This window comes from Dermochelys coriacea, chromosome 9 (genome assembly GCF_009764565.3).
Source record: "Dermochelys coriacea isolate rDerCor1 chromosome 9, rDerCor1.pri.v4, whole genome shotgun sequence".
Taxonomy (NCBI): Eukaryota; Metazoa; Chordata; order Testudines; family Dermochelyidae; genus Dermochelys; species Dermochelys coriacea.
The window spans coordinates 64,313,046-64,373,993 of record NC_050076.1 but is presented as its reverse complement, the minus strand read 5'-3'; the positions used below and the strand labels follow the sequence as shown (position 1 = coordinate 64,373,993).

At 42.2% G+C, this 60,948-nt stretch overlaps 2 long non-coding RNA genes across 2 annotated transcripts; both read left to right on the top strand.

The window, feature by feature from the left end:
* Positions 1-8,651: 8,651 nt before the first annotated feature.
* LOC119861959 lies at positions 8,652-32,383 on the top strand. The gene is made up of 5 exons (XR_005295081.2): positions 8,652-8,714; positions 12,822-13,002; positions 21,232-21,348; positions 22,329-22,375; positions 28,304-32,383. It is a non-coding gene; the product is annotated as an uncharacterized LOC119861959 (long non-coding RNA).
* Positions 32,384-50,107: 17,724 nt separating this feature from the next.
* Positions 50,108-56,689, top strand: LOC122455749. The gene is made up of 3 exons (XR_006274200.1): positions 50,108-50,212; positions 52,126-52,169; positions 55,682-56,689. It is a non-coding gene; the product is annotated as an uncharacterized LOC122455749 (long non-coding RNA).
* The last annotated feature ends 4,259 nt before the right edge of the window (positions 56,690-60,948 follow it).

Here is a 60,948-nt window from a genome sequence, read left to right as displayed (position 1 = left end):
TACCAATGTGATATATGCCATCATGTGCCAGCAATGCCCCTCTGCCATGTACATTGGCCAAACTGGACAGTCTCTACGTAAAAGAATGAATGGACACAAATCAGACGTCAAGAATTATAACATTCAAAAACCAGTTGGAGAACACTTCAATCTCTCTGGTCACTCGATCACAGACCTAAGAGTGGCTATACTTCAACAAAAAAGCTTCAAAAACAGACTCCAACGAGAGACTGCTGAATTGGAATTAATTTGCAAACTGGATACAATTAACTTAGGCTTGAATAGAGACTGGGAATGGATGAGTCATTACACAAAGTAAAACTATTTCCCCATGGTATTTCTCCCTCCCACCCCACCCCCCACTGTTCCTCTGATATTCTTGTTAACTGCTGGAATTAGCCTACCTGCTTGTCACCATGAAAGGTTTTCCTCCTTCCCCCCCCTGCTGTTGGTGATGGCTTATCTTAAGTGATCACTCTCCTTACAGTGTGTATGATAAACCCATTGTTTCATGTTCTCTGTGTGTGTGTATATAAATCTCTCCTCTGTTTTTTCCACCAAATGCATCCGATGAAGTGAGCTGTAGCTCACGAAAGCTTATGCTCTAATAAATTTGTTAGTCTCTAAGGTGCCACAAGTACTCCTTTTCTTTTTGCGAATACAGACTAACACGGCTGCTACTCTGAAACCAATGCTAGAGGAGTTTCCTTAATCCTGTCATCCTTATCCCAGGGGTTTAGGTGTGTCTCCCACTGCCTTTTCATTGCTTTTTATAAGTCTTTCTTCTGATCTGTTTTGGTTCAAGCAGAGGCTGCGGGGGGTGGAAGTCTTTTGTGAGTCAGACAGGCTGGGTACTGCACCCTGGTTCCCCAAGAACACAGAGCAGATAGGTAACACTGGATTTTGTAAAGCTTCAATAGTTGAATAAACCAGCAAAAGATTCATATTAGATCTTCTATGGCAAAAGCCATTCCACTAGACCTGGGGTGTCAAACATATGACCCCCAGGCCAGATCAGGGCATTGTGATGTATTTAGGTGAATTATATGACATATTTAGATTGTGAAGAACCTAAGTTTTCATTTAAAAATAAAAGTGTCTAATCCTCCTGGCTGCACACAGAACCTTCCAAATGTGACCTGAGCATAAACTGCCTGGGGCTGCAGATAGTCTGAAACAATGACTCAAGAGTTTACCCCTTGATCGCATTGCAAGCCTCCCTCTTACGTCAGGGGGTAATTCCATGGGGACAAAGGGGAATATAAAGTCCTGAATTTATATCCTGATCCATGAACCAAAATTAAACATGGAATCCAGCCTTCTTCCTAGTGAATTTTACATTGCTGCATTAAAACTTGAATGGGCTACCGTAACAGTATTCTCGGACCATAGGAGAGTGGCTGGTCTGCATTCATTTTATGTGACTCTAAAAAATTCTAAGAACAAATAATGTTTGGTATTTAGCCAAGTTTGAAGTTGAGATGGGTCAGGGGGTGAGGGGCAAGAGACAGAGACAACCTCAAACCTCTGAACCTTTTGGGTTTCAAAATCCAGATCCCTATTTTGTGGCTTGACCCCATTTCTGCTGTACACAAAAGCAAATTTTCTTTGCAAAAATATATGTGCTATGGGTCTTGTCAACTTTTATCCTACCTCCCTGAATAAAACAACATGACTATAGGAAAAGAAACTGATGAAAAAGATTCTCTCATGCCTTGCAGCAACATTCATTGTCCCACAGAGGGAACTCTTAAACAAGTTACAAATTAAATCTTGCCCCAAGTATTTTATTTCACTGCTATAGATAACTTTAGTGTGGTGACTAGATTAATGGCTTTTCATTACACTATTAACATAAGGATGTTAATATAATATCTATTAAGCACAACCTCGAATAGGGAATGATGGAGGGTCATGCTGGCCTAGCAGAAGCAATAAATCTGTGAAATGGGAATAATGATTGTAACATCCTTTGTAAAGTTCTTTGAGATCTGATGACATAAAGGGATAGATAAGAGCTCAGCTAGCTATTATTATTGTTATGTATTGTTTGTTGATGTTTCTATCTAGGAACTTATCTGACCCTAGAATCTGAGTGGTTCCCAAAAATTTAAAATACAAAATAATACTCTCCTTTTCTTTTTCTCCCTTCCTAATGTGTTGGGGAAGTAGCTTGATCACTTTATGGTTTGTGTATATGTCTGCGTGTGAGCAAGTGAATGGTGGGTGTGAAAAACTTAATCAGGAAAAGCTAAGTGGAAGAGATGAGTTTCTGTTCTGAACATGATGAGGCCTATGGTTATTCCTTTCTCTTGTGGCAGAGAGTTCCATAGTCTAGATCCAGCTCCTGTGAAGCTTCTGTCTCCCTTATTCAAGAGCTTCCCCTATTATTTGACAATATCATGTGTTCCAGTGGAACCTATCTGTCATGGGAGTACAGAGGGAGATCCCTTGGGTACCTAAGGCCAATCCTAGGGCTTGGAATAGCCTCCTTTTGAAAAGAGCTCTGTGTTCAGTGAGGAGCCAGTACAGAAACTGGAGTGCTAAGTAGTTCGTGCTTGAGCTCACCTGTGTCCTATGCAGATAGGTTGCTACATTTTGTACCAGTTGGAACTTTTCTGGAGAGTTTGGTTTCTTTCCTAGATATAATGATTTGCAATAATTAAGCCTGGAGATCATGAATGCATGGATCTCTGTGGCCAGGTCTGTGTCTTGTAAGCCCTGTGGCCTGAAGCTCTGAAAAGACGGGAACTCACTACTACTATCTGTTGCTGAGCAGGGGAAAGAGCGGCCCAGAGCTGCTTGAGAATTTCAGGTGGACAGAGGATCCAGAGGGGAGAGAGCTCTCTGCTGACATCTATTGGTGAGCTGTGGAAAATGACTGAATAGGCCAGGCCTCATTTGCATTTCTGCTATGTGAAGGTTTAGGCAATTTTGTTCAAAATTCAGTTAAGTTTTTTTGCGGGGTGAGGGTGATAAAAAGTTGTTGTTCCTGTTGCATAATAAAAGGGCAAAAGAATGACACCAAATGTGCCTGGGCTGACTGGTCACCCTGACCAATACTGTAGTCTGGCACAGTTGGGTAGCAGAGCCTTTTTTTTTTTTTTTTTTTTTTTGTATGAGTGTACTCTAGCTGGTGTGAACTCTGTTTAGGGTCCTATATGCTACTGATAATTCTCTGAAGAGTTTGTGAAGAGGTAACTTTGCTGTGTAGTAGCAGCACTGTGATCTGAAGTAGTACGGAGGTGGATTTTGGTGAAGCTGTAAAGGACAGCAACAGCGTAACTGAGGAACCCCCTGATGTCTACCTAGCATTATTAGAGCTGAAATTGCCATAGCTGTATTAGATGGTGGGGGCCAGAGAGCAGACCAGCCAGTGTTTCACTTAGGGGCTGGAGATGGATGTGTCTGAACTCTGGCCTTCACTAGTTCTAGACAACAAACAGTGAGTGGGGGTGCAGTAGAAGAGAAGGGGTGGACTGCCTATTGAAGGAACATTGCCTGTTTGGGTGTTTAGACCATAAGTGGAACACTGAGTCTAAAGACTATTACCAAAGACACTGCTGGGCTGGGGGATAGGAGTTCTACCTAATAGTCATATATAGAGATATTTGTGGTTTATTTTTTGCTGGTTTCCTCCAAGGTGTTTCTGTGTCTCTTTTTCTCCTTCTAATACAATATTCCTTGCTTCATTCACAGACTCGGTGCTTGCAAGTGGGGAAGTATTGCTATGGAGGGTGCTAAGGGGATATATTTAGTTTTACAATGTTTCGGGGGGGGGGGGGGGTTGAGCTGGTGGTATCTGATAATTGTTAAAGGTGAACTGAACCTGACCCTTGTTGCTGTCAACAAAACCTGTCAGAAGGGTGACAGTCTGCTAGAACAGCACACAACCTTCTAGCTAGTTGCAGATAGAAATGGTGTCTTCATTTCTGTAGATATTTGGGTGTTCAACAGCACTGAGTCCAAGAGCACCCCAAGGCTATGGACTGCAGTAACATTCTGGGGGCACATGCTCTCAGTAACGAGGATAGTTATAAAGGAAGAAAGTTCTTCAAAGCACTTCCTTCTTTCTACCACCACGACCTCAGTCATGTCCATGTTCAGCTTTAGCCTGCTAGTTTTCCTCCAGGTGCTTTTTTGGCTAACTAACCATTGAGATTACTGGCAGAGGATGCTGTTTGCAGTTGACATGAAGGAGTTGTAAACCTGAGTGTTTGCAAATTACTGGCTCTGCAACCTGTGTTGCCTTATTTGGTCCCTTGTGGCTTCAGTTAGATGTTGAATAATAAGCTGGGGGTGGACTGCACTGTGTGTAAGCAAAAGACAAGTAGGTACTATAACAACGCCGGGGAGGTCTGATGCAACCCTGAGTTCTCATGGTGCAGAGGGACCATAGTTATTGCTACCCCCTTTAGGAGGGTGCAACCAGCCCCCACAATGACAGGGAATGATTGAGTGAGATATATACAGATAATCCTGGCAAGTGACCTGCAGCCACATGCTGCAGAGAAAAGCTAAAAACCCTCAAGCTCGCTGCCAGTCTGACCCAAGGAAAAATTCCTTCTCCACCCTACACATATGGTGATCAGTTAGAGCACATGGTCATCAACCAGCCAGCCAAGTATCTAAGAGGGAGAATGCTCGGTGCCACCTCAGAGTCCTGAACTTCCCCGTCCAATGTCCTATCTCCAACTGTGACTATCTTTGATGCTTCAGACAAAGGAGATTTAAAAAAATCCTCCCAGAATACATTAGGGGGTCCCTTCCTGACCCTTGTCAAGGCTGGCTCAAATCCTGAAGAATGAACTTTAGGAACAATGATATATAACCAAAGAGAGCCTCAGGATGGCTGAGCCCCCTACCATCACATACAACCCTGTTATACAACTGCACTCAAAAATTTGTCCAGCTCTCTCTCCAAACTAATTAAATTGTTTGGTCCCACAACTCCTAGTGGAAGACTGTTCCAGAACTTCACCCTTCTGATGTTTAGAAACCTTCTTCTAATTTCCAGCCTGAACTTGTTCACGGCCATTTTATATCCAATTGTTCTTGTGTCAGCATTGTCCTTTAGCTTAAATAGCTCTTCACTCTCCCTAGTATTTACCCTCCTAATGAATTTATATAAAGGAATATTATCCCCCTCTGCCTTCTTGTTGCTAGACTAAACAATCCAAGCTCTTAGAATCTCCTCTCATAAGATATGCCCTCCATTCTCCTGATCATCCTAGTAATTCATCTCTGCACCTGTTCCAGTTTAAATTCATCTTCCTTGGACATGAGTGACCAGAACTGTATGCAGTATTCCAAGTGAGGTCTTACCAGTGCCTTCTACAGTGGCATTGAAACTGCTGTCTCTACTGGAATGCCTCACCTCATACATCCTAGGATCACATTTGTCTTTTTCACAGCTGCATCACATTGGAGACTCAGTCATCCTGTGATCAACCCACACACCCAGGTATCTCCTTCTATGTAATTTCCAACGTGTGTTCTATAGCCTTGCATACTTCTGAGGCTAATTTAACAGGTCTGTAATTGTCTGGATCACTTTCCCCTCCACCTCCCTTCTTAAATAGAGGTACAACACTAGCTATTCGCTAGTCATATGATACAACCCCCAAATAGATTAAAAATTCTTGCTACTGAACTAGCAATCTGCCAGTTCTTTCAATATTCTGGGACAGAAGTTAGCTAGTCCCCCTGATTTTTGAGCACATTAAGTTCTTTAAGTTTTTCTTCTACCTCAGATGTGGTAATTTCCATTTCTAAACAAGTATTTCCATCAGCCATACTGCCTTCATTCACATGTTCCATATTATTATCCTAATTGAATACCAAAGCAAAATATTCATTTAGTTTTTGCATTATATTTAGATTTTTCATCTCCTTCCCAACCACACTGCATAGTGGCCCAACCTCATCCTTCCTTATCTCTTTTCATTTATAGAACTAAAACACCTCTTCAGATTTATTTTAATTTCCATGACAAGAGCAAATTCAGCTTGATTTTTAGCAATTCTCATTTATGCCTATATTTTCTAACCTTCACAATGTAGTTTTCTTTGCTGATCACCTCCTTTTTCCATTCCCTACAGGCTTTCTAACTTGGGATGCATATTTGATAGGTTTTGTGTAGCTGACCTGAAGAAATTTCAAACCTCCTCTATTTTTAAGTCCTTCCACTCTTCAGTCCAGCTGAACTTTTTAGCTAATTCCCTTAACTTCCCAAAGTCTGCCCCTTTGAAATCATAGATAAACAGATAATGCATGTTCCAAAAGTGGATCAAACAATTTTGGTCCCAAATTCCACCCCCAGTTTTAGTGCAGTTGTTAACATGGGGTATAAATTGCACAGCTAGAACAACTAATACTCAATTGTTTTTATACTTAGATTGTAAGTTTTTCAGGGCATGGACCCTTGCTTTGCACAAGGCCTAGCATAATGGAACCCTTATCAATGGTTGGGGATCTACATGTTACTGTAATCCAAAATAATAATAATAAAGAGTTACCTGTTTTGATTTATTTAAGCATGATCTAAACCAGATGCTCAGTACTTTAGAGGAAGTATAATTTTATTTTCATTTCTAAATTGTGGACATAATATTGGACATAGTTGTGGACATAATATTGAAGGAAGGAAAAGGACAAATTGCCTAGGGGGCTGCTGCTTTCTAGACATTTCATTCTTAGCAAATACAAGTATAAAGTGACCATTGGTCAAATTACATTGCAGTTGCACACTAACTGAATACGTCACTGCGTAGAACAGAGCTTTAAACACATACATACAATTCTCTTCTCATGTGCTACAACAACATGAATTACTACCATTTAGGTTTGCTAACTTTCTACTTGCATAGAACCAAACACCCTTGCCCTGCCCTGCTCTGCTCCTCCTCCAAGGCCCTGCCCCTGCCACTTTTCTGGGGCTCCACCCCTGATCACTCCATCCCCATCTTCCTCTGTCAATCATTCTCCACACTCTCACTCACTGGCTCATTTTTGCTGGGCTGGCTCAGGAGGTTGGGGTGTGGGAAGGGGTGAGGAGTGCGGGCTCTGGGGTGGGCCAGATATGAGGAGTTCACGGTGCAGGAGGGGGCTACGGCCTGAGGCAGTGGGTTGGAATGTGAGGGGGGATGAGGGCTCCGGCCGGAGGAAGCAGACTCTGGGGTGGGACCAGAGATGAGGGGTTTGGGCTGCAGGAAGGGCTCTGGACTGGGAGGTGGAGCTGAGGGGTTCCGCTTATGGGAGGGGACTCTGGGCTAAGGCAGGGGGTTGAGGTATGGGAGGGGGTATGGGCTCTGGGCTGGGGATATGGGTTCCAGGGTGGGGCCATAAATGAGGAGTTCAGGGTGCGGGAGGGGGCTCCAGGCTGGGGCAGGGGATTGGGGTATATGGGTGGGGATGAGATCTCCGGATGTAGGTGCAGGCTCTGGTGTGGGGCCGAGAATGAGGGATTTGGGGTGTAGGAGGGTGCTCCAGGCTGGGACTGAGGGGTTTGGAGGGCAGGAGGGGGACTGGGGCAGGGGGTTGGGGTGTGGGAGGGGGTGAGGGGTGCAGGCTCCGGGTGGCACTTACCTCAAGCAGCTCCCGGAAACAGCAGCATGGCCCCACTCCAGCTCTGCTCGTGGCTGTGTCTGCGGGTGCTGCCCCCACTTGGGGTGGGGGCAGCGCACGGAGCCTCTTGGCTGCCCCTACATGTAGGCGGCAGAGGGAGGACATGCAGCTGCTTCTGGGAGCCGTGCAGAGCCACGACAGGCAGAGAGCCTACCTTAGCCCTGCAATGCCTCCGACTGGACTCTTAATGGCCTGGTCAGTGGTGCTGACCAGAGCCGCCAGGGTCCCTTTTTGACTGGGCATTCTGATCGAAATCCAGACACCTAGCAACCCTACCACCGTTGCACTACACAAATTTTCAGTGATCCAGTTGAACACACTCCTGTCACAATCACTGAACGTTTACATTAAATTCTCAACAGTAGCTAAGCTTCTAATAGTGTGTTAACGGAGAGAACTATACTTACTTCCTAAAATGTTTACCCCCCAAAAAACATCAAAAGTGCTATATTTTTTCCTATTTGGCCCAGTTAACATGGCTATCCACCCTCAGCTGTCCAACAATTAAAGCTGAATATGCTGCAAGGGTACTGGTCATTTAAAGAGACCTTAAACTATTAAATCCCAGTGTGCTGAGCAGAGCTGGTTGATCTATTTACTACAAAGAACATTAGTTAAGAATATGACCTCCATTTTAGTTAGCAAATCTATTGAGAACTGTTCCTGATTTCTGCATGCATTTTCGTTATTTGTAAGTATTCACCAAATAGTTTGCAAATTGTTCAATTAGTATATTTAACATTCAGCATGGGTGTGGTATGAGTGGTTGCCTAAGTTGCATGGTATTGTTGCTGTGCTCTGACTTGATGATTTAAAGGTTTTAAATATAACTTTTGTAACAGGTTTTTGGATGAATAATCCTGGCACTTGCAAGCGTTATCAGAAATTCCCAGCAGTCGACTAAATATTTGCAAGTGGTGGATAACAGGACCTCACAAATCACATTGAACTGAACTAGGCAAAGCAATTTGCTAATCAGTGTGTTTGGTTTTTATGTCTCTCTGTTTAAGGATTTGACCAGCTTTGCACCCAGTGCACTCAGCAGACATTTGAGACTGGAGAGAATGTGTGCTTCAGAAAATATTAAGGTTAGTCAACAAATATGTTTCTTTATTTTAAAAGGCAAAAATAAAAAAAAATAAGAGCAAAAAAGTCAGTGTAAACACTCTGCTTGAACTCATTTCATGCATATATACCCGTATTCTATTCTGAAGAGCTGACCCATTACCACATTTGCTCTGTCTACTAGCTGCGACTTGTGTGTGGGCTTAATTTGTGGCATCTTTTATTACCACAACATATTTGCTGCTGCTGTTTTGAATGGCTCTCTGCATGTTTGTCACCTTCAGGCTGCTGCCCCAGAAGTTGTATATGTGTAGCTGAATTTACTGCTTTGTACAACTGTAATTACTTACAGAAATGTGAGGGGGTTTTAAAGACACAAGGTACATATTTCAGGGACGGACGGTGGATGTTAACTCTATTCAAAATGATTAGATCAGAATTGAGGAAGAAATGGAATTCCCGTTTCCATTTTCCCCTTTGCTCACTGAAAGCAGCCTTATTTCACTGGCCTAGTCCCTTGTTGGGAAAGAAGGCTCAATCAAGTGTCAATTTATAGTATGAGGCAGAATGCCCCAGAATGAAATTGTGATTATTTTCATTAAGTTTCACAGATTGTTGGGTGTATTTTCCACACAGCCCTACCTGACATCCAACTAGCTGGCCTCGGCATGGGATGAGACAGGAAAATGTGACAGCACATGAGTTCTGAAACTCTTAACTATAATAGCTCAGAGTTAATCCCTTTGTTATCCTCAGTGCTATTGATTGCATAGCAATATTACAAATGAAATATGTTCTGAGAGAGAGAATATCCATTATCCTCCCTTCACACGCCTCTTCAGCAGAGGCTTGTCTACAGTACATTACTTGTAATGCCCAGTGAGTGCAGCCCCACCACTGGTACCAGCAGTGGATGCTACACCATTAAAGATATGCAGGCATTTTTGCCACCTTCCCTGAGCAGATCTAGATAACACAGTTGGAAAAAATGCATGTACCATCTCCAAACCACCCACCTCTGCCATTTCCACCACCAGTCAGTCTGCATCTGTTGGAAATAATTATGGGTAAGACAAAAACTCAAATGCAGACACAACCTAGATGTGAACTAGTGGGGGGATAAAACCCATTCTTCAACCAATACTAAATGATGGCTAATATTTGGCTTCACTATGCCTGGTGCGATGTATGGAGGTTTAAGGTTATGTTCTGCTCTCAGTATTCTGGAGGAATGCCATGGAAGTCAATGGAATTACTCCAGCGTATGTAAGAGCAGAACTGGACCTGAATCTGTTACTGCAATAATAATGTAGGTTTGTGTGGGGGATAATAGAATACGTCTTTGTGGGCCCCAGTGCAATGTAATACAAATGCATTATGTAAAAGAACAGGGTTTGTCACATAGCTATGTCCAGTGGCCATGGTAGTGACAAAGATTGGGTTAGGTGATCAGAGGGCTTTCTCTTTAAAACACCTGGTCGTCACAGCTCAGTGAAAACACAAGAAGAGAAAGCCCGATCTTTTCTCGGTCTCAACACCAGTGAAGCAGGAAACTGGAGTCGCTTTAGCTAAAGCAGAGTTATCATTGTGGTTAGCATGAGCTCTTGAAGGGTTGTGTATTTGAGTGACGGGGCAAACATGTGATCTACAGAGGGTTGTCTCGTATATACAGAATGCCACAGGAAATATTTACTGTCTTTAATATTCAGTACACTGAATTATATTTAAATTGTTGTGTTGCCTATGTCCCTTTCTGGTGATATGGAGATTCCTCTTGGAACAACAAGAAGTCTCTGTGCATGGGTTGATGTTGCACCATTTCATTCACCCCATGCAACTCAACTATGAGTTTTTGTTGATTCTCGAAGTAACTGGGCCAAATTTCACTGTCAGTTAGAACTTGCAAGCTTGTTGAAGTCTATAGGGCAGCACTCATTAACTGATAGCAGAATTTGATCCTCTAATTGAACCTTGTCAGTTCTATTTAGAAATGATGTCTCCTTTCTAAAAAAGAGTGGGAAGTTGACTGGACTTCATGATAGGGTTATTTGAAAATTTTCTATTAAAAGTTTTTTGGATAGTTTTTGAACAATTCAATTTTTCGCCAGACATGTCTGCCTTTCTCAGAAAAAAAAGGTTGTTAGAAAAGTGAAAATGGGAAATATTTTGGGAGCTGGTTGGGAATTGAACAATAGTCAGTATCTTTCTGTGTGGAATTAAAAGTAAAATTGAAGGGATTTTTTCATCATGGATATGGAGAAGGATACTTGAGTAACAGACGCTGAAAATTCCACGCCTTGTTATGACCAATGTTTTGGCTTTTGATTGTGTTTCACATGTCAAGTAACTCGGAGGGGAGATACCCGAGAACAACTTGAGAGAGAGTAATTTCTCTTGAACTGGGGTTAGAGAAACAAAACAAAATGATAGCATCGATATTTTTTTTTCAAAATGGTTGGATAGATTATTGGCCTTAGGCAAAGAACATTCATTCAACTTTTATGATTTGACTCTTTGTCAGTAAGTCATCAACTATGACACATGACTGAAATTAACTACTAATGTTTCTCCTAGGAACAGAATTCTTGAAGTAGCTATACTGGCTAATATACCAGAATACAGAAGGACTCACATAGGTACTGTAAAGGATGTGTTCTGAAAAGTGGGTCTAAGTACTGTTGTGCTCTATTCTTCCACACACATGGAGATCAGGGTATTTAATTTTTGGTGGCTGCTAATTCTATTTGTGTAAAACTGAGTAACTGCTAGATATATGGACTCCAACATGTTAGATAGGTTTAGTATAACATCAACTAATTTTAGGTTAGGTAATCCTTGTGCTGAAAGTAGCATGGGGGTGTCTGCTAAACCATGAGAGATTTGTAAATGTGTACTAGGCCCAGAAAATTAAGAGCTAAATGAAAGTATTTTCCCATCTGTATAAGCATACGTCTGTTAAACACTACTTGGGTACATTCTCCCCGCTTCCTTCCTTTCCCCCGCCTCACTTTCTCCCAAGTTTTCTGATTAATTAGTGGTCTTATGTAGTCTTTCTCCTAAATTAAGTTTGAGATTCCAGGTATGTTTTTCTTTAAGTACTTTCTCTAATTATTTTGAAATCTATGAAGTGATACATTCTAGAATGGGACCCGAACTAAAACCTATTTTAGGCCATGATTCCAGAATACTTAGGTCCCAGTCCAGCAAAAACTTGTTCACATGCTGCTTAACTTTGAGCACTGTAAGTAAATCTGTTGAAGTGTTGGGATTATTTATAGTGGTTAAAGTTAATCACATAAGCAAACTTTTGCAGAATTGGAGCTTTAATCATGTACTTAGGTCCCATTAATTTCTTTTGAAGGTAAGTGCATGCTTACAGTTAATCATGTGCTTAAATACTTTCCTGATACTAAGGATGCTTTCCTAAATCAGAGCCTTCAAATGTAATTTACTGGTATTTTTTAATAATTTGCATTTTGAGGCAAGGTAGGAATTTTAAATCATAGTTGCTGTTGTGTTAGGAGTTTTTAAATATCTGAGCTAAAAGAAAATGGTGTTTATGGTATTTTGTGTTTCTTTTTATAGAAGGTCTGATTTTTTTTTTCCTGCTTGTTTTTTTATCTGCTTTGTTTTTCCTTCAAGAATCTATGAAAACTGGAAATAGAATTATGACATCACAGGTACCAAAGAGGTGTAACCAGGTTGAGAGGGAAAGTGATTTTTATTCAAAACTGTTTAAAACTTTGTTTTACTGTTGCATCTATTAAATACAAATGCCCTGCCACAGCTTAAGACAGCGTCTCTTTTTTAGAGAACACTGCCTCTTCAGATAAGGTTTATAAAGTGTTATGGTTGATCTCTCAGAGAGCAAAGGGCCAGATTATGCTCTTCTACCCCAATGTAAATCCATTGACTTCAGTGGAATTACTGTGGATTTACACCAGCGTATCTGAGAATAGAATTTGGCCCACAAAGAGGTTCAGCCCTTACTTTAGTAAATATTAACTTTAGGAAGCGAACAGCTAGATTGTATTTCAAAACTTCTACAATTTTGCATATCTGTTTCAAGTGATGCAGGCAAAAAAGTGAATCTTTTACATTTTATAAATAAAGCCCTCTATCTCTTGTAGAGACCCTGAGAGCGTCAGTAACTTCCTTCCTGGCTGAAATGATATTTCAGAGACGCTCATTTGGACTATGAGGTCAGTAATGAGGGGCTCCTCCTGCAGTATCTCTGCTGCAGCCACATATACTGATTCTGAAGAGACATGAAGTCACGCAGGAGCTGCTGGTCTATCCTGCCGTTCCTCAGTAAGTACAGGAAGGGATGAGAGCTGAAAATGCCTCATTGGAAATGTCTTAACTTGAACTTGTTGAATAGGCTCTGCATCGTTTCTAAATTGTAATCAGCACTTACATAGTTTCACATCATGTGAGTAAAAGGGAACTGGTTGGTACTGTCCAAAAAGGTTTTCTGTTTGTATTTGATTTAATTTCATAGCCTGTAATGGTTTGATTGTATTAATCAGTTAAGCCTTGTGAGCACAGTGAATATGCAAGGTGCAGCATATGATAAGGTTTCATTGTACAGACCTCCTTTCTGAATGGGTTCATTTGCTGTTAACTATTACAACATACCTTATCTTTATTTCCCTGTAGATTAGTATGAACGCTATTTGAACCCCACTGATTTCTGTTGGTACAGAGCTCACACACGGTGGGCTGGGTTCACGACAGTAGGCAGAGATCTGTCACATGCACTTTCACTGTGAGGATGAAGTTTGATTAACTTGAACTTCCAAGGAGAAAGCCCCTCTCCCCGGCACCTCCTAGCCCAGTCTCTCCTTTCCTCCTTTCGATGTCTTTGGAAGGGAGTGACCCATCCCGCACTAACCTAGTCCTAAGCAATCTCCTCCGTCTCCCCTCTGGGGTCTCCAGGGTGTACCAAGGGGTCCCTGCACCAAGCAAGGTCTTTGGGGCTGGCTTGGTACAGGCTATTATATCTCCAAGTCCTTAAAGGGTCTTCTGAGAGGCAGGAGTCAGCTGGACTTCACCCTTCCTCTTTCTCCCAGTGCAGATACCAAGAGAGTAACCCATCAGCCCTTACTCTTTTTACTAAATGAGTAAAAACTAAACATTCTTGACAGCTGTTTGGGTTATTTTAGGAAAGCCTATTTCCCAAAATGATGGAACCACATTTCTCACTATTACTGTCATGACCCTGCCCATTGTTGGTTCATTTGTTGAAACCCTGGAAACAGCTTTATTCTGAGAGATTTCATGGGGCCTAGCCGCCTCCTCACATGCACATACACATATTCCACCGGCTTCAGTTGGAGCAGCCCCAGATGTCTCTGGGGAAGAGCATACCCCTGGAAATTTGTTGTTCAGCAAGAACCAAGGTTACTGCCTTCTCCTCACGTGCAGATTTCATTGTGTTCAAATTTGCAGCCCAGGGTACCCCTGGAAAGAAATGTTCTTAGAGCTACAGTATTGATGGTGTAACCATGATGGATTGGAATATAATAAAACATGACACATGCAGCTAGAGTTTACCTTAGTGTGCCCAGTTTTGGTGCAGTTTGTAACACTGCATATTTTGTGGGAAGTTGTCTTTACCAATGGCATTAGGTTATTATTTTCCTTCAGACACTGTGAATTATTATAAGGGGGATGTTTTCTCTGGTGCCAGGTGCAGATGATTTGCTGATCTCTGTCTGTTTATTTTCTGCAGGTTTCTCCCAGGCTCTTCTCATTGACATTCCTCAGGATTCAGTCAATGGAACTGTCAATCATTCTGTCCTTCTACCCGTCTCCTATAGGCTTCAGGGGCCATTTCCCTTTCCTCTGACCATTCAGTGGCATTTCAGTAACTCCCCTAATCCATTCACCATCTACACAGTGATTAACTGCTCTGTCGGTGCTGAGGGGATTCCCACCCGCTGCTCTGGACATAATTTTATACATCCCAAATACCAAGGCCGGGCTGTATTTTTCCCGGAAAATGCTTCTCTGCTCCTTCAGAAGCTACAGCTCAATGACAGCGGAGTCTATAACGTCACCTTCAGAGTACCACAGCAAACCAGACACATCACATTAACTAAAAAGAAAAGGAGTACTTGTGGCACCTTAGAGACTAACAAATTTATTAGAGCATAAGCTTTCGTGAGCTACAGCTCACTTCATCGGATGCATTTGGTGGAAAAAACAGAGGAGAGATTTATATACACACACAGAGAAAATGAAACAATGGGTTTATCATACACACCAATAATTATAAATTTGTTAGTCTCTAAGGTGCCACAAGTACTCCTTTTCTTTTTGCGAACACAGACTAACACGGCTGCTACTCTGAAACCTATCACATTAACTATATCTGAACCTCATTTCAACCATGGAAACACAGGCGGTGGTATGTATTGTAACGGGGCAAGGCCAGATGGCTATGGAAGAGTAGTGGGAGATAGATATATTAGCTCCAGGCTAAACAAATCCCTGGTACCGGGATAAGTGAAATGGCAGCTGCTCCAGGTCAATTAAGACACCTGGGGCCAATTAAGAACTTCCCAAAAGGCCGGGAGAAGGCTAGGTTGATTGGGACACCTGAAGCCAATCAGGGGCTTGCTGAAACTAGTTAAAAGCCTCCCAGTTAGTCAGATGGGAGTGCATGTCAGGAGCTGTGGGAAGAAGTTGTGCAGTTGGAGAGGCTGAGTAGTACACACCATATCAGGCACAAGGAAGGAGGCCCTGAGGTAAGGGTGAAGTGGAGCTTGAGGAAGTGAGGGCTGCTGTGGGGGAAGTAGCCCAGGGAATTGTACATGTAATGCTTCTAAAAGGTCAGCTACCATAGCTGATACTATTAGGGTCCCTGGGCTGGAGCCCGAAGTAGAGGGTGGGCCCGGGCTCCACCCCTACCCCACCTTTGCTCCCTGATTAATCACTGAGACTGGGAGACAACAGAGACTGTGCAAGGAAGGATAACTTCTCCTCACCTCCCTCGCTGGCTTATGATGAAAATGGCTCAGTAGACTGTGACCCTTGTCTCTAGAGAAGGAAGGGTATTGTGGAGGGTCACAGTGATCCTCTGAGGCTAGTGAAATCCGCCAGGAAACGTGGGACCCACGGAGGCAAGGACAGAGCTTTGTCACAGTATGTAACTTGCAATACCCACAGTACTGAGGAATTCTGTCCCTCCGTTGGTAACAGTGACAAGCAGATCCTTCCAATGGGCATCATTTTGTGCTTACGTACATTAAACCTCATCTACTATATCGTTACACAGTCATCTAATTTAGCTAAATCTTTCAGCAGTTCAGTCTTCTCTAATTGTGACTAAACTAAATATCTTGTATCGTCTGCTAATTTGGCCACTCACTTCACAGTTGACTCCCTTCTCCAGATCATTAATACATAAACATTGGTCCTGGTGTGGATCCTTCAGGCAGAACCAAAGCAGATGCCATCTGTCTTGAATGTTTGGAGCATATCTAGTACATATTGGACACTTGCATTAATAATAATAACCATCTATGCCACATACTGAAGAGTTGTGCTTGCACTTTGTTGATTTTATTTTTTAACCAGTTTCCAGGATATGGCAGAACTTTACCTCTCACCCCTTCACTACTTGTCATAATAGCCACTTGTGAAGGACTTGACAAAGGATTTTGGAAAGTACAAGTAACTAATTACAAATATTATTTTATTGATGCCCTGGGAGAATTCTAGCAGAGTCGAGAGGCAAATGTCACTTCCCTAATGCCAAACTGGTTGGTCTCTCTCAGATCATGTTAATTATATCAAAGGTAATTTCATCATAGAGCAGCTGTTGCCTCAGTTTCCTCTTTCTCATTAGGATAGTGTAGTCCTTTGGTCAAACCCCAAAGATCCTTTCCGACTGGGATAAAAGAAAGAGTCCAAACAAACAAAACTGAGATACTGCCAGAACGCTGTGATGGAGACTCATAAACAGCTATTGATCTCTCCAGGTTTCCCCCAGTCTCTAGTTTTCTAGCCCAAAACAAAACTCTTTATCAAGTTGCTTTATGAAGTCCCTCTAGCCCCCTCCCCCCTCCCCACCAAGTTTTTTTCTAAACCCTTATTGGGCCTTTTGCTTGGAGAAACCAATAACAGGTCTTATTTCTTTCAGGTAAAGACAATCACAATAGAGCCTGACAGTGGTCTCTCTCTTACTAGAGCAAAAGAAGTTATTTTATATTCCTGCCCCTTTATCCAGCATTCATTGCTCCCCAGTCTCCTATTCTCCTGGTCCCTTTTGATTACAAGTCCCAGAATGCCACAGTCTTGGGATCAGGACCAGGGACCAGGAATTGACAGGCAGGACTGGAGTAGGGCTAGAGTTGGACCTTGAACCCCTTTTATAGGACCAGCTCACCCAACGACATTCATCTAGGTGTCTTATAACATTCTTTAGTTATCAATTCCATCAGTTTACCTGATACTGAAGTAAGGCAAATTTAACTCTAATTTACAGGATCATCTATATTGCATCTTTTAAAATAGGTACAAAATTGGCTATCTTCTGTTACTCTGTAATAGTAATAACATTTAGCATTTATTAATAAATACATTAATAAATACTTAGCTTTCCATAGCTCAATAGCTCATTTAATGATGCAATTAGCTGGCTTTAATCATATGATTTTTAGCAGCTCAGCCACTTCATTCTTAAGATCTTTTAGCAAGGGTAACAACAATGTACATGTGGTGGTACAGGATAGCAACTTGAGTGTGTACGTAGGCTCCTAGGTGGGCTTGTGCCACCATGTCCTCACCATTATTGTAACCCACAATAGCTAGTTTAAAGCTAGCATGGGTACGCCTACCTGTGCTACAGTCATACCTTCTCTTGCAGTGTAGACATACCTCATGAGCCCAGTCTGTCAATGGTCTGGTCAAAGACTAAACCATATTCTATCCACATCCATTAACATATTGGTCCTAAATATCCCTTTCCTCTCCATTACCCACACAGATTGTCATGGTTTACTGATAAACAATGACTAATGAAATGTGAGAACAGGAGGCTTGATCACCAGTGGTGGGAGATCCACATGGAATTTGATCAACTGTGGTGTAAGGAATATGTGATCCTAGACCACGATTGGAACGGAAACATGGACCTATCTTCTCTAAAGCAATAGCACCTGGCAAATTTCGGCTAAAAGAACAGTTCTAGACAATGACCGTGGTCAATTCAGACTGTCTTGTGCCTACCACAGACCTGAGCACCTTCTGCTGTGAGGAGCTCTCCTCATACTTTGCAGAGAAAACTTCACATGTCCAAGACAGCCTCTCATCCCTTGAGTTTTTACCTTGAATTTTGTGTTCAATGAAACATCAATTCAAAATCATCGCATTTCATTTGATTTTGCATCAGAGCCATGTGGAACTTTGCATGATCTCAGAGCAAAGCCATAAGTTCACCTAGGTTTTCTGGAAAGGTATGTGAACCTTCTGAGGACCCAAGTCTGAGTTTCCAGGTTGTAACAAATCCCAAAAAATAGCTGAGTTTGTGCAGTTTCAAATTTCATTTCAAACATTTTGTACAGTGACAATATTGAATCAAACTAATTAGTACTGAATGTAAATCTTTTTCTGCTCAGTATGATTCCAAGAGGCTGTTAAACTTTAAAAGATGAATTCATCTTCTTTTGATAAAACTGGATGTAGGTCCAGCCTCCAGAATTTTAATCTGGATTCCAACTTCCCCAATATTTGAGGTTGTTTAGATTTGGGGTTTTGGTTTGGCCCACTATTTGGAGAGCACCCATCATTTGGGCATATTCATATGTGTGGTTTAGTTTCAGGCTCATCTCTAGATAAAAGTGAATTAAGACTAAGGCTAGCTGGATGGTTCTCTTTCTCAGGCCATGTGTACGCTACAAAGTTAAGTCAAGGTAACTTACTTCATCATACAGCCACTGCAAAAATTACATCACTTGTGCATGTCTAGACTTTGCTTCTTGCGTTGGCAGGGCGCATCCTCACCAGGAGCGCTTGTATCGATAGTGTCAGTAATTACATCACTTGTGTGTGTCTAGACTTTGCTCCTTGTGTTGGCGGTGTATGTCTTCACCAGAAGCGCTTGTATCTATAGTACTGTCAGTGAGTGGCATTGTGGGATGGCTCCTTAAAGCCAGTAACAGTCGATGTAAGTAACACAATGTCTACACTGACACTGCATCGACCTAACTACATTGCCTTTGATGCTATGCGTCTTGTGGAGGTGGAGTTATTAAGTTGGTGTAGTGGGGCAGTTATGTCAGCAAGAGTGAAATTTGAGTGTAGACACTTCCATAGTTAGGTCGACATAAGCTGCCTTGTATCGACCTAACCTAACTCTAGTGTAGAGTTCAACCAGGCATGAGTTTTGTTGTTGTATCAAGTAAAAACCAAAATAAAACCTAGAAGCAAAAATCAAAATTAGCCTGTGGCTGTTACACAACAATGGGAAGTAAATATATGGAATCCAAACAATGTGTAAAATAATCTTCTCTGAGGCACAGTACTGCTCACAAACGCCTCCCCACTTCCTGTATTGTATTGCTGTGTGCCATTCATTAATACAGGCATGCTTATGCCAGCTAAGGTTAAATTTCTATTCTTAATTCTGATAACTTTCCAAAACTTTCACTGACCAAGTTGAAATTTTCATGGTCTGGTGTCTGATCAAAGGTTACTTGTTTAGGAAAGACTGAGCAAAAACAGTTCAGCAATTTTGGAATATGGAAAAATATACTTTCTTCATGATCAAAAGTTTCTTACAGTCTACTTTTAATAGCTCTGGTGCCAAAAGAGTTAGGGATAGAAAGCTGAAATTGGCAGGGAGCTAGTCCTCATTGAGGAGTTATAATCCTTTGGACGTTGCATTTTGTGCAAGCATAGAATGATCAGCATGATTTTTAGCACTTTTTTGGCAATGATCTGAGTAAACTTAGGATACAATACACATGTGAACTTGGCTGCCTAGTGAAACACTTTTGAGCATAAATATCTTTTCTGGGCTCAGGGAATGCCACAGAGATCTCAGGTCTGATCCTCCAAGCATCTGCTATGAAGTGCTTACTGCTCTGAATTCCACTAAGCTGGGTGAATGTCTTCGAACAAATAGTTTATTCATCAAAAAATGACATTTTGGTTGACCAAAAACTATTTGCAAATTTGACATGCGTAGTTTAAGACAGAACAAAATAAACAAAATTGGGGTGTGTGGGGGGGGTCTAGATTCAGAAAACAGCTGGAGAAAGAGGCGGAGTTGCTACTGCTTACCTTTATAACGTTTAGCGCAGTGGTTAGGGTACTCTCTTGAGGCATAGGAGACCCAAACTTCAATCCTTGCTTTAGACCACAGATGTGAATGAAGATCTTCCCTCTCCCTGGAGAGGGCCCTGACTTCCAGGCTACACACTATTCTGGGGTGACACTCTCTTCTGTTGAAGCTGTTCCACTTTGTGTTAAATACTTGCTCTCTGGGCCAGAGAGCAAGAGAGAATGACTCTCGTACTCACCCAGAAGGGGGGTGACACGAGTTCAAGTCTCTGCTCCAATGAGCAGTCAATACAAAGTCCAACAGCTTCAGCTGGGGAGTTTGAGAGCCTCACCCCAGAATAGCCAATAGTTTGGTGGTTAGGGCACTTGTCTAGGAGGGGGAACTGCTGGGTTCAGATCCCTGCCCCAAAGAGGGGATATGAACCTGGGTCTCTGCCATCCCAAGTGAGTGCCTTTACCACTGGGCTAGAAGTCTTAATGTGGGCAGCTTTTTCTTACCCATAAACTGAGAAATCCATTATTTGCGCAGCTGAATCCCTCTTCCTGTGTCTCCTAAGCGTGCAGTGAATGAGGCAGGGCTCAGCGGAAGCCCTTGTGTCACTGAGTGCACATCTTTCAAGGTGTAGTGGGAGCAAGGGTTCCACAGCTGCATAGTCATCCAGGTAGCAAGAGACATTATCTGAAATCATCACTTATGCCAGCGGTTCTCAACCAGGGGTACGTGTACCCCTGGGGGTATGCAGAGGTCTTCCAGGGGGTACATCAACTCATCTAGCTATTTGCCTAGTTTTACAACATGCTACATAAAAAGCACTAGCAAAGTCAGTACACACTAAAATTTTATACGGACAATGAGTTGTTTATACTGCTCTATACACTGAAATGTAAGTACAATATTTATACTGTATTCCAATTGATTTATTTTATAATTATATGGTAAAAATCAGAAGGAAACAATTTCTCAGTAACACTGTGCTAGGATACCTTTGTATTTCTATGTCTGATTTTGTAAGCAAGTCATTTTTAAATAAGATGAAACTTGGGGGTACACAAGAAAAATCAGACTCCTGAAAGGGGTACAGTCATCTGGAAAGGTTGAGAACCACTGACTTATGCTGTCCTAGCACTGCTGCCTGAGTTCAGCACAGTCCTGTAACCTACCAAGACCATCCCTGAAAAATATACATTAGCCATTAGAGTTATTTCTTTATAAAATACTCAGACAACTTATTTCCTTTTATATGTCAGGAACACGAAATGAAATGAATCCACCTCTTGTCATTCTCCTTGGACTCTGGATCACCGGAGGCTTAAGTTTTCTCCTGCTCCTCCTGTTGCTGTTCTTCTGCTGCAGATGGCATAAGGGTGAGTGGTCTTGCTCATACACCTCACTCGCTGCTGTTGGTGCTTCAGATTCTTCAAAAATACCTTTTAACAAACAAATCCAAGTGACCTTGACTCACTTCTGGGAAGTCCATGTGCTGCCCTCCCAGCCAGAGTGAAGCTTTTCCATTACATTGTGTCCTGAAATGTGCAGGATGGTTCTGCACCATGGGGAAACCATGGGGAAGTTGTCACAAGACAACTAAAGGGACATGGATTTATTTAGGGTTATCTGACATAGTGTCAGGATAAAGACTCACAGATTGACTCCATGGCATCTGTATATAAAGACATTGTGCTGATGCAATGCAATATTGCAACACATTGTCTCCATGTGGTGACTCAAGACGTAAACGGAGTGTTTGCAGCTCAAAATCAGGGCATTAGAATCTATTGTCCCATATCACAAATAATCATTGGTGATGTCTCCAGGGCAATATGGAGCCTTTGAGGGTGGAAGGATGGAAATTTGTGGGCGACACTTTAGGACCTCCCCCTAAAGGAAATGTCACAGGGAGACACCAGTATTTTGGAGGGATAGGTATCTAATATACTATAGTTAATCTAAATGATTGACCCTAAAGGCCCGATTCTCCTCTGACTTATACCAGTGGAAATCAGAAGTCATGCCACTGAAGCTGCTGTGGACACATACTGTAAAACTGGTTTTAGTGAGGAGAGAATCAGTCTCATAAACTTTAGCCACTTTCCAATGGATCTTTCAGGAATGTAAGGTTAATTATATGAAAATAAATTTGCCCTTTTTGCTCCCAGAACACACACACAAATCTCTAACTCAAAGACAAAAATCAATTTCTCTTTGTGTCACTGATGGATGTCTTCAGTTTCAAAAGCACAGTGTGACAAGAGTTAACAAATCTGCATAGATGCAAGTGATTTATCTGAAGCACAGAATGTCTACAGTCCCTGTAAAATATTAACTTTTCAAACAACTTTCACAGGTGCAGTTCAGCAGAGGAGGACAATAATCATAAAGCAACAAGAAGAGGTACTATAAAACATCATAAAAAACCCCACAGGGATATGGTCTCTTCAGACATAAATCGCACTGGTTTAACTAAAATCAGATTTTAAGCAGAGTTAGTTAAACTGATGCAAGTTCCTGTGTGGACACTCTTAGATCAGTTTACAACTGGTTTGTGTTACTTTAGATTAATTCATTAACTGACCAAATTAAACTAAATCGGTTAAAAAGCCAGTTGATTTCAATGAAACACAGCTGATTTAGACCAGCTAGAGATTTGGCTCATAGGCAAGTTTAGGAGACTATTTAAGGAAAACAAATTTTGAATAAAGAAATGTAAGCGTTTGCACCTGAAACCTGGTTCTATGAGTGACATCCATGTTTCCAATCAAGAATTTTGAATACTTGTAACAAGCTGTTTGCAAACAATCTGCACACCCAGAGTTACTTCCCAACAATATACCTCATTCACAGGACATAACAGAAAAAGACAACTTCTAAAAATGATTACAGATTAAATATTTGCTCAGTTCTAAAACTAACTAAGGGAATTAGTAATAATAATTATAGGTTGCATTAGTGAGCTATTTCTACCTGTTATGTGCTTAAATGATCAGCTGTACATTTTTATTTAGATTTTGGGGAATCACAAAAATAGCTAAATATGCAAATACATTATCATAGGGCTGTAAATGTGAAATTCAAACACAAACACTGAAATGACGAGAAAATGGGCTACAGTAATTCCTCACAGCTCCAGCTTCCTCTGCTGCTCTTCTAATGCAGCATCATTCCCAATGCAGTCTGCTAGCCTGGCTCTTCTATGTTGCCAGCTGCTTTTACGAGACTGTAGGCTCTTCCTTGCAATGAATGTGACCAGCAGCCAGCTCTCCAAGGTATTGCTGACAACATTTTGGGACTCTGACCTAACATTCTCACAGCAAAACTCATTACAGAGATTGAAACACCAAGAACTGAGCAAATGCATAATCAAACGCTAACCACAGTAAATGCAAACGGCATCATGCCCTGCAAGGCACTAGACACTGGCCCTGATGGACTGCAAAGGTAGCAGTTGCCTTTGATTTGCCCCTTTCTATGAGTCATTCTTGGCATGTTTCCACGGAAGACGCTTATTTGGATGTTCTTCTTTATGATCATTCACATCCCCTTTTCTTGTTGTTCTACCCCCCCCCCCCACACCGAAACCTCTGACCACTCTGCATACAAGCAGAACTATTTTCATTTTGCATATCCACGGATTATCTCATTAGTACAAATTAGATAATTGTACTCTGCCTCTTTCACTTATCTTCTGCCTCTCACCTATCTATCGAGTAACTTATATCACTGCATATATCACTCCGGAGCTGTGCTCATGGCTACTGGAAATGATAGAGCTATTTTTAAATTAATCTAGGAGACAGACGGAGACAAATGATAGGGTGCTGTCAGGATGCTCCTAATTAGTAATGCCTATTTTCTGTACAGTACCTATTGGGATATGATTCTGCAACCCTTGTACCCAATGGCTCTGTCTAGATTGGGAAAAAAAGTGTTTAAAGCAGGGGTGGGCAAACTCGAGCCCACAGGCCACATTTGGCCTGCCAGCTGATTTAATCCAGACCTTGAGTTCCAGCTGGGGAATGGGATCTGGGGCTTGCCCCGCTCCTGCACTCCAGCCAGGGAGTGGGGTCAGGGGCTGGTCTGCACACATGTACCCTGGCCCCTGGAAGCAGCAGCATGTCCCCCATCTGGCTCCTATGCATAGGGGCAGCCAGGCGGTTCTGTACTCTGGCCCCGCCCCAAGCACTGCCTGGGGAAGTCCCATTGGCCAGGAACTGAGGCCAGTGGGAGCTGCAGGGATGGCGCCTGCGGACAGGGCAGCGCGCAGAGCCGCCTGGCCACGCCTCCACATCGGAGAAGAGGGCGGACACGCTGCTGCTTCCACAAGCTGCTTGAGGTAAGCGCCACCCAGAGCCTGCACCGCTGAGCTCTCCTGTGCCCCAACCCCCTGCCCCAGCCCTGATTTTCTCCCCCCACCCCACTCCAAACCCCTTGATCCCAGGCTGGAGCACCCTCCTGCACCCCAAACCCCTCATCCCCAGCTCCATCGCAGAGCTTGCACCCCAGCTGGAGCCCTCACCTCCCCCCCCCACCGCCCCAGCCCGGAGCAGCCTCCCACACCCTGAACTTCTCATTTCTGGCCGCACCCCCAGCCAGAGCCCTCACCCCTTCCTGTACCCCAACCCCAATTTCATGAGCATTCGTGGCCTGCCTTACAATTTCCATACCCAGATGTAGCTCTCAGGCTTTGCCCACCCCTGGTGTAAAGAATTTTGAACGCCACTTAGTGTAGACTGGGTTTAACACATTTAAAACATTAGTGGGAAGCTGATGGTTGACCATGAAGACGGAGCACATTTTTAAATATGCTAAACCCTATTTACACTAATATGTTGGCTAACACATTTTGAACCATGACCTGTTTTCCTCGTCTAGACATGCCCATTGAATAGTACTTACAACATCTGCAAGCCTCATACAATTTTGCATTATGTGAATGCTGAGATGTAGGAGGATTGACATCAGCTGTTAACACTCCTCCCTCCCGCAGACATGGTGACAGATACTGGAGGGTGGGCTTTCGGGGAAGAGGAGCACTTGACATTCGTGCAGGCTATTAAAACCTGGCTGCTGAAACTGTGGGTTTTGTGGCCCTGGAGGCCTCGTCAGCAAACCCTACAGCCTTCCCCTCCCTGCTGGCTGGCCAAAACAAGCATGAGCCCACAGAGGCAGAGCTCTGACACTGTTCCAAAATTATTAACTGGTTTGTTGCAGCAAAGGTGAATTCACTAGAGAAGGACACAGATATGAATGGGAATTAGCATTTGTAAAAGGGAAGGAGAGTTGTTAATCTGAGAGGGAGGTCAAATCTGTTCTGTGATGCCTGGATAATGGCGGTGATCAATTATTATTATTTAGTATTAATATCATGGTAGCACCTATCAGATATCCAGGCCCCATTTGTCAGGCATTTTGTACAAACTCCCCTTTAGCTCTCTCGGCATTACGGTGAATTCCTTCTCAGTCTTTCTGACACTGAACACATTCCTCAGCAGAGACACTCTTGCAGCCACTGACATTGGTCCCTCTGGGTGGTTATTTCCCCTTGCTGAGGGTCAGCATGGTTTCATGATTTTCTTGCAGCAATAGCAAGGGTTGCTATAGCTCTGCATGGTGTGGTTTTCTGTGCTTCTCCTACATACCCTGGTGACGCCTGTCTTTGCAAGACTAAGTTATCTGCTGCTGGGGGTGGAGGAACCAGCTCACTTTAAAACCAAAGCTGCACGAACCACCATGCACGTGCTAAACACAAACTTGTATAAAGCTAGGTTTCAGAGTAGCAGCCGTGTTAGTCTGTATTCGCAAAAAGAAAAGGAGTACTTGTGGCACCTTAGAGACTAACAAATTTATTTGAGCATAAGCTTTCATGAGCTACAGATCACTTCATCAGATGCATTCAGTGGAAAATACAGATTGACAGAGATTTATATACATAGAGAACATGAAACAATGGGTGTTACTATACACACTGTAACGAGAGTGATCACTTAAGGTGAGCTATTACCAGCAGGAGAGAGGGGGGAAAAAACCTTTTGTAGTGATAATCAAGGTGGGCCATTTCCAGCAGTTGACAAGAACATCTGAGGAACAGTGGGGGGGGGAGGGGAATAAACCTGTGGAAATAGTTTTACTTTGTGTAATGACCCATCCACTTCCAGTGTCTATTCAAGTCTAAATTAATTGTATCCAGTTTGCAAATTAATTCCAATTCAGCAGTCTCTCGTTGGAGTCTCTTTTTGAAGTTTTTTTGTTGAAGAATTGCAACTTTTAGGTCTGTAATCGAGTGACCAAATAGATTGAAGTGTTCTCCAACCAGTTTTTGAATGTTATAATTCTTGATGTTTGATTTGTGTCCATTTATTCTTTTACATAGAGACTGTCCAGTTTGACCAATGTGCATGGCAAAGGGGCCATTGCTGGCACATGATGACATATATCACATTGGTAGATGTGCAGGTGAACAAGCTTCTGATAGTGTGGCTGATGTAATTAGGCCCTCTGATGGTGTCCCCTGAATAGATATGTGGAAACAACAGGTTTTGTTGTAAGGATAGGTTCCTGGGTTAGTGGTTCTGTTGTGTGGTGTGTGGTTGCTGGTGAGTATTTGCTTCAGGTTGGGGGTGTGTCTGTAAGCAAGGACTGGCCTGTCTCCCAAGATCTGTGAGAATGATGGGTCATTCTTCAGGATGGGTTGTAGATCCTTGATGATGCGTTGGAGAGGTTTTAGTTGGGGGCTGAAGGTGATGGCTAGTGGCGTTCTGTTATTTTCTTTGTTGGGTCTGTCCTGTACTAGGTGACTTCTGGATAATCTTCTGGTTTTGTCAATCTGTTTCTTCACTTCAGCAAGTGGGTATTGTAGTTGTAAGAATGCTTGATGGAGATCTTGTAGGTGTTTGTCTCTGTCTGAGGGGTTGGAGCAAATGCGGTTGTATTATAGAGCTTGGTTGTAGACAATGGATCGTGTGGCGTGGTCTGGATGAAAGCTGGAGGCATGTAGGTAGTAATAGTGGTTAGTAGGTTTCCGATATAGGGTGGTGTTTATGTGACCATCGCTTATTAGCACCGTAATGTCTAGGAAGTGGATCTCTTGTGTGGACTGGCCCAGGCTGAGGTTGATGGTGGGATGGAAATTGTTGAAATCATGGTGGAATTCCTCTAGGGCTTCTTTTCCATGGGTCCCAGATGATGAAGATGTGATCAATGTAGCGCAAGTAGAGTAGGGGCCTTAGGGAACGAGAGCTGAGGAAGCGTTGTTCTAAGTCATCCATAAAAATGTTGGCATACTGTGGGGCCATGCAGGTGATCACTATCGTTACAGTGTGTATGGTAAAACCCATTGTTTCATGTTCTCTATGTATATAAATCTCCCCACTCTATTTTCCACTGAATGTATCCGATGAAGTGAGCTGTACCTCACGAAAGCTTTTGCTCAAATAAATTTGTTAGTCTCTAACATGCCACAAGTCCTCCTTTTCTTTTTTTATAAAGCTGAGATCAGTGTGGATACTGGGTCCCACATATGTCACCACCTCATCCCCCAGCTCTCTCTGCCTGTCCTTCCGTCCCCCCAATCCTTACCTCCCACCAAGCTCTGCATGGCTGACTCTCATCCTTCCCACTAACACTCCTTTGCTCCCTCCCTGTGACATCCACTACAGACAAAAGCCCAGACAGTTCCACTGACCCACCAACAAACAAGCCCATGTCTAGAGCTGTGTGAACGACTCAACTTGAGTCACAAATGAGCTTGATCTCAGTCCTGACCTCAGACTGCCTCAGCCAATCAGCACTGCTCTGCTCTTATTGTGGTAGCTCTGACCTCTCCATAAATAGCTTTTTGCAAATGTTTACCTCTCTTTGGATATTTGTGTTCTGCACCAATCTGCTGTGCAAGGCGCATCCCAAGTTTGCCCTGGTCTTTAGGGATAGGTCCATGGGGTAAGCACATGGGAGAAAGATCATGTTATTTCTACCATGTGATTGGAGCCATGTCCCTGATTGGCTGAGCCTGTTTTGCATACATTGATTGGTCCAGGGCACTAGATGACAGTACTTTTGCAGTATGTCACAATGTCAGTCTTGGCCTCTGTAAACTTAATTTGTCCCTGACTTTATTGTTTTCAACTACAGTCAGTAGTTCCTGGCCCAACTTTAAGCTCAAGGGAGGAGGATGGAGAAGGAACAGCTGCTGAACCAATTGTTGCTCCTTGGTGTTATATGATAAAGAGGTACATAAATATAACAAGAAATCTCTTTTTCATCAAGACTGATCCCCAAGAACAAGTTTCTTAACTCATTGAGGGTTTTTTGTTTGTTTTTATCTAGGCCCCAAATCATGAGGAATCTCACATGGAAAGCTCGTTACCAAGGATGGTATCAACAATTTATGCAAGCATTGGAGCAGATGCTGGGCAGAGGCAGCACAGATGAGAGTCACAGACCGAATATGCCTCTACAATCTTCTCTTAACAGCAACTGTAAACCCAACATGTGGAGCTGGTTTTAGGCATGATCAGCACATGCAGTTACTCTGGGAGCCACACAGTTCAGGAGCGCTGCTGTAAATAATCAAATTATCCTATTTAATGGGAACAGCACAGAAATGGCAATATTGCTTAGATGGTTTTTCCAGACTTCCCAACTCTTCAGAAGAGTGTATTCTACGCATGTAAATGGATGATGGATTAAATCCAAAGTATCTTTGTGGACTCAGGACTCATCTGTTTAGGTGCAGCTTGAGGCACTGAAACCTGTAGATTATTGTTATTGTCTCTTCATACTGGAGTAGAGACTGGAGGCCTCAGTCAGGGATCAGGATACCATTGTACCAAGCAATGTACAAACACAACATAAAGATGGTTCCTGCCCCAAAGCATATGGGACATCTTAAGCACTAATATGTTTTCCATTGACATGTACCCTGGGTATCCCTGCTCCACTACCTCTCTGGGTGCCTATGATATGTAGTATGTGTGGCATTTGGACTTTCAAGAATCATGCTAAGCAATCCACTCCGTAAGGAAGGGTTTTTGTTTAAGTCTTGTTACACCATCTATATGAGACTTACTTTACAGATGACGCTTTAAGAAATCCAGCTACCATACGTCGTTCCACATTCTTCCTGTTGAAAATTCTCCCGAAGCTCTGGCATCTCAACAATATACACAAACCACTCCGCTGTCCTCATCACATGTGAACATTTCACAAAGTTTAACAAGCATTACACTATGTGACTTTGGTTTAACCGTCTCAATAGTCTCATCTAGCCATCCAGATTTAAATGAAGTCGCTGTTCTTTTACGCTTTAGACCTCTAGACAGTGACATTTTGGGATTGAATTTTTACCAGATTGGTTTATTTAAAATTAATACTTTTATTATATGGCTACTATTTCAATGCGCTTAACAGCGTGACTCAACAAAAGGGCAAATGGGAGATCATTCAGATCAGGATACCGGAAGTTTGTGCATAGCTCTGATCATGTCCATGCATCTGCAGCAAAAAAACATGGGGAAATGGTAAAACATCATGATTAAATGTATGAAGTCCAATGTCTTTGAAAGATTTCAATCACAAAAACAACACTTACCTTGGTTCATTTCTGGGAAATCTTTGCAGTTCCTTAGCAACTATGGCCAGGCATTTTGACTTATTTGCATGTACTTGAGTTTGTACGCAGCCAAATGAACAGACTACAAGGAGATGTGTTGGTCCCGACCATCCCGATGTGATCAACATTCCATGTTCAAAATGATGGCAGGAAGAGGTATGATTCATTGCCCTCCTTTCCCTTTCCCCCCCTTTCCAGCTAGTAGAATCTGGCTGTGTTGATAGATGGTGGGTGAACAATGTCAAAAGTCGCCCGTAAATGATATTTTGGCCTGGCTCCAATGTAGTATTTCATTTTTTGTGCGCCTGGTGTTTCGTCATGTGCGTGGGGTTTAGGATCTGTGTGTGCGTGCACACGCACACAGCTTAGAGGGAACAGTGGTGCTAACCCCTTTTAGCTCCTATTGAAGGCACCTAAGTTTGAAAATATTGGCGCTAGTATCTAGATACAGTTGTCTAATAGAAGAAAAAAATACAATGGCATTTGGTCATTTGTAGTAGTTTTAATAAATATACTCCTAATGGTCCTGTGCACTACTAGATTACTTATTCACTTATCTATCTACTTAATCATATTTGTCATCTATGACATATCACATTTCTAGAATTTTTTTTAATTCTATTTTTGCTTTCTCTCTATTTTTACTTAATTTGCTTTGAATTAATTTATAGCATTCTATCTAAACACTTATTAGATCACTCTAGCACCTGAGTGTCTCACATACATCAATGAGTATTACCTCAGAGGGGTGCTGTGAGGTAGAGGGTACAATTCATTTTATGTTCATCTATAATATGCATCTGTCTTGCTTTAGTGTTTATATGTGCCTGCAGTATTGTTGAAAAGTGATAGTTAAATAGAACCCCCTCACTGCGATTGATTTGCTCTTTCCCTTACTTGTGAGCTGCAAAAAGTTGTAGACGCTATCTGCTTGCCATGGGCATATAAGCTATTTAGACTCTGGAATACTCTAGATTGGTATAGTTGTTGGATAGAAAACAATCACCCAAAAGGTAGTTCAGAGTGCCTCCGTCTCGCCACATGTGGGGATGGGAAGAAGGTAATGTTTTCTTCAGTTAAAAAGACAGCTTTCTGTATTGGAGTTTACTGTGTACCAAATTGGATGATGAAATAGCAAATATAATGGAAAAATGTAATTTCTCTGTGCTAACCAGATGTCTTACAAGGTAGCTAGCCCTGTCCTCATAAGATGATCTTAGCACCTGCTTTGTACAGGTGTAAACTAAGTCAAGTAATGACCAAAAATGAAGTCAAAAGGATTACTGTAAAGAGTTCTGGTATCTCTGTGTGCAGAGTCTCCTGGACCAGCCTAAGGCCACCAGAATGATACTACCTGGAGATCTGTCTAATACCTTACCCACTATGGGAGGTTTGAGAGGGGGAGTCCCATGAAGGCTGAAGTGCCATGGATGTCAGCTCACTATTTTTCTAAAAAAACTTGGGTTTTCAACTTATCAAAATTTTTTGCTAAAAGAATCTTTCTGCAAAAACTTACTTTGTCATTAAAAAGAAATGCCTGAAAATTAACATGTTTGGGCCAAAACCTGAAGTATTTTATTCAAAATGGTGGCTCCATGCCTTGTATAAGTTGTAATTTGGGTGCCTTCTGCTCCCATTCTCTTCTTTGGGGTCTCTATCTGGACTACATATCGCATGTAGCGCCATGGCCCGTGACTCCTATGATGAACCCACACTCCTCATCAAGAGGGGGAAAAGAGGTGCATTATGGGAGGTGTGATTTAGCCCAACAGTCTGGCCCAGAGAAAAGAATGGGAGCGTAAAACCAACCTCTATGATATGGGACAGTGACATTTTGAATCAACATTCTAGTTTTTGACCAAAATACTTTGATTTTCAATATTTTTGCAAGAAAGTCAACCTTTTCCAATGAAAAATTAGATTAAAATGAAAAATGGATTTGCTAAAACCACAGGCGAAAAAGACCTATTTTTCCAAGCAGCTGTAATGTTCATAGAGGTTTGCCCTTAGGGTAGGAAATCTTTGTGCTGTGTAATACGCCATTTCTTTCTGTAGGGTTGTTCGTGAATTATTTTACTTACTTGGAAGCAAGGAATGCCTTCTTTGGCCCAACAGCCAGTTGTGCTTCCAGAAGCACTTAGCACCTCCTTAACTTTCCACTGGTTGTGAGTCAAAATATGAGGGGTTGGTTTAGGTGGAATCCTGTGGGTCTATGTCCCCTCTCTTACTCTTGGTTACCATTCCCTCACTCTCTTTTCTGATGCCCAACCACGATGCATCAAGTAGCAGGGAGCCAAGACACTCTTTCATCACATGCCAGTCAGGTGTGGAAGGGGAAAAGAAGCTCCATTGCACTGACCTACCTGCAGGAACAGTAAGTAACTTCCCAGGCAGCTCCTGGAGCAACTTGGATGTCACATTAGAACATAAACTAAGAAGAAAATACTGGTTGTGATGGGAGCAGAGCATTCACCCAGATGTTGTGTGAGTACCATATATAGAACATGGATAATGTATGTTACATGTGCAGCTACACCTATCATGGAGCAAGAGACTTTGGTTTCATGCCTCAAGGTCAAGCATAAATTTTACACACAACAGGGATTAATGGTAATAGGGTGGTCTGCATCTTGGGAAAGGCTCCTCTCATCCATTTTGGCTGGGTGGAGCCATTTTTTTCCTGCAGTGTTTCATGTATTCAAATGGATCTTCTGTTAAATCTTTTTCTCAGACTTGTTTGTGGTCAGGCAGCAGTCAAGGGATTAATGATATAAATGAAATAAAAGGCACCGAGTGTAGATTCAGTTATAAAAATGAAAGGTTTTTATTGAACCCAACTGGTGTGAATTCATTAAGTCAAATTAGCAACAAATTAACGGTGTCAAACTGGCAAAGTATATTTTTAGTCCTGAGTAGTTCTCCTGAAAAAGGCAAAAACCCAGAGGGAAAACGCCTCTTTTTAAAGAGGGGAAAAATTCTGGGAAATTCCTTTCTGACCCTCTAGGCAGTGATCAGAAAAATGCCCAGGAGACCAAAACAAAAAACTAAAATATTAAATAAAAAATACAACTATATCTGTTATAAACAAAAGAGAGAAAGCAGAATGATTTTTTAAAAATGTCTTGTTAATACATAAACTGGGGTCCAGATTCTTAAAGGTGCCTAACTCTCATGACCTAAATGCCTTTGAGGATCTGGGCTTGGGTTACCAAAGATCGGCTGGTAACAAAGCAATGACCAGTCATTTTTACCAAAATAGAAATTAGCAACCACTGTTTCTATTTATGACAAGCCACAGTGATATGGCAATGGAAAGCAGGCTAAGGAGAACATGCGCACTGCTTAGCTTTGAAAATAAAATCCACGCCAAGCCAGTAAGCCCAGTATCTTTTCAAAAGATAAAAAACTAAGTAATAAGATATCAAGAAGATTAATATATATTCAATCACAGTTAACTCATGTGATTAATTCAAAAATATTAACTGCGATTTAAAACTTATCCAAAAATCACACTGATGCTGATCCCTTAGTATCTAAAATCTAAAGGTTTATTTAGAAAGAGAGAGAACGTGTTAAAATTGGTTGAAGGAATCAATTACATACAGTAATGGCAAACTTCTTGGTTCAGGCTTGTAGCAGTGATTGAGTAAACTGCTGGCTTAAGTCAAGTCTCTGGAGTACCTCCACAGCTTGGATGGGTCATTCAGTCCATTGTTCAGAGCTTCAATTTGTAGCAAAATTCCTCCAGAGGTAAGAAGCAGGATTGAAGACAAAATGGAGAAGACACAGTTGCCTTTTATAGTCTCTTGCCATGCGGCCTGTGCTTCCTTTGTTTCAAACACTAAGGCTTCCAAGCCATGTGCTGGGCAGCTTGAGTTCTCTCCATAGGCATGTCCCTGAATGCCTTGCTGAGTCATAAAGTGTATCTCCCTTCTCTCAATGAGTCACTTGTATAGCTGATGGTCCTTAATGGGCCATCAAGCAGGCCAGGCACTGCTGGTGTCAAACTGTCTGGGGGTGTCACCCAAGCATAGCACAAGTTTGAAATACAGACAAACATACTGTGACAAAGTTCCTCCTCTGCCTTGGTGGGTCCTGCGCTTATTGGCAGATTTCTCACCTCAGAGATTCACAGCAGCCCTCAGTTTGGCCACTTTTGCTAGTGGCTCAAACCTGCCGTTCACTCAGCTAACCTCATCACTGGGCAGCGTGGGGAAACGGAAGGAGAACAATCCCCGCAGTCTCTGCTGATCCACCTAGTGGGTCAAGGGACAGGCCAGAGACTTTCCCCTCTGGTGGCACCCAGAGTCCAGGTCAACTCCTCCTGTATCTAATAGGGAGTTGGGGGGATAGGAGGAACCCGGGACCACCCTCTACTCTGGGTTCCAGCCCAGGGCCCTGTGGATCACAGCTGTCTACAGTGTTTCCTGTAACACCTGTGTGACAGCTACAACTCCCTGGGTTATTTCCCCATGGCCTCCTCCCAACACCTTTTTATCCTCACCACTGGACCTTCCTCCTGATGCCAGATAGCGTTTGTACTCCTCAGAACTCCAGCAGCACACCCTCTCACTCTCAGATCCTTGCACACCCCTCACTAACTGAAGTGAGGTCCTTTTTAAACCAGGTTCCCTGATTAGCCTGCCTGTCTTAATGGATTCTAGCAGCTTCTTAATTGGCTCCAGGTGTCCTAATTAGCCTGCCTGCCTTAATTGGTTCCAGCAAGTTCCTGATTGTTCTGGAACCACCCGGTTACCTTGCCAAGGAAAAAGGGACCTGCTTAATCTGGGGCTAATATATCTGCCTTCTATCACTGTCCTGTAGCCATCTGGCCCAACTCTGTCACAATACATATCTATAACTCATAATACAAAGGTGATACAAACATATAAACAAGATTATCATATCTGGCAAATTATAATTTTTGCAGATATCTTACATGGTATATCTGGTTGTGACCGGTGTCCCAGTGGAGGATAGCTATGGCCACTCAATTAGGGTGAACTGCAAAAAATGGGACAGACAATCTCCGTAAAGCTGGTGGATATTCTATTACTTATAACTTCACATACAAAAATGATACATGCATACAGACAGCATAATCATAGCCAGCAAAACATAACCTTTTTATAGACACCTCACTCAACAACCTTTGCATGAGATTTTCTGCAAATATATAACAGTGGTTGCAACAATTCTCTATATGGTCATATTGTAATCAGATAACATCACACCTCCTCTCACTCATTCTTCTGGGAGCTTCACCAAAGGGAGTGGAGAGTTAATTAAGCTACCTCAGTGCCTTCCAGGCAGGCACCATACCAGAATGGATAGTGGGGAGAGGACTCAGCTGGTCAGCTGCTTTGTGGCCAGTTTGCAGGTCACAAAGCATTAGTGAATAAGGCCCTCACTGAGCAAACTGAGGGCTTCTCTCTCAAGTACTCTCCACCCAGCACTTTTTGCAGGCACTTGGGGCTGGCCTTGGGTCAAAATGTACCCCAAGAGAGCCAAAATTTGGGGTCCCAAACAGGGCCGGCCCACAACATTTTGGCACCTGAGGCGGGGAGCTCAAATGATGCCCCCATCCCCCCTCGTTTGGGCCAAAACTTTGAAAGGTCTCAATTCTGCCTTCTTCCTGTTCTACTCCTCTCATTGTACTGCTCTGCTACCTACCCCAATAAAGGAGAACTAACAACTTGAAATGTCTTGTTCAAAAATTTTAAGTAACACTTAACTTTCAAACGCCTGGGCAGCAAATGTAACTTTTCTTGTCTGCATAGTAAACACTGGCATTTTTATCTGTTTGAATAATCAAAGTGGTTCTTTCCGTGCCTTCTTGGTTGCAAAGATTTGAACTGCTTCCTGCTGAAGGTGCACAGTCCGGGCCAGCTCATGCTCTATTGAGATGGTTGCAAGGCCAACCAGCCTCTTCTGTGTCATTGTGGAGCGTAGATATGTTTTTATTAACTTCAGCATGGAGAAGCTGCATTCTCCACTGGCAACTGTTACAGGACATGTTAGAAGTATGCACAGAGCAATAAAAGCATTTGGAAAGAGGGTGGTCATCTTATTTGTGCATATATATTCCAGAACAGCCTTTGGAGTTGATCCTGCTGCAATGTATCTTGAAAGGGCTTTCAGTTCATCACCTAAATCACTCGCATCAATATTGCGCATGTTATCATGTGTCAACGCTGTCTCTAGTGCCCTACATTGCTGGTGTAGGTCTTCTTCAGCTACAATGAGGTGTTTTGGAATATCATACAACATCCCGAATATACTCCTGTGTTCCTTGAGCTGCAAGAAACGTTCTTCAACTGACTGTATTGCATTATCTAGCACCTGGTTAAAGAATTCAACTTTGAATTGTTGTTTGGGGTCTCTTACGTGATTATTCCATGCCTTGTAATCAAATCTCCTTGTTCGGTGACTCTTGTATTCCTGAATGGGTGGGAAAATAGCTTCAGGGTGGAGTTCCTCTGCCAACTTCTGTGCACTCTTTAGAACGTTTTGAAATCCCTCATCTGACTGGTAAGACTGTAGGTATGACTTTGCTTTGTCCAGTTGTTCCATTGCTCCAGATATATCAAGGTCAACACCTTGGAGTCTCTTGCTTACAACATTTATTTCAAACAGTATGTCATGCCACAACACTTAGCCACACAGAAATTTGAAGTTTCAGGTGATTCCATTTACTGTTCTCCCAGTTCCTGTCATAGCATTATCCTCCCTAATGGCAACTATGGCATCATCTATCTTCCCAATTTGGTGTTTGATCGGCTTTATCACCTCCACTCAACTTTCTCATTGTGTGGCACTCAGTGGTTTCAGTGTCAGAGAGGATGTTCCCAGATGTTGCTTCAAAATTTGCCATTGATGAGTTGATGCAGAGAAAAATACATAGATGCTTTGAATTACATTTAAAAAATTCAACAGCCTCAGTAGAAGCTGATGCTGCATCACTGACCACCAAGTTCAATGAATGAGAACTGCATGGGACAAAAGAAGCTCGAGGGTTTAACTCTCGAATCTGTGTCTGCACTCTTCGGTTCTTTCCTCTCATGTTGGCCCCATTATCCTGTCCTCTCATAACAGCTATCGCAATTCCCATATCTTCCAGCTTTTAAGAAGCACATTTGTCATACCAGCTCCTGTGGTATCATCAATGTCAATAAATTCTAGAAAATGCTGTCTGACAGTCACCGTTGCAGGGACATTTTCACTAGGTTCTGCTGTTGTTACAAAAAGCACCATTAAAGTCATTTGTTCCGTATGGCTGATGTCAGGTGTGCAGTCCAGAATAACAGAATAATATCTTGCTGACTTCAGATCTGCCACAATTGTCTGTTTTAATTTTGTTGCCAGTAACTGTATGATCTCATTTTGAATTGTTTTCCAAGGTAGTGGTATGTGTACATTTCTTGGGTGGTGACTCTTCTTAGATGCTCCTGGAGTACAGCATCAAACTCAGCCATCAGCTCCACAATTTTAAGGAAGTTTCCATTGTTTAGCACATACAGCTGATCTGAAGTGCCATGCAGTGCTAGGTTTTGGGTAGCAAACATTCTCACAATGTCAATGAGCCTTTTCAGAACATTTTGCCAGTGAAAAGAAAAGGAGTACTTGTGGAACCTTAGAGACTAACAAATTTATTTGAGCATAAGCTTTCATGAGCTACAGCTCACTTCATCGGATGCATTTGGTGGAAAATACAGTGGGGAGATTTATATACACACACACAGAGAACATGAAACAATGGGTTTTATCATACACACTGTAAGGAGAGTGATCACATAAGATGAGCCATCACCAGCAGGGGGGGGCGTGGGGGGGGGGGGAGGAAAACCTTTCATGGTGACAAGCAAGGTAGGCCATTTCCAGCAGTTAACAAGAACATCTGAGGAACAGTGGGGGGTGGGGTGGGGGGGAGAAATAACATGGGGAAATAGTTTTACTTTGTGTAATGATTCATCCACTCCCAGTCTCTATTCAAGCCTAAGTTAATTGTATCCAGTTTGCAAATTAATTCCAATTCAGCAGTCTCTCGTTGGAGTCTGTTTTTGAAGATTTTTTTTTTTGAAGGATAGCCACTCTCAGGTCTATAATCGAGTGACCAGAGAGATTGAAGTGTTCTCCGACTGGTTTTTGAATGTTGTAATTCTTGACATCTGATTTGTGTCCATTTATTCTTTTACATAGAGACTGTCCAGTTTGACCAATGTACATGGCAGAGGGGCATTGCTGGCACATGATGGCATATATCACATTGGTAGATGCGCAGGTGAACGCGGCCGATTGCAGCTCCCACTGGCCGCAGTTTACCCTTCCAGGCCAATGGGGGCTGTGGGAAGTGGCATGGGCCGAGGGAAGTGCTAGCCACTGCTTCCAGCAGCCCCCATTAGCCTGCAACGGTGAACCACAGCCACTGGGAGCTGCGATTGGCTGAATCTGTGGACTCTGTAGATAAACAAACCATCCGAGCCTGCCAGCGGATTTCCCTGACAGGCCACGTGCCAAAGGTTGACAATCCCTGGATTAGATGATCGCAATGGTCCCTTCTGGCCATGGAATATACAAATACCAGTGCTAACTTTAATCTAGATAACATGGATGACAATGGTAGTGAAGACATGGGGGCACAGGCTAGGTGCCTGAGTACAAGCTGAGGTATATACTCATGTTGCTAGTACATGCTGAAACCTGGTTAGCAAATCATTTGAGAACTGTTCCTGATTTCTGCATGCATATTCATTATTTGTAATGAAATAGTTTCTATGAAAAATTTTCTGCCTATTAATTACTTGCAAATTGTTCAATTAGTGTATCTGGCATTCAGCATGGGTGTGGTATGAGTGGTTGCCTAAGTTGCATGGTATTGTTGCTGTTCTCTGCCTTGATCATTGAAAAGTTTTTAAATTAACTTCTCTAACAGGTTTTTGGATGAATAATCATGGAGACTAAATTTTGGAAAACTCCTGGCACTTGCAAGCATTGTCAGAAATTCCCAGCAGTCGACTAAATATTTGCAAGTGGTGGATAACAGGACCTCACAAATCACATTGAACTGAACTAGGCAAAGCAATTTGCTAATCAGTGTGTTTGGTTTTTATGTCTTTCTGTTTAAGGATTTGACCAGCTTTGCACCCAGTGCACTCAGCAGACACTTCAGACTGGAGAGAATGTTTGTTTCAGAAAATATTAAGATTAGCCAACAAATATGTTTCATTCCTTCAAAAAAAGAATTTAAAAAGAGCATAAAAAAGTCTGTAAATGCTCTGCTTGAGCTCATTTCATGCACATATACCCATATTCTATTCTAAAGAGCCGACCCATTACCACATTTGCTCTGTCTACTAGCTGCGACTTGTGTGTGGGCTGAATTTGTGGCATCTATTACCACCACAACATATTTGCTGCTGGTGCTTTGAATGGCTATTTGCATGTTTGTCACTTTCAGGCTGCTGCCCCAAAAGTTGTATCGGTGTAGCTGAATTTACTGCTTTATACAACTGTAATTATTTACGGAAATGTGAGGGGGTTTTAAAGGCACAAGGTACAAATTTCATAGACTCTATTCAAAATGATTAGACCAGAATGAGAGGAATTGAGGAAGAAGTGGAAGTCCCATTTCCATTCTCTCCTTTGCTCACTGAAAGCAGCCTTATTTCACTGGGCTAGTTCCTTGCTGGGCAAGAAGGCTCAATCAAGTGTCAATTTATAGTATGAGGTAGCGTATGCCCCAGAATGAAATTGTGATTATTTTCATTAAGTTTCACAGATTGTTGGGTGTATTTTCCACACAGCCCTACCTGACATCCAACTAGCTGGCCTCGGCATGTGATGAGACAGGAAAATATGACAGAACATGAGTTCTGAAACTCTTAACTATGATAGCTCAGAGTTAATCCCTTTGTTATCCTCAGTGCTATTTATTGCATAGCAATATTACAAATATAATATGATCTGAGAGAGAGAATATCCATTATCCTCCCTTCACACGCCTCTTCAGCAGAGGCTTGTCTACAGTACATTACTTGTAATGCCCAGTGAGTGCAGCCCCACCACTGGTACCAGCAGTGGATGCTACACCATTAAAGATATGCAGGCATTTTTGCCACCTTCCCTGAGCAGATCTAGATAACACAGTTGGAAAAAATGCATGTACCATCTCCAAACCACCCACCTCTGCCATTTCCACCACCAGTCAGTCTGCATCTGTTGGAAATAATTATGGGTAAGACAAAAACTCAAATGCAGACACAACCTAGATGTGAACTAGTGGGGGGATAAAACCCATTCTTCAACCAATACTAAATGATGGCTAATATTTGGCTTCACTATGCCTGGTGCGATGTATGGAGGTTTAAGGTTATGTTCTGCTCTCAGTGTTCTGGAGAAATGCCATGGAAGTCAATGGAATTACTCCAGAGTAAGTAAGAGCAGAACTGGACCTGAATCTGTTACTGCAATAATAATGTAGGTTTGTGTGGGGGATAAAGGAATACGTCTTTGTGGGCCCCAGTGCAATGTAATACAAATGCATTATGTAAAAGAACAGGGTTTGTCACATAGCTATGTCCAGTGGCCATGGTAGTGACAAAGTTTGGGTTAGGTGATCAGAGGGCTTTCCCTCTGTTTAAAACAGCTGGTCGTCACAGCTCAGTGAAAACACAAGAAGAGAAAGCCCCATCTTTTCTCGGTCTCAACACCAGTGAAGCAGGAAGCTGGAGTCGCTTTAGCTAAAGCAGAGTTATCATTGTAGTTAGCATGAGCTCTTGAAGGGTTGTGTATTTGAGTGACGGGGCAAACATGTGGTCTACAGAGGGTTGTCTTGTATATACAGAATGCCACAGGAAATATTTATTGTCTTTAATATTCAGTACACTGAATTATATTTAAATTGTTGTGTTGCCTATGTCCCTTTCTGGTGATATGGAGATTCCTCTTGGCACAACAAGAAGTCTCTGTGCATGGGTTGATGTTGCACCATTTCATTCACCCCATGCAACTCAACTATGAGTTTTTGTTGAGTCTCGAAGTAACTGGGCCAAATTTCACTGTCAGTTAGAACTTGCAAGCTTGTTGAAGCCTATAGGGCAGCACTCATTAACTGATAGCAGAATTTGCTCCTCTAATTGAACCTTGTCAGTTCTATTTAGAAATGATGTCTCCTTCTCTTTTGAATCAGTTTTGTGTCATCTGATGTTACCAGTTATAGACACCAATGACCAAGGAAATTTACAAACATGGTTTCAGCTCCATATGGATGAGGATATGCCTTGACTGTTAGATGGGTGGATGGATGGACAGAATATTCATTATCCTCTCCCAAAAGTGCTCTCATATTTATACATTCTTACCGTATTTATTGGAAGCAGGACTGATAGAAATTCTTAGAAACCTGGGGTTTCACTGTTTCTTATAGTTCCTCCTCAATATTTATTTGGGCCCAGAGAGACACTGAAGTTAATGTCTCACCAAGAGTGGGAAGTTGACTGGACTTTATGATAGGGTGAGTTGAAAATTTTCTATTACATTTTTTGGACAGTTTTAGAACAATTTAATTTTTCTCCAAAATGTTTCTCCCTTTCTCAGAAAAAAAAGAGGTTGTTAGAAAAGTGAAAATGGAAAATTATTTTGATTTTCAATATAGCTGGTTGGGAATTTTCCATCAGAATAAAAAATTGAACAATAGTCAGTATCTTTCTGTGTGGAATTAAAAGTAAAATTGAAGGGGTTTTTTCATCATGGCTATGGAGAAGGACACTTGAGTAACAGACCCTGAAAATTCCACGCCTAGTTATGAACCATGTTTTGGCTTTTTGGTGAAGTGTGACACATCTCAAGTAACTCGGAAGGTAGATACTCGAGAATAACTAGAGAGAGAGAGAGTAATATCCTTTGAACTGGTGTTACAGAAACAAAACAAAACGATAACATGGATATTTTCTTTTCAAAATGGTTGGATGGATTATTGGCATTAGGCAAAATACATTCATTCAACGTTTGTGATGATTTGACTCTTTGTTAGTAAATCATCAACTATGACACATGACTGAAATTAACAACTAGTGTTTCTCCTAGGAACAGAATTCTTGAAGGCGCTATACTGGCTAATATACCAGAATTCAGAAGGACTCACATAGGTACTGTAAAGGATGTGTTCTGAGATGTGGGTCTAAATACTGTTGTGCTTTATCTTTCCACACACATGGAAATCAGGGTATTTAATTTTTGGTGCTGCGAATTCTATTTGTGTAAAACTGAGTAACTACTGAGGCATGGACTACAACCTGTTAGATGGGTTTACTGTAACATGGATTAATGTTAGTTTAGGTAATCCTTATGCTCAGAGTAGCATGGAGCTGTCTCTGCTAAACCATGGGAGATTTGTAAATATGTACTAGGCCCAGAAAATTAAGAGCTAAATGAAAGTATTTTCCCATTTATATAAGCATACTTCAATGCTTCTTCCCTGTCCCCAACCCTCTGCACTTTCTCCCAAGTTTTCTGATTAATTAGTGGTCTTATGTAGTGTTTCCCCTGAATTAAGTTTGAGGATCCAGCTATGTATTTCTTTAAAGTACATTCTCTAATTATTTTGAAATCTATGAGGAGATACATTCTAGAATGGGACCTGAGCTAAAACCGATTTTAGGCCATGATTCTAGAAAGCACTTAGGTCCCAGTCCTGCAAAAAGTTGCTCATATGCTGCTTAACTTTGAGCACTGTAAGTAAGTCTGTTGAAGTGTTGGGATTATTTACAGTGGATAAATTTAATCACATGAGCAAACTTTTGCAGAATTGGAGCCTTAGTCATGTACTTAGATCCCATTAACTTCTTTTGAAGGTAAGCACAATGCTTACAGTTAACCAAGTGCTTAAATACTTTCCTGACACTAAGGATGCTTTCCTAAATCAGAGCCTTCAAATGTAACTTACTGATATTTTTTAATAATTTGCATTGTGAGGCAAGGTAGCAATTGTTAATCATACTTGCTGCTGTGTTAAGAATTTTTAAATATCTGAGCTAAGAGAAAATGGTGTTTATGGGGTTTTGTGCTTCTTTTTATAGAAGGTTTGATTTTTTTTCCCCCTGCTTGTTTTTGTATATTAGCAGGCTGGTTTTATCTGCTTTGTTTTTCCTCCAAGAACCTATGAAAACTGGAAATAGAATTATGACATCACGGGTACCAAAGAAGTGTAACGAAGTTGAGAGAGAAAGTGATTTTTATTCAAGACTGTTTAAAACTTTGTTTTACTGTTGCATCTATTAAATATAAATGCCCTGCCACAGCTTAAGAAATAGTCTCTTTGTTAAAGAACACTGCATCTTCAGATAAAGTTTGAAAAGTGTCATGGTTGATCTCCTCTCAGAGGTAGCTATGCAATACAGAGCTTGAGCCCAGTGGGTGTGGAATTATGAGCAAAGGGCAATATTCTGCTCTGTTACCCCAATGTAAATCCGTTTACTTCAGTGGAGTTACTGTGGATTTACACCAGTGTATCTGAGAACAGAATTTGGCTCACAATGAGGTTCAGCCCTTATTTTAGTAAGTACTAACTTTAGGAAGAAGTCAACTAAATTCTATTTCAGAACTTCTGCAATTTTGCATACCTGTTTCAAGTGATGGGGGAAAAAGCTGAATCTTTTACATTTATAAATAAAGCCCTCTGCCTATGGTAGAGACCCTGAGAGCATCAGTAACTTCCTTCCTGACTGAGAGGATATTTCAGAGACATTCACTTGGACTATGAGGTCAGTAATGAGGGGCTCCTCCTGCACTATCTCTGCTGCAGCCACATATACTGATTCTGAAGAGACATGAAGTCACGCAGGAGCTGCTGGTCTATCCTGCTGTTCCTCGGTAAGTACGGGGAGAGGAGTGAGCTGAAAATGTCCTACATTGAACTTGACAAATAGGCTCTGCGTCGTTTCTAAATTGTAATCAGCACTTACGTAGTTTCACATCATCTGAGGAAAAGGGAACTGGTTGGTACTGTCTAAAAAAGGTTTTCTGTTTGTATTTGATTTAATTTAATAGCCTGTAATGGTTTGATTGTATTAGTCAGTTAAGCCTTGGGAGAACAGTGAGTATGCAAGGTGCAGCATATGATAAGGTTTTATTGTACAGACATCCCTTCTGAATGGGTTCATTTGCTGTTAACTACTACAACATATCTCAACTTATTTCCCTGTAGATTAGTATGAATGCTGTTTGAACCCCACTAATTTCTGTTGGTTCGGAGCTCACACATTGTGGGTTCACGGCAGTGGGCAAAGGTCTGTCACACACACCTTCACTGAGAGGATGAAGTTTGATTAACTTGAACTTCCAAGGAGAAGGCCCTCTCCCTCTTCCTCTCCCCGGCACCTCCTAGCCCAGTCCCTTCTTTCCTCCTTTCAATGTCTTTGGAAGGGAGTGACCCATCCCCCACTAACCTAATCCTAAGCAATCTCCTCCATCTCCCGTTGGGTCTCCAGGGTGTACCAAGGTGTCTCTGCACCAAGCAAGGTCTTTGGGGCCGGCTTGGTACAAGCTATTACATCTCCAAGTCCTTAAAGGGTCTTCTGAGAGGCAGGAGTCAGCTGGACTTCACCCTTCCTCCTTCTCCCAGTGCAGATGCCAAGAGAGTAACCCATCAGCCCTTACTCTTTTTACTAAATGAGTAAAAACTAAACATTCTTGACAGCTCTATGGGTTATTTTAAGAAAGCCTATTTCCCAAAATGATGGACCACATTTCTCACTATTACTGTCAGAACCTACCCATTGTTGGTTTATTCATTGAAACCCTGGAAACAGCTTTATTCTAAGAAATTTATGGGGTCCAACCGTCTCCTCAGATGCACATACACAATTTCCACCAACTTCAGTTGGAGCAGCCCCGGATGTCTCTGGGGATGAGCATACCCCTGGAGATTTGTTGTTCAGCATGAACCAAGGTTACTGCCTTCTCCTCACATGCAGATTTCATTGTGTTCAAATTTGCAGCCCAGTGTACCCCTGGAAAGAAATGTTCTTGGAGCTACAGAATTAATGGTGTAACCATGATTGGATTGGAATATAATAAAACATGACACATACAGCTAGAGTTTACCTCAGTGTGCCCAGTTTTGGTGCAGTTTGTAACACTGCATATTTTGTGGGAAGCTGTCTTTACCAATAGCATTAGGTTATTATTTTCCTACAGACACTGTGAATTATTATAAGGGGAATGTATTCTCTGGTGCCAGGTGCAGATGATTTGCTGATCTCTGTCTGTGTGTTTTCTGCAGGTTTCTCCCATGCTCTTCTCATTGACGTTCCTCAGGATTCAGTCAATGGAATTGTTGGTCATTCTGTCCTTCTGCCCACCACTTATAGGTTTCAGGGGCCATTTCCCTCTCCTCTGGTCATTGAGTGGCATTTCAGTAATTCCCCTAATCCATTGACTATCTACACAGTGACTAACTGCTCTGTCAGTGCTGAGGGGATTCCCACCTGCTGCTCTGGAAATAATTTTACACGTTCTGAATACCAAGGCCGGACTGTATTTTTCCCTGAAAATGCTTCTCTGCACCTTCAGAACCTGCAGCTCAACGACAGTGGAGTCTACAAGGTCACCTTCAGAGTACCACAGCAAACCAGAAACATCACATTAACTGTATCTGAACCTCATTTCAACCATGAAAATGCAGATGGTGGTATGTATGTAACTTACACTACACACAGCACTGAGGAAGTCTGTCCTTCCATTGGTAACAGTGACAAGCAGATCCCTCCAATGTGCATTATTTTGTGCTTATGTACATTAAACCGCATCTACTATATCGTTACCCAATCATCCAATTTAAGTAAATCTTTCTGCAGTTCTTCAGTCTTCTCTAATCGTGACTAAACTAAATATCTTGTATCGTCTGCTAATCTGTCCACTCACTTCACAGTTGACTCCCTTCTCCAGATCATTAATACATAAACATCGGTCCTGGTGTTGATCCTTCAGGCACTACCAAAGCAGATGCCATCCGTCTTGAATGCTTGGAGCATATCTAGTACATATTGGACACTCCCATTAATAATATTAACCATCTATACCACATACTGAAGAGTTGTGCTTGCACTTTGTTTATTTTATTTTTTAACCAGTTTCCAATATATGGCAGAACTTTACTTCTCACCCCTTCATTACTTAATTGCCATAATAGCCTTTTGTGAAGGACTTTACAAAGGATTTTGGAAAGTACAAGTAAATAATACCAAATATTATTTTACTGATGCCCTGGGAGAATTCTAGCAGAGTTGAGAGGCAAATGTTCCTTCCCAGATGCCAAACTGGTTGGTCTCTATCAGATCATATTAATTGTATCAAAGGTAATTTCATCATTGAGCAGCTGTTGCCTCAGTTTTCCCTTACTCACTGGGGAGTTTCAGAATAGCAGCCGTGTTAGTCTGTATTCGCAAAAAGAAAAGGAGTACTTGTGGCACCTTAGAGACTAACAAATTTATTAGAGCATAAGCTTTCGTGAATTACAGCTCTGAAGTTAGCTGTAGCTCACGAAAGCTTATGCTCTAATAAATTTGTTAGTCTCTAAGGTGCCACAAGTACTCCTTTTCTTTTTTCACCGGGGAGTGTAGTCTTTTTGCCAAACTGCAAAGATCCTTCCCAACTGGGATGAAAGCAAGAGTCCAAACAAACCAAACTGAGTTATTTCCAGAACCCTGTGATGGAGACTTATAAACAGCTATTGATCCCTCCTGGTTCCCCCAGTCTCTAGTTTTCTAGCTCAAAACATAACTTTCTCAAGTTGCTTTACCAAGTCCTTGTAGGCCCCCCACACATTTTTCCTAAACCATTATTGTGCCTTTTTGCTTGGAGAAACCAATAACAGGTCTTATTTCCTTCAGGTAGAGACAATCACAATAGAGCCTGGTTCTTCTCTGGTCTCTCTCTTATTAGACCAAAAGAAGTTATTTTATATTCCTGTCCCTTTACCCAGGATATATTGCTCCCCAGTCTACTAGTCTCATGGTCCCTTTGGATTACAAATCCCAGAATGCCTCAGTCTTGGGATCAGGAACAGGGAGCAGGAATTGAGAACCAGGACTGGAACAGGGCTAATGTTGGACCTTGAACCCCTTTTATAGGACCAGCTCACCCAATGACATTCATCTAGGTGCCTTGTAACATTCTATAGTTATCAATTCCATCAGTTTACCTGATATTAAAGTAAGGCTCATTTAACTGTAATTTACAGGATCATCTGTATTACAATTAGCATTTATTAATAAGTACATTAATAAATACTTTCCATAGCTCAATAGCTCATTTAATGATACAATTAGCTGGCTTTAATCATATGATTTTTAGCAGCTCAGCCACTTCATGCTTAAGATCTTTTAGAACTCTTGGATGAACGCTACCCAGTCCTGCTGACTTTTTTCCTCTTTATCTTATCAATGTGTTCCAGCACCTCTTTTGACACCTCAGTCTTTGACAGTGCTTCTATTTTATTACCTGAAAAGAGTGCAGGTGAAATCCTCTCCCCAGGATAGGTATCTCCCCAATGTACACTGTGGGAAAGACTGATGCAAAGTAGTCATCTAGTTTCAAGAGTGTTTTCATTCATTTTGGATCCCTTCATTTGGGTACCCAAACTGGGGATTCTTAGGACCTGATCATCAGGGGTACTGACTACCCACAATTTCAGGTGCCTCTGATAATTAGGTCTTACGCAGTGTTGCCAACCCTTGTGATTTTATTGCAAATCTAATGATATCTTGTGCTTATCTGAAAGCTCCTGGAGTCATGTGAAAATCTCTGATTCACATAAAAAAAAAAAAAAGAAATTTCTAGCACCCATAGTTGTGGAGAATACTTGAAGACATGAATCCTAAAGGCTCAAAAGCCAGAAGGGAAAAAAAGATTTCAGATCTATTTTTTTAAATCTCATCATTTTAAAGCCAATTTCATTTTTTTTTCTGGCCTGAGTCATGAATTTTGAATTCTTGGGGTTGGTAATCACGTTTAAGTCTCACAAATAGGGCTAAAAACTGAAAAACTGAAATGCCCAAAATCAGAGGTCGCATTGAAAATCTAAGTCTGAGCTTTTCTACAATATCCTCAGGCTAGCATCTGATTCTCTCAGTCTTCTCTCAGTCTATACCAAACACATTTACATAATTTGGTGCAGTTTCTTTTTATGACTTTGGCTAATTGTTCATCATATTCCTTTTTAAACCCCCCTCATTTCTACTTTACAATTTATTGGCTTTAAGCTCCTGGTCCTTTTGGCTGGTTTCACTTGGATTGGACTGTTGAAGTACACCATTCCTGCTTGAATATTCACTGATTCCTTGACACTTGACCATCTTTTCTTGATTTCCATTTTCCTTGTTTTATTTATTGGTATGGATGCCTCTCTTATCTGATATGCTGTTTCATTAGCCTCTGGGCTGATTCTAAACTCTTCACACTTTTCTTTAATTACTTTCTAATTGGCATCCTCTTTTTTTTTTTTAAATCCCCCTTTCTAAAGTTTAGTGTGGCAGGGCTAGTTTTTGATATTTTCCCCTCCCACATGGATGTTGAACTCAATTATATTTTGAGTAGTATTATATTACACAGTTGGTCAACTATCGCTACTTCTAAAACTAGCTCCAGTGTGTCAATTGAGACTCAAGCGAGAATAGCCTCTCCTCTTGTGTTCTGTAGAACTAGCTACTCCAAGAAGTAATGTTATGTGGCATGGAGAAATTGCTTCTGCAAACTGTGTCTCAGTGTGTCATTTGCCTAGATCAGGGGTCGGCAACCTTTCAGAAGCGGTGTGCCGAATCTTCATTTATTCACTTTAATTTAAGGTTTTGCGTGCCAGTAATACATTTTAACATTTTTTAGAAGGTCTCTCTCTATAAGTCTATATATTATATAACTAAACTATTGTATGTAAAGTAAACAAGGTTTTCAAAATGTTTAAGGAGCTTCATTTAAAATTAAATTAAAATGCTGAGCTTACGCCACCGGCCCACTCAGCCTGCTGCCGGCCTGAGCACAGGGCTGGGGGTGAAGGCGTAGGCTGTGGGTTAGGGTGTAGGGCCTGGCCAAGAGCTAAAATGAGGGAGGGGGCTCAGGATTGGGGCAGGACGTTTAGGTGTGGAGTGCTTACCTGGGCAGCTCCCATTTGATGCAAGGGGTGCAGGTGGAAAGGTGTGTGTGTGTGTGTGTGTGTGTGTGTGTGTGCAGGAGCTCCTATTTGGTGCTCAGGGTGGGGATGGGAATGTAGGGACTGCAAGAGTCAGGGCATGGGGTATGGGGGGACTGGGTATGTGTGGGGGATGCAGGAGTCAGTGCAGAGGGCTGAGGGCATGTGGGGGATGCAGGAGTCAGGGCATGGGGTGTGGGGCTTCTGGGTATGTGTGGGGGGTGCTGGAGTCAGGGCTGGGATGTGTGGGAGGTGCAGGGGTCAGGGCAGAGGGCTGGGAGTGTGTGGGGGTGCACGGGTCATGGCTGGGAGTGTGGGGGGGTGTAGGAGTCAGGGCAGAGGGCTGGGGTATGCGGGGGTTGCAGGGATCAGGGCAGAGGGCTGAGTGTGTGTGAGGGGGATGCAGGGACTAGGGTCCTGGGGGTGATCCCAGCCCCCTGCCCAGAGCGGCTCATGACAGGAGGTTGGAGGGGATCACCCCGGAGCTACCAGCTGCAGAGGTGGCTGGGAGCTCCGGGGCTCAGGGGTGAACTGGGTCTCTGCCATCCCAAGCGAATGGGCAAGAAGTCCTAATGTGGGCAGCTTTTTCTTACCCATAAGCTGAGAAATCAATTATTTGTGCAGCTGAATCCCTCTGTCTCCTAAGCATGCAGTGAATGAGGCAGGGCTCTGCGGAAGCCCTTGTGTCACTGAGTGCATATCTTTCAAGGTGTAGCGGGAGCAAGGGCTCCACAGCCACATAGTCTGAGAGACATTATCTGAAATCATCACTTATGCCAGTGGTTCTTAACCAGGGGTATGTGTACCACTGGGGGTACGCAGAGATCTTCCAGGGGGTACATCAACTCATCTAGCTATTTGCCTAGTTTTATAACAGGCTACATAAAAAGTATCAGTGAAGTCAGTAAAATTAAAATTTCATACAGACAATGAATTGTTTATACTGCTCTACATACTATACACTGAAATGTAAATACAATATTTATATTCCAATTGATTTATAATTATATGGTAAAAATGAGAAAGCGAGCAATTTTTCAGTACTAGTGTGCTGTAACACTTTTGTATTTTTATGTCAGATTTTGTAAACAAGTAGTTTTTAAATGAGATGAAACTTGGGAGTACACAAGACAAATCAGACTCCTGAAAGGGGTACAGTCATCTGAAAAGGTTGAGAACCACTGACTTATGCTGTCCTAGCACTGCTGCCTGAGTTCAGCACAATCCTGTAACTTACCAAGACCTTCTTTGAAAAATATACAATAGCCATTATAGTTATTTCATTATAAAATACTCAGACAACTTATTTCCTTTTATATGTCTGGAACAGGAGATGAAACAAATCAATCTCCAGACCATCTCCTTGGACTTCAGATCACTGGAGGCTTAAGTTTTCTCCTGCTCCTCCTGTTGCTGTCCTTCTGCTGCAGACAGCATAAAGGTGAGTGGTCTTGCTCATACACCTCACTCGCTGCTGTTGGTGCTTCAGATTCTTCAAAAATATTTTAAAAAACAAATCCAAGTGACCCTGACTGGCTTTTGGGAAGTCCATGTGCTGCCCTCCCAGACAGAGTGAAGCCCTCCCATGACATCATGCTCTGAAATGTGGACGATGCTCCTATCCATTATGAAAGCATGGGGAAGTTGTCACAAGACAACTAAAGGGACATGGATTTATTTAGGGTTATCTGACACAGCTTCATGTTAGAGACTCACAGCATGACTCCATGGCATTTGTACATAAAGACATTGTGCTGGTGCCATGTAACATTGTCTCCATGTTGTGACTCAAGATGCAAACTTTGGCGTGTTTGTAGCTCAATATCAGGGCACTGCAACAATATATTGTCCCATATCACAAATAATCACAGGTGATATCTCTAGTATAATAGGGATGGAAAGTTGTGAGCGACACTTTAGGACCTCCTCCAAAAGGAAATGTCACAGGGAGACACAGTATTTTTGAGGGATATGTAACTAAAATACTGTTGGTAGTTCAAATGATTAAACCTAAAGGCATGGGTGAAAGTAAGGTGGTAGGGGCCTGTATGGCGTAGTGGTAAAAAGTAACTCTGCTTTAAGGACTCTGCTTAAAGCGCTGCCGCTTTAACGTTGCTGCCCCTTTTGTGCCCCCCATCGGTGGCCCTGCCAGGTCCCTACCAATGGGGGGATGCAAAAGGGGCAGCGACGGACCAGCAGGGACGCCAATGGGGCGGGGTGCAAAAGGGGCAGCGACGTTGTTAAAGCACTGCTCCTTTTGCCCCCCCCGGCCGCCAACAAAAGAAGTAGCTGCCCCGGGGCTGCAGTTTAAAAGGGCCAGGGGCTGCGGCCACTGCAACCGTTACCGCAGCAGCACCAGCCAGAGCCCCGGGCCCTTTAAATCATTGCTGGAGCCCCAGGGGGCGCGGGCCAGGGAGCGCAGATGGACTGCCTGAGGGATGCTGAATCCCAGCCCCACCCCTTCCACCCGAGGCCCCGCCTCTTTCGGCAGGTCGGGGGGGCCCGCGCCGGTAAGAGCTCAATTTTACTTTCACCCCTGCCTAAAGGCCTGTTTGTCCTCTCACTTATACCAGTGGAAATCAGGAGTAATGCCATTGAAGTTGCTGCAGACACAGTGTAAAACTGGTGTTAGTGAGGAGAGAATCAGTCCCATGCTCTTTAGACACCTTCCAATGGATCTTTCAAGAATGTGAGATTAATTATTTGCAACTAACTTTTGTTCCGAGAACACACACACAGAGAAATCTCTAACTCAAAGGCTAAAATCCATTTCTGTTTGTGTCACTGTTGGATGTCTTTGGTTTCAAAAGCACAGTGTGACTGCTGATTACAAGAATTAATAGATCTGCATAGATGCAAGTGATTTAACTGAAGCACAGAATGGCTACTGTCACTATAAAATATTAGGTTTCAGAGTAGCAGCCGTGTTAGTCTGTATTCGCAAAAAGAAAAGGAGTACTTGTGGCACCTTAGAGACTAACAAATTTATTAGAGCATAAGCTTTCGTGAGCTACAGCTCACTTCATCGGATGCATTAAAGCTTATGCTCTAATAAATTTGTTAGTCTCTAAGGTGCCACAAGTACTCCTTTTCTTTTTGCGAATACAGACTAACACGGCTGCTACTCTGAAACCTAATATTTTATAGTGACAGTAGCCATTCTGTGCTTCAGTTAAATCACTTGCATCTATGCAGATCTATTAATTCTTGTAATCAGCAGTCACACTGTGCTTTTGAATGAAGTGAGCTGTAGCTCACGAAAGCTTATGCTCTAATAAATTTGTTAGTCTCTAAGGTGCCACAAGTACTCCTTTTCTTTTTATAAAATATTAACTATTCAAACAATTTTCACAGGTGCAGTTCAGCAGAGGAGGACAAGAATCATAAAGCAAGAAGAGGTACTGTAAAACATAGTAAAACACAGGGATCTGGTCTCCACACATAAGTTTCACTGGTTTAGCTAAAATCAGTTTTTAAGCTGAGTTAGTTAAACTGATGTAAATCCCTATGTGGATACTCTTCGTTAGATCAGTTTACAACTGGCTTGTGTTATTTTAGATTAATTCATTACCTGACCAAATTAAGCTAAATCAATTAAAAAGCCAGTTGACTCCAATGGAACACTGCTGATTTAGACCAGCAAGGGATTTGGCTCATAAGCAAGTTTGGGAGAATATTTAAAGAAGGCAAATTTTGAACAAACAAATATAAGCATTTGCACCAGAAGCCTGGTTCTATAAGTGACATCATCATCCATATATCCAGTCAAGAATTTTGAATACTTGTAACAAGCTGTTTGCAAACAATCTGCACGCCCAGAGTTACTTCCCAACAATATACCTCATTCACAGGACATAATAGAAAAAGACAATTTCTGAAATGATTAAAGATTAAATATTTGCTCAGCTTTAAAACTAACTAAGGTGATTAGTAATAAATATAGGTTGCCTTAGTGAGATATTTGTACTTTTTATGTGCTTAAATGACCAGTTATACATTTATATGTAGATTTTGGGGAATAACAAAAACAGCTAAATATGCAAATACATAATCATATGGCTGTAAATGTGAAATTCAAATACAACAATACTCTGACATTATGACAAAATGGGATACAGTAACTCCTCACAGCTTGTTTCTCCTGCCACTCTTCTCCTGCCACTCTTCCCAATTCAGTTCGCTAGCCTGGCTCTTCCATGTTGCCATGATGTAGGCTCTTCCCTGCAATGAATGTGATCAGCAGCCACCTCTCCATGGTATTGCTGACAATATTTTGAGACTCTGACATAACATTATAACAGAAAAGCTCATTACAGAGATTGTAACATCAAGAACTGAGAAAATGCATAATCAAACACTAACCATAGTAAATAAAAACTGCATCTTGCCCTGCAAGCCACTAGACTCTGGCCCTGGTGCACTGCAAAGGGAGCAGTTGCCTTTGATTTGCATCTTCCTATGAATCATTCTTGGCCTGCTTAGCTGTAGCTCACGAAAGCTTATGCTCTAATAAATTTGTTAGTCTCTAAGGTGCCACAAATACTCCTTTTCTTTTTGAGAAGAAGCTTAGTTGGAGGTTCTCCTTTATGATCATTCACATCCCCTTTTTTTCTTCTTCTTCTTCTATTCCCCTCTTCCCCCCTACTACACACTGAGGCCTCTGACCACTCTGCATACAAGTGGAACTAATTTTATTTGCATATCCACAGATTATCTCATTAGCACAAATTAGATAATTGTACTTTGCCTCTTTTACTTATCTTCTGCCTGTCTCTCCTATCTATCGGGTACTTTACATCACTGCATATATCACTCCTGAGCTGTGCTTGTGGCTACTGGAAATTATAGGGCTACTTTTTAATTAATGTGGGAGACAGACAGAGAAAAATGATAGGCTGCTGTCAGGACGCTCCTTACTAGTAATGCCTATTTTCTGTACAGTACTTATTGAGTTATGATTCTGCAACTCTTGTGCACAAGGGCTAGACTGGGAAAATATGTGGTTTAAAGCATTTTAAACACCACTTACCATTTAGTGTAGACTGACTTTAACACATTTAAAACAGTGGGAAACTGATGGTTGACCACGAAGACAGAGCATATTTTTAAATATGCTAAACCCTGTTTACACTAATATGTTGGCTAATACATTCTAAACCATGATCTGTTTTCCTCATCTAAACATGCCCATTGAATAGTACTTACAACATCTGCAAGCCTCATACAGTTTTGCATTATGTGAGTGCTGAGATGTAGGAGTATTGACATCGGCTGTTAACACTCCTCCCTGCCCCAGACATGGCGGCAGATACTGGAGGTTGGGCCTTCGGGGAAGAGGAGCGCTTGACTTTCATGAAGGCTATTAAAACCTGGCTGCTGAAACTGTGGGTTTTGTGGCCCTGGAGGCCTCGTCAGCAAACCCTGCAGCCTTCCCTTCCCTGCTGGCTGGCCAAAACAAGCATGAGCCCACAGAGGCAGAGCTCTGACACTGCTCCAAAATTATTAACTGGTTTGTTGCAGCATTTCTGTGAGCGAGCAAAGGTGAATTCACTAGAGAAGGACACAGATATGAATGGGAATTAGCATTTGTAAAAGGGAAGGAGAGGAGTTAATCTGAGAGAGAGGTCAAATCTGTTCTGTGATGCCTGGATAATGGTGGTGATCAATTATTATTATTTAGTGTATAGCACCTATCAGCTATCCAGGCCAGGGCCCCATTTGTCAGGCATTTTGTACAAACTCCCCATTAGCTCTCTCAGCATTACAGGAGTTCTCCTTCTCAGTCTTTCTGACTCTGAACACATTCCTCAGCAGGGATGCTCTTGCAGCTGCTGACACTGGTTCTTCTGGGTGGTTGTTTGCTCTTGCTGAGGGTCAGTGTGGTTTCATGATTTTCTTGCAGCGATAGCAAGGGTTGCTATAGTTCTGCAAGGTGTGGTTTTCTGTTCTTCTTCTACATAACCTGTTGACACCTGTCTTTGCAAGACTAAGTTGTCTGCTGCTGGGGATGGAGGAACCAGCTCACTTTAAAACCAAAGCTGCACAAACCACCACACACATGCTAAACACAAACTTGTATAAAGCTGAGATCAGTGTGGATACTGGGTCCCGCATATGTCACCACCTCATCCCCCAGCTCTCTCTGCCTGTCCTTCCGTCCCCCCAATCCTTACCTCCCACCAAGCTCTGCATTGCTGACTCTCATCCTTCCCACTAACACTCCTTTCTCACTATGACATCCGCTACAGACTAAAAGCTCAGACAGTTCCACGGATCCACTAACCAACAGGCCCATGTGTGACCGACTCAACTTGAGTCACAAATGAACTTGATCTCAGTCCTGAGCTCAAACTGCCTCAGCCAATCAGCACTGCTCTGTTCTTACTGTGGTAGCTTCTGTGATCTCTCCATAAAAGGCTTTTTGCAAATGTTTACCTCTCTTTGGATATTTGTGTTGTGAACCAATCTGCTGTGCAAAGCATGTCCCGAGTTTGGGCCTGGTCTTTAGGGATAGGTCCATGGGGTAAGCACATGGGAGAAAGATCATGTTATTTCTACCATGTGATTGGAGCCATGTCCCTGATTGGCTGAGCCTGTTTTGCATACATTGATTGGTCCAGGGCACTAGATGACAGTACTTTTGCAGTATGTCACAATGTCAGTCTTGGCCTCTGTAAACTTAATTTGTCCCTGACTTTATTGTTTTCAACTGCAGTCAGTAGTTCCTGGCCCAACTTTAAGCTCAAGGGAGGAGGATGGAGAAGGAACAGCTGCTGAACCAATTGTTGCTCCTTGGTGTTATATGATAAAGAGATACATAAATATAACAAGAAATCTCTTTTTCATCAAGACTGATCCCCAAGAACAAGTTTCTTAACTCATTGAGGGTTTTTTGTTTGTTTTTATCTAGGCCCCAAATCATGAGGAATCTCACATGGAAAGCTCGTTACCAAGGATGGTATCAACAATTTATGCAAAGATTGGAGAAGATGCTGGGCAGAGGCAGCGCAGATCAGAGTCACAGACTGAATACACCTCTTTAATCTTCTCTTAACAGCAGCTGTAACCCCAACATGCAGAGCTGGTTTTAGGCATGATCGGCACATATAGTTACTCTGGGAGCCACACAGTTCAGGAGCACTGCTGTAAATAATCAAATTATCCTATTTAATGGGAACGGCACAGAAATGGCAATATTGCTTAGATGGTTTTTCCAGACTTCCCAACTCTTCAGAAGAGTGTATTCTACACATGTAAATGGATGATGGATTAAATCCAAAGTGTCTTTGTGGACTCAGGACTCATCTGTTTAGGTGCAGCTTGAGGCACTGAAACCTGTAGATTATCATTATTGTCTCTTCGTACTCTGGTAGAGCCTGGAGGCCCCAGTCAGGGATCAGGATACCATTGTTCCAAGCAATGTACAAACATAACGTAAAGAGGGTTCCAGCCCCAAAGCATATGGGACAATTTAAGCACTAATATGAGTTCCACTGACATGTACCCTGTGTATTCTTGCTCTACTACCTCTCTGGGTGCATATGATATGTAGTATGTGTAGCATTTGGAGCCATCAGGTGGTATCCAGAATAAGAAACTTACTATATCTTGTTCTAGGCTCTGCTGTGGTCTGGGTGCTCTGTGAAGATCCTGGAATGAGCTGCTCTTTATTCATTCTAAAACAATTTTGAAAACATGGAGTGAAGATAATACGAATTGGGTGAGTGGGATGTGGAATTGCTACTTATCTGGGTAAAGAAGATCTTCCTTTTGCAACTGTTTAAATTTTTCATTTGGCAGGAAGCTCATGTCCATGGGCTCCCCTTAATTTGGGAGCCTGGAAATGTAACAGAGAATCTCAGATTCTTTTTAAAGTAAGTTTCTTTCCCTTTCACTGTGAAGAAACCCTTGGTACATTAAACTGATACTGAATGTTTATTTATTTTTCCTGGTATCACAGCCTCTCCATAGTTCATTCTCTAGCCAAAAAGACCTGGCTTTAGGGATCCATGAAAATTGTGGCAATAGAACCCTCCATTTTGGTTCAACCCACATGGAAATACTTTGGATTGAAATTACCCAAAACATTTTGGTGAGAGTCAGTTCAAAATAAAACTGTTTCTCTCTGTTGTGGCTCATTGTGTTCTGGGAGTCACAGTTCAGGTACCCATTCTCTCCTATGGGCTGAGCTCCCTGGTCACACTTGTCCTATGAGGCAACAGTCTTCCCAGTCACTGAATGCTGTGGTGCATCATAGGAGTCACATGTGTGCAGGTATATTATGGAAACGTAGTCCAACCAGGGAGTCTGGCCCATTGTAGAGTGTGGTGTTCCCCTCTGGTGTTATCTGGACTGCTGATCTCCTAGGTCACTCCAATCCTTGACTCGGGGAGCCAGCCTTACCCTGTTCTGCTGTGAGAACCCCCACTCCTGGGCTGTTCATACACAGCCTCTGGCATGTAAGCTGCTCTCAGCTACTTGCAAGTGAATGACTCTAGCCAATATCTCCGGTCCCAGATAGTACCCTAGGAACCTCCATCTTGAAGTGTCCGGTTGTGCCCACTGGACGCTGCAAGCTTATATAAGTTTGTCAATTTAACAAAGAAATTGATATGTTAGGCTTGTTATCACAAGGGGAGCCTCTGACACACTTCAAACCAAACACACTGTTTCAGGTAGAATAAACAAACAGATTTATTAACTATAAAGATAGATTTTAAGTGATTATAAGTCAAAGCATAACAAGTCAGATTTGGTCAAATGAAATAAAAACAAAACACATTCTAAGCTGATCTTAACACTTCCTATGTCCTTAAAAACTTAGATGCTTCTCACCACAGGCTGGCTGGTTACTTTTTAGTCAGGGTCTCTTCTTTGATCAGTGTTTCAGTCACTTGGTGGTAGCGGTGGTGTCTGTAGATGTAGGTGGAAGAGAGAGAGCATGGCAAAATGTCTCTCCCTTTTATCACGTCCTTTCTTTCCTCTTGGCTCTGCCCTCCACACTCCCCCCCACCCCGAGTCAGGTGAGCATTACCTCATCACAGTTCCAAAATGACCAAAGGAAGGGGGTGACTCCCTCAAGGGTCTAACACAGAGATTGGCAACCTTTGGCATGCGGCCCATCAGGGAAATCTGCTGGTGGGCCAGGACGGTTTGTTTACCTGCAGCATCCACAGGTTAGCTGATCGCAGCTCCCACTGGCTGCGGTTCACTGTTCCAGGCCAATGGAGGCTGCAGGAAGCGGTGACCAGCACATCCCTTGGCCCATGCCGCTTCCCACAGCCCCCATTGGCCTGGAATGGCGAATCATGGCCAGTGGGAGCTGTGATCAGCCGAACCTGCGGTTGCTGTAGGTAAACAAACTGTCCTGACCCACCAGCGGATTTCCCGCATGGGCCACGTGCCAAAGGTTGCCAATCCCTGATCTAACAGATTCTTTTGTTGCTGCCTAAGGCATGTCCATTGTTCCTGTGAGACTGAGCTGGGTTTGTCCCATCCATGCCCTGATGAGATGTGAACTGCCTCTCTGTTCTTGGAGAGTTTTGCATGGGCTTGCTTTAAGCCATGAGGATACATTTTCAGCCTCATAACTATATACATGAAATCATAACCTATAACCTCACTATTGTGTTATTGTTACAATTACTATAACATCACTATAACAACCATGCTCAGTGCATCATGAGCCTGCCAAAGACACCCAACATGACAAACTTTGTACTGGATACCACACAATCATTTTATAAAGATGAACATGGGGGTGTAGGGTGTCCCTCCAAGATACAGAGCATCACAGGGAGACTGAGGGCATTGGGCAGCCTGAATTACAACTCCAATGAAGCAATGCGCTGCAATAGGGGTACTGACTGAAACAAAGTGTTTTCAGTCAGCTGAGCAAAGCAAAATGAAATGTTTTCATTTGGGACTCTTGAAATATTTCCTTTCAATTGACAATGTCAAAATGACACATTTCAATATTTCCGAATTTAAATTTTTCAGAGCTTTTAATTCTGCACAAACTCTCAATGTTTCAAGATTGTTTTTGTCCCAAAGTGGCTCCAATCTTGAAATACTGGAATTTCCTGGGATGCAGAAATTCTGATTTTTGCTCAGCTCTGCAGATAAATTTATGGCTCTGGAAAGTTTAAGGAGAGTACTCTCTTGTGTCTACAATGTATATAATTGTAAACAGGATTATTTTACACAGCCAGGTTCTCAGAAGTGTTCATTGATTTTTTTTTATTATTATTTCTTTTTTGGTCCCTCCATTCCTGAGATATCTGGTGCCTGATTTTCAGGTATACTGAGGACTTGCAATGGCCACTGACCTTAATATTCACTAATCATAGGTAATTACCTGGTGGGGGAGGGAGGCAGGAGGATGGTGGTGTGATGTGGTGTGTCTTTTCAAGCCCTGTTACTATGATCTGATACATTGTGTAATGAATAGAGACAGTCAAAAATGTTCCATCTGATGTTTCTCTATCAACAAATGCTGATTCAACAAAACTGAAACATTTTGCAGGGACTGCATTGATTTTGCAGAAGGTTTCAATGGGAAATTAGTGAAACACTTAATTTCTATAAGGTCAAAATGACTAGTTTTAATAAAGCTGAGATGTTTCATTTAGACTTTATAAGTTATAACATTTTATAATATAAATATGTTACCCCTTTTTGACCCAAGTCAGTCACCAATTTGCAGGGCCTTGAGGGTTGTTCTGGTTAGGAGGAGAAATTGATGATAAAGTCAAGTGTTTATTTGATGCAATCCTTTTTATTTACAAACAGTGTACCAAGTCCGTTTTCCCTGAACGCAGCAGGAATGAAACAACAGTGGATGGTTTCTTTGCTTATGGTTCAACACCTCTTTCAGCCAGCACTCTGCCCAAAAGCTCTCTGAGCTAGTTCTCAGAGTCATACTGCCAGGGTTTCTCTGAGACTTTTTTGCTCCTTCTCAGAATGCTTCCATTTCCATTCTCTCTCTCTCTCTCTCTCTCTCTCTCTCTCTGGCTATATCTACACTAGAGAGCTTACAGCTGTAAGTCTCCCATGTAGCCACTCTGTGCAGACAGCAGAGAGCTCTCCCACCGGCATAACTAAATCACTCCCAACGAGCGGCAGTATTATGTCAATGGGAGATGCTCTCCCACCAACATAGCGCTGCCCACACCGGTGCTTGTTGGTGAAACTTATGTCTGTCAGAAGTGTGGGGTTTTTTCATACCCCTGACCAAAAAATGTTTTACCGGGTTCTAGGAGCCTATGAGGTTGTAGGGTCCCAGAACTGAGGCTGCACCAGCCCGAACATCAACACTGAAATTAAACAGCCTTTTAGCCCAAGCCCAAGCCCAAGCCCAAGTCCAAGTCAGCTGGCCACGGGTGTCTAACTGCAGTATAGACATACCCTGTGACTCTCCATTTGCTGTGACTCCCCATGAACTCGCCTTTTGTTGGAATAGCAGAAGATTTCAGACTGATGGAGCAGTTGATCCTTCTGAGAGCTGTTGTTTCAAATTTCCTGTAGACTCACTATATCGATTACACTTGGTCACATATTCAAGTGTTTCACAACCCCATAGGCTAGAAACACTATAATGGAGCAGGTTTCAGTGGTAGCCATGTTAGTCTGTATCAGAAAAAAAAAACAAGGAATCCTTGTGGCACCTTAGAGACTAACACATTTATCTGGGCATAAGCTTTCATGGGCTAGAACCCACTTCATCAGATGTATGAAGTAAAAGATACAGAAGCAGGTATAAATACATGAAAAGATGTGAGCTGTCTTACTAAGTGTTAGGTCAGTATAACAAGATAAATCAACTAACAGCAGGATACCAAGGGAGGAGAAATAACTTTTGAAGCGGTAAGAGAGTGGCCCATTTCAGACAGTTGACAAGAAGGTGTGAGTAACAGTAGGGAGAAATTAGTATTGGGGAAATTAAGTTTTGTAATGACCCAACCACTCCCAGTCTTTATTCAGGCCTAATTTGATGGTATCTAGTTTGCAAATTAATTCCAGTTCTGCAGCTTCATGTTGAAGTCTGTTTTTGAAGTTTTTTTGTTGAAGAATTGCCACTTTGAGGTCTGTTATTGAGTGACCAGAGAGATTGAAATGTTCTCCTACTGGTTTTTGAATGTTATGATTCCTGATGTCAGATTTGTGTCCATTTATTCT